The sequence below is a fragment of the Bufo bufo genome, chromosome 9 (genome assembly GCF_905171765.1).
Source record: "Bufo bufo chromosome 9, aBufBuf1.1, whole genome shotgun sequence".
In the NCBI taxonomy this organism is placed as follows: Eukaryota; Metazoa; Chordata; class Amphibia; order Anura; family Bufonidae; genus Bufo; species Bufo bufo.
This window is the reverse complement of record NC_053397.1, coordinates 162,053,965-162,114,912: the sequence shown is the minus strand read 5'-3', so window position 1 is coordinate 162,114,912 and position 60,948 is coordinate 162,053,965. Positions and strand designations below refer to the sequence as shown.

The 60,948-nt window shown below is 45.5% G+C and overlaps 2 protein-coding genes across 2 annotated transcripts; one reads left to right on the top strand and one right to left on the bottom strand.

The window, feature by feature from the left end:
- Window positions 1-21,982: 21,982 nt before the first annotated feature.
- LOC120979829 (ribonuclease H-like) lies at window positions 21,983-22,552 on the top strand. The gene has a single exon (XM_040408784.1). The coding sequence runs from the start codon at window positions 21,983-21,985 to the stop codon at window positions 22,550-22,552; it is 570 nt and encodes a 189-aa protein (XP_040264718.1).
- Window positions 22,553-33,274: 10,722 nt separating this feature from the next.
- On the bottom strand, window positions 33,275-57,758 carry ANKRD54 (ankyrin repeat domain 54). The gene is made up of 8 exons (XM_040407643.1): window positions 57,507-57,758; window positions 48,036-48,083; window positions 46,522-46,620; window positions 46,248-46,319; window positions 46,118-46,165; window positions 45,861-45,985; window positions 37,385-37,492; window positions 33,275-35,630 (listed from the first exon to the last, which is right to left on the bottom strand). The coding sequence occupies exons 1-8, from the start codon at window positions 57,682-57,684 to the stop codon at window positions 35,556-35,558; spliced, it is 753 nt and encodes a 250-aa protein (XP_040263577.1). The 5' UTR covers window positions 57,685-57,758; the 3' UTR covers window positions 33,275-35,555.
- Between the last annotated feature and the right edge of the window lie 3,190 nt (window positions 57,759-60,948).

Sequence of the window (60,948 nt, the reverse complement as noted above, 5' to 3'; positions counted from 1 at the left end):
TGGGAGATATGTATATCTCCCCTCCCTGGCATCCCACCACCAAATTATGACCACTGGCCTGTTCATCGTGGCCACAGGGACACAAATATGCATCTGGTTTATGTCTGTGATGGACGGGCGATTCATAACGCCTCGTCGGTTCCATGATGTTTGATAATGTTCATTTAACTGGGGAATGGCCTAGACCCCCTGCAGTGAGGTTTTTCCTGTTCCATTATCTGGGTTCCTGGCTGGCTGAATTAAGGTGAGAAATTGTAAACAAAGGTGGCCTGACAGAAGTTCTCTGCCAGTTGGCTGGGCTTTGAAGCAGGGCCCCCCCTGTGAAGTTCACTACCTCTGCTATCTGACAGCTGATGACTGGTGTGGGAACATGGCTGACATAAAATAATAATCCATATTCCTCACAGACACTGTTCCTGTTGCTTTCCTGGTGTCTGTGCCATGCATACATGGGCATGGCTTCTGTATAGGACACTGGTTCTGCTGCTTGCACTAATGAATGTGCTCTGCATACATGGGGGCAGCTTATGTACAGGATCTTCATGTAAAATATGATCTCACTATGGCAGAGCAGATGTCAAGAGACGGTGATTGTGACCCAGACAGCATAGAGGATTGTAGTGTTTTTTTTATTTTTAAAAAACTTTATTTTTCCATTTTCACAGAAAAACACAAAACTTTAAATAGGGGAACAACCCCCTCAACAAGGTGTAACCTCGAACATCACATTCAATTGACAGGCAAAATAATAGGATTGCATATAGATAATGCATCAGCAAATGCAAAGGTTGTTAATGTAATTCACATCAGTCTTAAAGCATAATTATTACCGTAAAATCAAATTGTTTCATTAAAACCTGTCTCCATTCACACACACATTTATACTGGCAGTAACCTGGACGTCTCAAAACTCTCCCAGCCCCATTACACAGTGACCGAGTTCTACTCAGCCAAATATCCCAGATTTTCCCGAATTTTTCCGGTATGCCCCTAGCTTCATAAGTTAGCTTATATACTGATAGTGTAGCATTAATAAGCTGGATCCAATGAGACAGTGTTGGTTTTTTGGGGGGCTTCCAGTTTAGCAGAATTGACTTTCTCGCATAAAACATCAGCAACCTATAAAGGATCTTAGTATGTCTAACTTTGGGTGATACAACTGCAGGGAGCCCCAGACGAGCATCAAGATATCTATGTACCTGCGTCCAGAATTCAGCAATGACCGGACACTCCCATACCATGTGCAATAGTGTCCCCCTGCCATTATCACATCTTGTACACGTATCGGAGGCCAGTTTATGCATGCAGACCAATCTCACTGGGGTATAGTAGACTCTGTGTAACCATTTCGTCTGAATCAGCTGATCCCGTGCACCAATCACCGTCCCCCTCCAAGAGGCCGACAGCTCTTTCTCATGATAAACTTCCAATGCAGGAATATCAGCCCTCCACTTAAGAAAAGCCCTTGTCATCGGTGAAGGCCGGGAGGATAGAAGGAAAGCATAAAAGGACGACACCATTTTAGTGTGGTTCGCCCGTCTGGCAATTTTCTCTACTGCACTATATTCTAGCCTCAAAGGACCAGCCCCAAACTGGGATTCACAAGCATGTCTCAGTTGGAAAAATCTAAAAAGAGATGCTTGTGGTTGGTTGTATTCCGTTTGCAAGGTTGAGAATGTTTTAAAAAAAAACGTCTTCATACACTTGCGTAAGGTATTTGACGCCCTTTCGCGGCCAGAACTCTAAATCAAGCAGAGAATGTAGTTCTACAAGGTTGGGATTTCCCCACAAGGGCATCACTGGGGATAGTATATTGCTTTCCTCTCCCTCCCCTCCCACCCCCGCAAAAGTATTCCATGCATTGATCACCCCCGTCATTAGTATAGTAAGATGTTTGACCGGGTATTTCCCTGCTCTGTACACTAAGTTCGTCATAGCTTCATACGACCCCATGAGGGCCGCCTCCAATACCACAGCTGGGTTATAAGGGTCTGCTTTAATCCACCAAGCGGCATAATTTAGTAGTGTTGCGATGTAGTATAGGTACAAATCCGGAAGTGCCAGTCCACCTCTCTCCTTAGACGCTTTCAAAGTATCCCTAGCTATGCGAGGAATGGAGTTATTCCATAAAAAGGGTGTTAGTAAGCGATCTAGGGTCTGAAAATGAGATTTCTGCAAAGTTAATGGAGTTGCTTTATAAATGTATAGTAGCTTAGGAAGAAGTACCATTTTAAATATATTATTGCGCCCTATTAGTGACAATGGTAGTGCCCCCCAAGCTTTCAGTTTTTGCAAAATGTATTTGACTACCGGGTTTATGTTTAAATCTATAAACTGGGTGAGATCTTTATGTATGACTATCCCCAGGTATGTGAAATTACCCACCACCTGAAGTGATGACCTGGGTGAAACGCTCTGGGGGAAAAACTCATCAACCAAATACAATGCCGATTTGGCCCAGTTGACCCGTAGTCCCGAAAATGTTCCATATAAATCCACTATCTCTAGTAAGGCTTCCAAAGAATGGCCTACATCTCCCAAGTATATCAGCATATCATCCGCGTAAAGCGAGATCTTTTCGGATATACCTGCAATGTCTCAGCGCTGTATTCTATTACTGCCTGCTATATACACCGACAGCGGCTCCATTATTAAAGCAAACAGAAGGGGTGACAAAGGACACCCCTGTCTGGTGCCTCTTTTCAGCGCAAACAACTTAGACAAATACCCATTGACTCTTACCCTAGCTGTTGGTTGTAAATATAGCAAGTGCAACCACTGGAGGAAATTTTTGGGAACCCCCATTTTCTTTAGGACTTCCCACATAAATCCCCACTCAACCGAATTGAACGCCTTCTCATTATCCAACGAGGCTATCGCTCTGCTGCCTGCATTATCATGTGTGATTTGTAAATTTGTAGAAAGGCGTCTCAGGTTTATGTCTATGTTTTTCCCGGGCATGAAACCGGATTAATCCATGCCTACTACCGATGAAATGACTGACGCCAATCTGCTAGCCAGCACTTTAGCCAATAGCTTAGCATCTGAATTTATCAATGATATGGGCCTATATGAGCCACACTGATCCGGTGGCTTCCCCGCTTTGTGTATGACCACTATAGTAGCTTCATGGAATGATGTTGGCAAGGCCCCACCTTCCAGAGCATACATAAATAGCTTACTGAGCCTCTGACTCACTTCCTCAATCTGAAAATTGTACCACTCCACAGGGAAGCCATCCGGACCAGGAGTTTTTCCTTTTGCCATACATAATATTGCATGTTGAATTTCCTGCGGGACTATGGGGCCATCTAATAACTGCTTCTCTGAATGCGCTAGCTCCGTCACTGGGATAGTATCCAAAAAAAGGACTATTTCCTTTGTACTTTTAGTAGTTTTGGAGGAATATAAGGAAGAGTAATAGCTAGCAAACTGGTCACATATTTCCTCTGGTGTAGTAAAGAGTACACCTTGCCCATCCCTAATAGCATGTACTACTGTTAATGGAACTTCAGTTTTAGCCAGATACGCCAAGGTTCTCCCATTCTTATCCCCTTCAGAAAATATGTTTTGCTTCTGAACCATGAGGCGTTTCTGTGTGAATTCCGCTAAGTATAAATTATATGGTCTTTGAGCTAAAAGCCAAAGTGAATGATGCTCTGGCGTGGGGTCATCTATATATGTTTTTTCTGCAACATCTAATTTTCCCTCTAATTTTACCCGCAAAGAGAGCAGTTCCTTCCTGTGTGTTGCTATCGCCGCTATTAGTACCCCTCTCAAGACAGCCTTACTTGCGTCCCATACCACCAGTGGATTGGAGGAGCCCTCATTAACTTCCCAATATGCTGAAATAGCTTCCTTACACGCCACTCCCACAGGAAGGACGTCCAGCCATTTTGGATTTAACCACCAAGTAGAGAGCGGCCTACTGCTCGGCAATGTAAGGATTATCTGCAAGGGGGCATGATCTGAGATACCCCTCGGCAGATACTCTGCAGCTTTCACCCATAGAAGCCACTCCTGATTTGTAAAGGCCAAATCTATGCGGGACAATGCATTAGCAGAAGTCGAATGGCATGAGTATTGTTTTGTGTTAGGATATAAGTTCCTCCATACCTCCGTCAAGTGATGTGCTTGCGCCCAGTATAGTAAAGCGGGGTTATGTCTGGGAGAAGGTCTAAGTCTGTCAAGGTTACCATCTAACGTGGCATTAAAATCCCCCAATACGAACAAAGGAGCCACAGGTAAGACAACTACTCTGGCCATAATTTGGTCACCCACGAGGATTGTAGTGTTTACATGCCAGCGATCAGTGGTGGCAGCAGCACATGGTGCTTGTGATCTCCAGTTACCTTTTGACTTCCTTTTGTTCTTTAGATCGGGGCTAGTGTTGAGCGCACTTGTGGTTTAAGTTCAGCGTATAAGGTTGGGGTTATCTAAGAATCCCGTTATGGATTCCGCTACCATGGACCATAAATTATAGTCCGTGGTAGCGGAATCCATAACGGAATTCTTAGATAATCCGAACCTTGTACGCCAAACTTGAAAACACAAATTCGCTCAACACTAATTGGGGCATGATGTGTTGCTTTTTGAGATCTTTTAGCTTACTTCATGTTGTGAGACAGGTTCTATTTAAAGGGTGATAAAGACGCCCTAAATTAGGGCATTTTAGATACACTCTGGTGTTCCAGATCAATGTACCCCCCCAGGGGTTAATATCCACGCGTGGCTGAGAGACTGAACACTGACACAGAAGTTGGTCAAAGCAATCTCTAACTTTATTACATCAGGTAAGCCGTATTATACATCTTCAAAGGAAGGCAGTCCTCTCTGAGGCTTAAACATTGTTTCATTGGTCAAAAAGGAAGAAGAGATAAGAGAGAGGAGATAATACACCTGCATCTGCGCAGTGAATACCACTTTGGAATGTGAACTAATGTAAGCATCTCGTTACCATCGCCATTTTGTAATGGCTTCTATTCTAACAATAATACTGCATACGTCATATGTGACACTTCAAAGAGGTGCTTCTCTATAGGCAGTGAATAATATATATCATCAAGTCATATGATTGGTCTATGCATCTCCACCACACTCTATGGGACACCTGTATAAAGATGAGAAATCAGACACTTCTTACAGCACAGCACTTTGCCCCCCTCTCTCTCCTCTCCAGCCTTGAAACAAAGAGAGGTGGGGGGGGGGGGGCACTTGGAAAAGAAAAAGTTAACTCATTTCAGTCCTAGATATACAAAATATAGAATAAAATTCACACATCTTTAACAGTCCCCCCCTTGAATTTCATTCTCTCCCTAAACCTAAACATATGTCCCAATGCTCCGCCTCCTCTTCACCAGCTTCCACGACAAGCCATACCTAGCAAACAGCCTCCCGTGACACTGGATTTGAGCACGGGGAAGTCAGATGATCTTTCCCTAACCGGCGTTGACATTATATGGGGGGGACTGGAGGTCATCAGTGCTTCTGATTTTCTGGATCGATGTTTTCATACAATTTTCCATATTCTTTTGAGTCATGATCAACAGTCACACAAGGGAAAACCAGTCTAAACACTTCCTTGAAATCAATCCAATTTTCCTTTTCTTTGAGCTTCACTGTGCATGTGGTCAACAACACTCGGAATGGACCATCAAACCAGGGTTTTAGGACTTTTCTAACATGTCTTTTTCTACCACCCAATCTCCAGACACAAGTGGGTGGGTTCCTGGTACTTTATCAAAACCTGGAAGTGAAGCAAAAACTCGAAAATGTACTTTAGTCAAATGCTTGTACAAACTGATCACATAATCTGTCAGACAACCATGTTGCATCTGAAGCTGCTGTGGGAAATAAATCCCATCCTAGAGGCTGACCCAAAAAGGACCTTATAGGGACAAAGGCCTGTCTCACGGTTAGGCGTAGACCTTACTAAAAGAGGGCTACCAGCAGGCACTCTAAGGCTTTTGAATCTTTAACTTAGTGTCCCGTTCAGTTCCTTTTCCCTACTCTACTGCTGCTTTGTGGATGGTACGAAGCATGTAAGGCCTGTCCTACACCCAAAACCTTCATCATCTCCTGCATCACTTCACCTGTGAAGTGAACACCTGTGTCACTTTCAATGATCTAAGGTAAGGTACCCCATACCTGCACACAACTTCGGCCATAATCTTTTTTTACTTCTTTGGGTACGGTTTTAGCCATCCTGAAAACAAGTCACATATCAATACATACTCATACATGCCCACCTTGTGTAGTTGAAGGCAGTCTGCAAACGTTGAAACAGATACAAAAGCAAGACGTGTTTCTTGGGTACCTTAACCACCTTGTCCACGTTGTTCTGGACACGACCATTTATCCTTGAGTATGTCTGACTGTTACAGTGCTGAACCCTGGGGCGTACCATATGCTAAGTACTAAATCACACATAGCAGTTTTTGTCTGGTGCGTCACTCCATGGGTTGCCTGTGCCATCGTGGATTAGAGGGACCTGGGAAAGTAAAGTTTCTCTTCTTTTTGTAGTCCCCCCTTTTCCATCCACCAGTCCCTTTCCTCCTTCCCCATCTGGTTCTATAAGGTCTTAAGAACTTTCGGGAGACAGGAGGAGTTATTTCAGGGACCTGAACTGTGGCCACTTAAGACAGGGGTCTGCTTAGGTAATTTGGCAGCCATTTTTGCCACCTGATCTCCCGTGGCTTTCCCCTTTGCCTCCTCTGCTTCTGTTTACAGTGGCCTTTCTTTGCTATCATCACCTTCTCATGTTAGTGACAAGAGGGCTTCCATCAGAGACCTCACTGCTTCCCCATTTTTGATGGGTTTACCTGAAGCGATCAAGGAGTCTCTGGCTTTCCATATGGGCCCATAGTCATGGGCTATCCCAAAAGCACACCTGGAATCAGTGTAAATGTTGGCTGTTTTTCCATCTGCATATCTGCAAGCCATCTTCAGAGTCTTTTAGCTCCACTTCTTGAGCCGACATGTGTGGTAGTTCACGTTTAATCACCACTGCCCAACCTGTGTAGTACCTGCCATCCTGGCCATACCTTGATCCATCCACAAAGAGCACCTGATCTAGATTACCTAATGGCTGATTTACCAAATCCCACTACCTCTTGTGACATCATCTGCAAACAGTCAGGAGCCTCTTCCCTTGAATCTGGAAGAAAAGTTTAAAGTGCGGTGCCCCAACTCTTCCCTCCCCCCTTGGTCCAGAGGCAACAGGGTGGCTGGGTCCAAAGTATTACACCTTTGGAGAGCAACATTGTCAGGCAACAAAATGGAACACTGCATTCTCAAATAACGGGCAACAAAACAATCATTTGGATTGTACGTTCATCAGGATAGATGTAATATCACCATCACTTTGTGGTTCAGAACTATCTCAGAGCTTTCATCAAGCATAGCTAATACAACTACTACAGCTCTGATGCAGAAAGGGGCACCTCTGGCCACGGGATCAAGTCTGACTGAATAATATGCTACGGGGCGTTATTGCTGGCCATGCAGTTGGGTGAGGACAGCTGAGTCATGGCCACTCACTTCATAGCAATACAATCTAAATGTAATAATCTGATAGTACATTGTGGGGGAACACAAAATTGCCAGTTCTAGGCATAAAAAGCATCTACCACCTCATCTGTGAAGTGGTAGGGACTAAAGGACAAATCAATCACAGTGGAGTGAGTAGGGGTAATGGGAACCTGAGCCAACAAGGTGTGTGCATTGGGCACGATGTGGGTGTTAGAAACTGTGGCTTCATTAACGGCATGTAGGTCATGTACCATCCAATGGTGAGTGGTTTTGCTTTTTTCAGCTTCTGGGAGTACTGATACAAACATGGACCAGGGAATTTTATCACCAATGGCCAACAAACAAAGTTCCTAGTCGTTAACAAACAAAGTTCCTGGTCGTTGAGGGCACCTGTAAGCTTCACAGTGCCGTCCTCCTGATATGAGATACCAGAATGTACTTTTGCAAGCAAATCTGCACCTAGGAGGCAACAAAGGGCGTTACCACTGACCAGCAAACGGGCAAGCGCATCTTGGTTAGGGGCAAATCTAATATGGATGGTTTCTGTTGAAAAGGGAGCGTACTACTTTCCCATCCACTTTTACCCAAAGACTGGTGTGCTTGGAGAGTAAATCAGGGGAGGCCATGTTTGCTGTGCACAACTGTCTTGGCTGCTCCAGTATCAATCAAAAATGGGACTACTTCTTTATCACCCAGAGTAAGGGATATCATTGGGCCAGACTGAATCTGCTTAAAATGTTTAAAAGTAGAGCCGATACTGGATTTCCTGTTTCCTAATCTTGATCTAACTCCCCCCCCTCCCTGTCTTTGTGTTCTCCTTATGACAACAAAACATGGGTGTCTGTGGGGACGGACAGTGATCCGGGCATGGTCAACATAGAATACAATCCTCTCGTGTGGTGTGGACGAGGAGTACCACACACAGCACAACACTCTGTCTTCTGGGATCTGGGTCCCACAGACTCTGCAGGCCCATCACAGGGTGGCAGACTTACTTTTTCCTCACTTCAATGAGGTGTTTGGCATCAGGGCTGAAGCAATGCCAAAGGAACACTACCTCTGGTTGGCACCACTGAACCACCCAATGCCGCTTGATGTTACTTTGCATTTTGGCTTACAGAAGTATCCAACTTTCCCTATCGCGGAATTAATAGACTGGAAAACAAAACAGGACTTCTCATCTTCCATGGGAGTGTCTTATAACTAGGGGATGGGCACAAGGGCTGTCGTTGTCTGTAACGTCCACCCCTATCCTCCTCCCTCCGCTCTGAGTCATCTAAGTCTACCCCCTTCAGTCGGACGCTGTGGTCCTTCTTTTGTCTGTCAGTAATGTGGCAGCTATCCATAAGAACAGAGCTCTGATGTTTAGCACAACACTTAACATGTAACACGTAACTTCAAACATTGAAACAAACAGATCTGACAATACAGACATGAACACACAAAGGGCCCATAAAAACTTTTCATTGACTTCGATATAAAAAAATGTACAGCTTGATCAATGCTGTTGGCACCAATAAAAACCCAAAACTTCCAAGAAAAATAAAGTAAAATCCTCAATGCGCGTATTATTTAAAAAACAAATACCGTACTCCATACGCATTCATATACATTTCATGTACTCATTTTCATTAACAGCTCATAATCAGTCTTCACACATATTCGCCTCAATTACAACTCAAAGCCACACCCATTCACATTCCACTGAATCATTTATGTCTGCCAACCCACATTGTTTCATCCCAAAACTTGCAGCACAGACAAACACAGCTTTCCTGGAAACAGATAGCCACACCACACCCAGAATTGCTGATGGTCTGTCACTGTAAGACAATATACATGTTATAATCATACAGTCATTTTGTTAAAAGCCGGATTCCCACAGTGCACTGCTTGGGAAAGAAGAAAGAAGATTATTGAACAATTCTTTGTCTTCTATAATAATATTACACATATAACATCACTTACTCTGCACGATTCCCTGCCCCCATTTTTCCCTGCTCCTCTTATCTCAGGAATGTTTCTGTGTGAAGGCGGGGGGGAAAGTGAATCTCTCTATTTCACAGTTCCTGACCATCTTTTTGTCCCTCCAGTTGCCATAAATCGACTTGCCGCTCGGTGCCATGCCTGTGCTGCACCTAATAATCATTCAGCTTTCCCCGACACTGCTCTGTTTTCTCACTCGTTAAAACTCCCCCTTCAACATCACCAGAGTTCTGATGCCCTCAGTCTGTAAGCTCAGTTTCTTACAGATTTTCATCCCTGTTGCCAGCCGGGCGACCTACTGTCCGGGGCCACACTTTCTCTAACATTCTTTGTCACATTTTAACTTTCAATTCTCCATATCACATCCTATAATCTCCCTTAACTTCTTATAATTCTTCACATGTTGACTTCCTTCTTCTCTCGCTACAATCTGAGGAGCAGTATATTCTCTGGACTGCCCTTTTAACAACAGTATTTCAAACTGACACACACACAAAACAGAGGAGTGATCAGCACCTTTAGCCCTTTCTTCTGCAGACAAAGGATTCACCCTCCCCACTGGTTTGCTCAAATCTGACTATCACGTCTGACTAGTCAGCTGGGACTCCCCGCACATCTTCAGGCGGCTCCGTCGCGTCTTCCTGGGGTCAGGTCAGGTGGAGAATATCTCTGCAGTCTTCACTTAGGTCAAGGGTCATACAGCTCCACGCGTCTCCCTGAGGTCAGGTCAGGTGGAGAATATCTCTGCAGTCTTCCCTTAGGTCAAGGGTCATACAGCTCCACGCGTCTCCCTGCCAGCTCAGCCGGAGTTTACTTTGTCCCACACCTCGGCGCTACAGCGCCCCCTTCCAAACCAGGAAGTTACTGTCCCCTCCCTTTGTCTGTGGTTTTACCGTCTGTGCTCAACTCACTCTTCACATAAATCAGACACACACAAAACATATACACACCAGAGTGATCTATAATTTCAGACTATTGGTTCAATAGACTCTAAGCTTTCAGCATTACAGCCGACAACTATACTTACATCAGTACCAACCCACAGCGGACTGAGCTATCTGAGCATGACGAAGTAAATAGCAGAAAGGCAGATGAGATAAAAAGTTTTCTCACCTTTCTTTGAGGTTGCAATCCTCTCCCCTCTGCCGTTCGTCAAGCTCAGGGGCCCGTCTTGTCAGCTGTTTGATGCTACATTCGCTCAGAGTCCCTTCGTGGTCGCCATTTTGATAAAGACGCCCTAAATTAGGGCATTTTAGATACACTCTGGTGTTCCAGATCAATGTAACCCCCAGGGGTTAATATCCACGCGTGGCTGAGAGACTGAACACTGACACAGAAGTTGGTCAAAGCAATCTCTAACTTTATTACATCAGGTAAGCCGTATTATACATCTTCAAAAGAAGGCAGTCCTCTCTGAGGCTTAAACATTGTTTCATTGGTCAAAAGGAAGAAGAGATAAGAGAGAGGAGATAATACACCTGCATCTGCGCAGTGAATACCACTTTGGAATGTGAACTAATGTAAACATCTCGTTACCATCGCCATTTTGTAATGACTTCTATTCTAACAATAATACTGCATACGTCATATGTGACACTTCAAAGAGGTGCTTCTCTATAGGCAGTGAATAATATATATCATCAAGTCATATGATTGGTCTATGCATCTCCACCACACTCTATGGGACACCTGTATAAAGATGAGAAATCAGACACTTCTTACAGCACAGCACTTTGCCCCCCTCTCTCTCCTCTCCAGCCTTGAAACAAAGAGAGGTGGGGGGGGGGGTGGAGGCACTTGGAAAAGAAAAAGTTAACTCATTACAGTCCTAGATATACAAAATATAGAATAAAATTCACACATCTTTAACAGGGTTTCTGTCATCATAAATTACGTTATGTAGCTGACTGACATTAGCAATGGGCTAATTTCAGCAGTACATAACAGTGGGCTTTCTAAGTCTCTGCCTGCGCCGGCTTCATTCACTGCGCATGTGCCGGCCCGTTTAGTTTTCGACGCAGGCGCAGTGAGTGAAGGACGCGCTCGGAGCGCGTCCCTCACTCACTGCGCCTAATACTAAACGGAGCGGCCCCTGCACAGTGAGTGAAGCCGGAGCAGGCGCAGTGAGTGAGGCCAGCAGCAGGAGCGCGTCCTTCACTCACTGCGCCTGCGCCAAATAGTAAACAGGACGGCGCAGGCGCGGGATTTACTGGACGAAGAGGAGAAATCGCAAGTAAATCAAAGGGACCTGAGCGTGCCAAAGGGTGAGTGGACCGAGCCTCTAGGTGCTGAAGCAACGCCCTCATAGCACCTAGAGGCTCATTAGCATATTTTAAAAGTGTTTATTTTAAGAAAACGACGGCAGGCAGAGACTTAGAAAGCCCACTGTTATGTACTGCTGACATTAGCCCATCGCTAATATCAGTCAGCTACATAATGTAATTTATGATGACAGAAACCCTTTAAGTGATTTCTTGATTCTACAGTTCTGGCAGTAATTAGGCCTGGGTGTAGCTAGTGCAATTGAACTCAGCTTTCCAAAAACTGTGGTTAATCACAGTTAATTCATGAAGGTGGGGAATTACTTTTTCACATCAGGCCAGGTTGGTTTGGATAGCTTTTACCTTAATAAATGAAATCATCATTTAGAAACTGCTGTTTGTATTTACTCAGGTTATCTTTGTCTGATATTCAAATTTGATTGATAATCTGGACCATTGGAGAGTGACAAATGTGCAAAAACAAAAGAAATCTGTAAGGGGGCAAATACATTTTAACAGCACTGTAAATCTGATGTTTCCATAGCTAAGGACACAGCGGGGGCTGAATAAAATACACATGTACATCCATATGGGACTGTATGTTGGAGGAAGGGGAGAGATGTTAATTAGACTAGTAATGGTTTCCCTGCATACATGTATAACACCCCAGAGTGGTGTTACCACTCATGCACCCTGCTACTGTCTTTTATGGTCTAACACAAAGTAATCTTATGTATTTTTGTCCAGGTCCTCCACAATGTGCATTCCTAATCTTGTTATGCAATTGTTCATATTTAATCGGCCTGGTTCACCAGCAGGTGGCAGCAAATATGGCAGAGCTATAGTTAGAGAGAATGGAACTTGCCATTCCATTCTAACCCCCTTTTGGAGAGAAGTGGGCTAGTCCTACTTCCTAAAGAAAGGGTGGGGACCAGTTAGAATTTAGTCTAGTTTACCCCCAGCAAGGGAAAGGGTGTATAGGGGCACGTCTTTGCTGGATATGCCCATGTCAGCAAGAGCACCTTAAGCTCTGCTGGCTATGGAGGCAGAAGTTGTTAAAGGACAAAAATGGTGGGTGATCTTAATTAATATTTAACTTTTAATAATCAATTAAAATAATAGCCCATTAAAGACAATTAACAAACAAACACACACAATGGTGCATAGACAATTGACAAGCAGTAACACACAATGGTGCAAAATCAAAAATGCTGAACCATGCCAGAGGAGTGTTATAAATGGTAATTAGCCAATGATTGGGATGTGGGTAAGGAAAAATTAGATTTTTGTGGACTCACCTATAAAATCTCTTTCTCGCTTAGTTCATTGGGGGACACAGGACCGTGGGTATAGCTGCTGCTGTCACTAGGAGGTGACACTAGGCTGAAAAGTGTTAGCTCCTCCCCTGACGGCTATACCCCCTCCAGCCCGGAGAGAGCATATCAGTTTGTGCCCAAGCAGTAGGAGTAGGAGAGAAACATACAGGAAACAAACCATAACCCAACTAATGCCAGTAGGACCGAACCAGAACTGAGGACCCTACCGGCAAACTAACCGCCATCACCTGCGGCAACAACAGAAATCAATGGGTGGGAGCTGTGTCCCCTAATGAAATAAGCGAGAAAGAGATTTTACAGGTGAGTCCACAAAAATCTTGTTTTCTCGCTCGTACCATTGGGGGACACAGAACCATAGGACGTTCCAAAGCAGTCCACGGGGAGTGAAGAACCACATGCCCATGGAAAATGTCCTCGCGGAAGCTTAAGACACTGCTGCCTGCAAGACTTTGCGGCCCATAGCAGCGTCCGCTGATGCAAAAGTATGCACCTGGTAAAACTTGGAGAAAGTGTGCAAGGAAGACCAAGTCGCTGCCTTACACAGCTGTGAACCGGAAGCATGGTGGAAACGAGCCCAAGAAGCGCCCACCGCCCTGGTTGAGTGGGCCGTGATACCGAGGTGCGGTGCCTTTCCCTCGGGAGCGGTAGGCCTAAGCAATTGCCAAACTAATCCACCTGGCAATCGTCATTTTGGAGGCTGCCAAACCTTTGCGAGGACCTTCAGGAACAACGAACAGAGAGTCTGTACGGCGGAACGAACTAGAAATGGATAAGTAAATCCTCAGAGCCACATCCAAATGATGGAGAGCTCGCTCCCTAGGATGTGAGGGAGAGGGGCAGAACAATGTCTTCGTTGACATGGAAGGCAGAGACTACCTTCAGCTGAAAAGAAGGTACCGGGCGAAGCACTGCCTTATCTTGGTGCACAATAAGAAAGGGTTCCTTAAAAGAAAGCGCAGCCAATTCCGAAATGCACCTGATGGATGTGATTGCCAAAAGGAATGCAACCTTCCAGGAAAGAAGCCGGAGGGAAACTGCGTCTAGAGTCTCAAAAGGAGCAGATTGAAGGGAACCAAGGACAAGGTTCAAGTCCCAAGAGAGCTTGATACGGTGTGAGCCACCCCTTGTAGAAAAGTCTTAAACGGGGGCCTGTTCTGCTAAATGACGCTGGGAAAAAATTGACAGCGCCGACACCTGTCTCTTTAAGGAACTAAGAGCAAGACCCAAATCCAGACCCGATTGCAGAAAGGAAAAAATAGTGGGAAGTGAGAAGCGCAGTGGAGGGAGGCTACGTTCCTCACAGAAGTGCATGAACCCACATGAGAACCCGTCCCATGGTGCCACCAGTGCGTCTACAGCGCGCCCAGGGATCTCTTGTTTGAGAGAAGAAGGCGGGGAGTTTGTTGTTGAGTCTGGATGCCATCAAGTCCACCTCCAGTTTGCCCCAATGGAGACAAATGGAGTCGAACACCTCCGGGTGCAGAGACCACTCTTGCGGGTCCACAGTCATCTGACTGAGGAAATCTGCTGTCCAATTCTCCACTGCTGGAATGTAGACCGCCGAAAGAGCTGGTACATGAGTCATCACCTCTTGACTGAGGGTTCCTCCTTAGTGGTTGATGTAAGCCACCGCCGTGGCGTTGTCTGAGTGGATCCGAATCGGCCAGCCCCTCAGGAGAGGGTCCAATGGAGAAGGGATAGATGAATGGCCCGAAGTTCCAGGATGTTGATGGGCAGTTTGGACTCCGACTGAGACCATACGCCTTAGACTGTCCGGGGCGGAAAGACTCTGCACCAACCCTGAAGAATGGCATCGGTGGTAATGACCGTCCATGAGACCGGGAGAAAGGATTTCCCTGACTCCAAAGTTGGGGTCGAGAGCCACACCTGAGTGCCGAACACACCCTCGCGGACAGGATGATGTGACGGTCCAAGTACTCCGGCGACTTGTCCCTAGATGACAGAATTGCCCGTTGAAGGGAACGGGTGTGAAATTGTGCAAACGGAACTGCCTCGAAGGAAGCGACCATTGCACCCAAGACCTGCATGCAAAATCGGATTGATGGGTACCTGCGCCGGAGGAGAAGACGAACCGACCGCAGAAGGGCTAGCCGCTTGTCCAGAGGGAGGCGAACTAGCGCCACAGCCGTGACGAGGACCATGCCCAGGAAAGTGATTCGCCTGGTGGGACGTAGGGAAGACTTCTGGAAGTTCACCAGCCAGCCAAAGCGTGCCAGGGTATCCAGAGTGATATGCAGACTGTCCTCGTTCTGAGTGAAGGTCGCTGCTTTGACCAGGATGTCGTCCAGATAGGGAACCAGGGTCATGCCCCTGGTATGAACAAGGGCAAGGAGAGGAGCGAGCACTTTCGTGAAGACTCGCGGTGCCGTTGCCAAGCCAAAGGGAAGGGCGACGAACTGGTAGTGATGGGGCCCTACTGCAAAGCGGAGGAAGCGCTGATGTGCCGGAGCGATGGGGGCGTGTAAGTACGGGTCCTGAATGTTTATTGAAGAGAGGAATTCTCCCCTCTCCAGTGAAGCAACCACGGAGCAAAGGGACTCCATTCTGAAGTGTTGAATCTGGAGGAACCGATTCAGCAACTTGAGGTCCAGAACTGGGCGAACGGATCCTTCTTTCTTGGTGACGACAAATAGGTTTGAATAAAACCCTGTAAATTGTTCCTTCAGGGGAATCGGGGAGAAAACACCTTGAGCGAGGAGAGACCAAATTGCCTGGAAAAAGGCAACAGCCCGACCTGAATCCCTGGGTGGCTGGGACAGAAAGAATCGTTCCAGAGGAGGAGAAGCAAACTCGATCTTGTAACCCAAGGTTACGATTTCGAGCGCCCACGCATCTGAGATGTGGGCCCGCCAGACTTCCTGAAAAAGAAGGAGACGACCTCTTGGGTGGGGGCGCTTCTTCATGCAGAGGACTGCTTGTTGGCCAAGGGACGAGCGGGCTGTGCTCGCAGGTGCCAGGCCAGTTGAGGCCTAAAGACTGGCTTTTTCCGCTGGTCTTGCGTGGAGGACCTGGGAGGGGCTCCTGCTGCCAGTCGCGTACCACAGAAGTGGCGAAAGGAATGGGCCTGAGCCTTTAAAGGTTGGACGAATGGGCCCGAGCATTTAAAGGATGGACGAACTAATTGAAGTATTTCGATTTTAGATCAGTGTAATTCGTCATACGGTGGACTGGTTTGGTCATACAATTGTCTCTGTTTTCAGTGGATCGATAGCCCTTTTAAGTCTGGCCAGACTACTATCAGATTATCTTTTTATTAAGGGCTTTTTTATGCAAATGCATACATTTTAAAGTTTATGCCATTTTATCTGTTTTTTATGTTGAAATAAATTACCACCTACTCCAGATAAGTGTGAGTGCCCAGCTTTTTACTAATTATGTGTCTGCACAAGCCTCATCATTATAATTACTTTAGTATGTACCACTGAGTTCTTATTTTCCTGGTGGCTGTAATCAGTTGTGGTCCTTGCAAGAGGACAGTGAGAACAGAAAGGGTTTTCCTTTGGTTATATTGATGGCCTATCTTTAGGGCAGGCCACCATTATGTGATCGGTGGCGGTCCATCTCCTAGCACCCCTGTCATCCAGGTGTTTTTTGGTAGCATCCAGCTCCAAAAATAGGTACTCGTTTCCAGAAGTTATAGCCACCGTTGGCATGGTCCCGGCCACCACAGAGGCCACCGCTTTTTCCTATAGTGGCCAAGACTGCTGGATTGTAGGGTGGTCATAATCTCTGGATATAAGTAGTGTATAATGTGATGGAAAAATGAATTAAGCCAGCAAAGAAGCAGTATGGACAATCACAGTAGATTAGTAAGTGCCTGGTATTAAAAGCTATGTACACCTTTGAGGGCACATTTTTTATTATTGCATTTTGAGCTAAAAATCATTTTTTTTTTATTGGTCTTTGTTAAAAATGTGAAGCTCTTTTTTCTGTACAGAAGTGAGGTTCTCTAGTAGCAGCCTCTGAATTTTCACTGTGTTTTATCAACCAGCTCACCTGATGGGCTCCTTATCTCCGATTTCTGACATTATAAACACTCATAGCTCAGTTCTTATCTTACTCATATGGCTTAAATAAGTGTTTATGATCTCTTAGTAAATTAGAAAGGCGGCGGGTGCAACTAAGTCCTGTTCACCTCAATAGCGCTGAGCTACGCCCAGGCCGGGGATACTAGTCGTGACATCACTGGGCCTGCGGGAAAAATGTGCGATTTCGCAAGCAAGTTATTCAGTTTTGTCTGTGAACGCGTTCAGTTTTTATCGCGCGGGTGCAATGTGAATTAATGCGTTTTGCATGCGCGTGATAAAAAAACTGAATGTTTACAAACAACATCTCTTAGCAACCATCCGTGAAAAGCGCATCGAATCTGCACTTGCTTGCGGATGCGATTTTCACGCAGCCCCATTCACTTCTATGGGGCCAGTGTTGCGTGAAAATCGCAGAATATAGAACATGCTGCGATTTTCACGCAACGCACAAGTGATGCGTGAAAACCAACACTCATGTACACAGCCCCATTAAAATAAATGGGTCCGGATTCAGTGTAGGCGAAATGCGTTTGCATCACGCGTTGCACCCACGCGGAATACTCGCTAGTGTGAAAGGAGCCTGTGAGGGATGAGAATCAATTTTCTATAAATATGTCCTCCATCTTGTGTATATGGGAGATTTAGGTCAGGTCCTAAATGGAGCTTACAGGGTTAAATAGACAGATAATAATAAAGATAAAAACAAGGTCAAAAAGTCAGTTTATGTGTGTTGATCGCACCCACACATCCCTTACCCCTCCCCACAGTTTCCTCTCTAGTAGAAGTAGAGTCTGAGCCTCAGGAAGTGCGGGGGGGAAGAGGAGAGAGGAATGGAAACCTACGTATGGTCTCATGAACTATATCTTATAACCGCAAATGTCATGTTTGTCATGTGATGGGTTTTTTTCTGTTTCAAGCCTATATTATTGTGAGCTTGTCTTTGAATTAAAGAGAACCCTGATACAACTACATCCAATGTTTGTGTCAGTTTCCCGAGTGCTCAAATCCCTTTTAATTTGGATTCCAACAATTATAGGTGAAAGGATATTTCCCTAACAAAATCTTGGCGCCCAACGTGGGGCTCAACTAAACTCGACAAATTGGACATTCCGGTCTGGGATTTAGATATAAGAAATAGCGCTAAAAGGTAAGAGACTTTATCTTACACTATATCTGTGTCTCCCTGAGTGGTTTGTCCGGTTCGAGGATCTGGTCATTGAATGTACGTATAAGTCATTTTATAGTTAAGCCTATTTTTGGTGAGAACCTGAAAATGACTATGATTGTTGGATTTTGAGACCTAAGAGATGGACAGTTTCAATTGGGAAGTCTTTGGTTTAGTTTTGGTATATGCCTTATTTGTTCTTTATTGTATGTGGAAAATATTGGAGAATTACAGGAAGGGTAATCAAAGTCCTTGGAATCCAATGTCCGATTTGTGAGGTTTTGATTGGTTAAGAAACGGTAATCAGTAACAGAATACACTAGGTAAATATAGTGGGGAAATTATGAGGAAATGGAGGGAAAATAGACGTCTGAATAATTGTTTAACTTTCTGTATACAATATACAAAATGGGGAACAATTTCAGTATACCAGAGGGTAACAAAACATGTAAGACTTTAGTTGAAGAGAGGGAAGGAAAAGAAGGTTTGAAAAATATTGACAGGGTGTTGAAGATGGTAGGAATGAAGGATGGAAATTTGAATGTGGATACTTGGGAAAGATTCAGAAGGACACATTGTGGTTGGATAAAGGATCATGGATGTGAAGAAGTAGTTAATACCTGGGTTAAAGTGGCAGGGGAAGTTGAAACTGAGGAGTGGCGAGGAGAAGTAGTCAGAGGTAGACTGTTGTATACTCAGAAATCAAAAGACAATGATGCTGATGAACGACCTTCCCCTAGACCTCCAAGAGGGAATGGACCAGAGGGATGGACTTGTAATGTCTGTGGCAATCAGAGACCAGACTCGGCCAATACGTGCAGAGCCTGTGGTGCTCCCCGACCCCACAGACCTGTAGGACTCTGCCCTGTTCTGACTAAGACAAGACTCCTACCCAGACCCACAACAGGACAACAGGGGGTGATGGGAGGAGGACCTGATACAACCTCAGGACCACCCGGACAGGTCATTGGAGCGACCAGCCAGAATCGGGAACCTGAATTTCTTCATGCCAGTGTGACTGAGTACCACCCCTGGAGTCTGAAAGACCAACTCGGACTTTTGACCCGACTGCCCGACCCTCTGTTGAGACCTATGCCTACTTCTAGGACTCTTCAACAGATACAAGTGACTTATGGGGCTACGTGGACTGACTTGAAGGATCTGATGTTGCTGAAGATGGGCGAGTCACAACATCAAATGGTGAATGACTATATGAATGAACACAGAAATGACCCCATGGATATTATGACTAGAGACTGGGTCAAGACTTTACAGTCTGGGACTGAATTTGTCAGGGTTTTTACAGAATGGGCACGTACAAAGGAGGAAGAAAGCTCCCGAAGTCTTAAAGACGTAGTACAGGGTCCTCAGGAGACTATAGAGACTTGTGCTGCAGGACTAAGGACTATCTGAACCGACATGGGTTGGGATCAAGCTGGAAACATGGTAGAAAAACTGTTGACATGTGCATTCATGGAGGGGCTTCGACCCACCTTCCAGGCTAAGCTGACAGCTTGTAAACCTGAATGGCGTGTGACCCCCTTTAACCCAATTAATTGCTTCAGCCAAAGGGTTAGAACTAGATATGAAGATATAACCCTACTCCGGTTAAATACATGGAGCAGGGCACTGGTCCCAAACGTGATTTTAAATGTTACAATTGCGGCAAACCAGGTCACATGAAGAGAGATTGAAGGGCTCCCAGGAAACCTAGAGACAATGGTGGCCAATTTAGTCCACAATCACCACCGTCTTCAGACTAGGATACCGGTACCCCCGTGACGGTTCTGCCTGTAAAAGTAGAGTCAGTGAGCGCCCAAATACATATCCCGGTATCCCTAGGAAATAAAAAGGCAGTACCATTCCTGGTCGACATGGTGGCAGCCAAAACAGTTGTTGACCAGAACTTTTTAAAACCCTATCAACTTAGTCCGTACAACGTCCTAGCCATGGGTTTCACTGGGAAAACCGTAATTGTCTGTGAGTCTGAACCAGTCAAACTAAAAATTAAAGACAGTACTGTTATCACTCAAATTTTGGTAAAGGATGATCTCCTTGAACCTATTCTGGGAACTGATGTACTCCAAGCGCTCGGGACCAGTATCCATCTACACCAAGATGGGACTAGTCACGTAGACTTTGGAGCCCCAGAAGTTCTCTGCCCAATGATGGCTTCTATAACGGTGGCTGAATTAAATCTTCCTGATTGGACAGAATCTGAAAAGAGTCTCCTCAGCCAGGTCCCTGAGAGCCTTTGGGCCACCTGAAAGACGGGCATAGGCAAATTACCTGTGTCCCCTGTGATGGTGTCTCTAAAACCCGGGTGTCAGCCCCCACAAGTTAAACAGTACCTATTGAGTCACGCTCAGGAAATAGCAGTGTCCAGCGAAATGGATAATTCTCTCTGAGCAGGTGTTCTCATCAAGACTGTGTCCCCGGCAAACACTCCCCTATTTCCAGTGAAGAAGGCCGTTAAGGGTCAGCCACTCACATATCGAATGGTCCATGATCTTCGAGAGGTCAACAAAGTCAGTCCTACAAACCCCAATAGTGCCCAATCCGCACACTCTGCTGTCCCAAGTTCCGTCCACAGCTACCTGTTTCACTGTGATTGACCTGGCAAATGCATTTTTCTGTGTACCTCTGCATCCAGATTGTCAGTATTTTTTTTACTTTCACTTTCAAGGGGAACCAGTATACATGGACTGTTTTACCCCAGAAGGCCTAGAACTCACCCACCATGTACAGTCAGGCTCCACAGTCTGTCCTAGCCAACTGGTCCCCTCCTGGAACTGTGGTCTTATTGCAATATGTCGATGACTTACATTTGTGTGCTGAAACAGAGACCAGCTGTCAAGCTGCCACTCTGTCACTCCTAATTTGGAAAATTAGAAAATGGGTGTAAAGCTTCTAGGCATAAACTGCACCTTTTTAAAGGTGATATTTCTTGGACACTGCCTGTCACATGGTGCCCGGCACCTCACCCTCGAACGAAAAGAGGCAGTGGAAAAGATACAGGTGCCCAAAGGAGCACAGAACTTGAGAGTATTTTGGGGTCTGGTCTCATACTGCCGCCCCTGGATACGGCAGGCATCTATGTTAATGCAGCCCCTCTGACTGTTTTTCTTCTAAACCCCTTCATCTTACATAAGAAGCTGTTAAAAACTTTCATACTTTGTAACTGTGCATACTGTCTGCCCCTGCTCTGGGCATTCCAAAATATGACAAACTTTTCTGTTTGTTTTGTTCTGAAATGCAGGGGCGTAGCACTGCTGTACTGACTCAGAAACACGGAGATCGTGTTGCCAGAGGCACCCCCTCTTGTGTCAGGGCAGTAGTGGCAGTGCAAGCCATGATTGAAAAAGCTTCTGAAATTGTTCTGGACTACCCTGTAACTGTTCAAACTCCTCATGACATTCAAAGCATTCGCACTTAAGTGCAACCAAAACATATCTCCATGGCCAAACAACTGAGACTACAAGTGTCCACTCCTCATGCCTGCAAACATCTCAAACGTTGTACTACTGTTACCGATTACAGATTCAGAAATGGGGGAGGGAGGTGTATCAGAACTTTTAACTGATCTTGTTGAACATGGCCCACATGATTGCGTACAATTGATGCAGCAGGAAACGTCTGATTTTGAACACGTTCATGAAACTCCTGACGGAGTATTTTGTAGATGGAAGCAGGTTCATGGGAGAGGATGGCCAGTTCCATAATGGATATGCAGTGGTCACACAGCACAAGGTAGGTACAGCTGAACAACTCCCACCTCGTATATCAGCACAAGAGGTGGAGTTGAAGGCACTCACTGAGGTGTGTAAAATGGTCAAGGGAAAGAAGTTGAACATCTACATGGACTCAAGGTATGCTTTTGGTATTGCACATGACTATGGACCTATTTGGCGGGCCAGGGGCTTCCTAACATCTACAGGCCAGCCTATAAAGAATAAAGACTCTGTACTAGAACTTATGAACTCTCTGTTACCAGAGGAAGTTGCCATCATCAAGGTCAAGGCACACACCAGGCACACCACGGTGGAGGCAAAAGGTAACGATCGAGCTGACAAAGCGGCCAAACAAGCCGCACTACAGCCCGTAAAGACTGTCCCCACCCTGAAGCCTGAAGACGTGTCTGTAAGTATGCTCCAGAAAATGACTGATCAAGCCCCTCCTGAGGAAGGAAAAATAACTTTGGGCAAAGCACGGGGACAAGGTTGAGGGACAAGGAATCTGGAGAAACAAAGAAAGGACTTGTTTAACTCCTCCAATGTATCCTGCTATGGCACAGGAGGCCCATGAGCCTACCCATCTGTCTAAAGGTGCTATGGTAAGTGTTGAAAATTCTGGTTAGATTGGGCCAGGGTTTTCCACAGTAGCAGCTCGGTTTGTACAAGGGTGCATGATTTGTGCATTGAATAATCCCTGTCAAGTGGTGAAGACTCCAAGCAAGCACACCCCAGGGCCATTTTACCCATTTCAGAGATTACAGATAGACTATATACAGCTACTTAAGGTAGGTGTGTACGAGTTTGTTCTTGTGTGTGTTGATCTCTTTTCAGGATGGCCGGAAGCCTTCCCAGTAGCAAAGGCAAATGCAAAGAATACCGCCAAGAAATTAGTCAGTGAACTGATATACAGGTACAGTGTTCCTGAAGTCATTGAGTCAGATAGGGGGTCCCATTTCACAGAAGTAATGAGGGAGGTCATGCAGGCGCTAGGGGTCACTCAAGCGTTTCACACGGCCTACCATCCCCAAAGCAGCGACCAAAATGAAGTTAAAGATCCAGAGAGCCATGCAGGAAACCCAAAGACCTTGGCCAGAATGCCTACCCCTCGCCCTATATTCTGTTAGGACCACTCCCAACTGAATAACAGGACTGTCTCTTTTTGAGATTTTGTTTGGGTGCGCTCCCAGGCTTGGGTTGTACTTCCCCAGCATTTACAGATGAACAATGACAATATCGCTGGGTATGTCCAGGCCCTCACAAAACAGCTTGAACATACTCATAAACAAGTGTTTGCTTCACTTCTAGATCCTGACTCAGTAGAAGGAACTCACAGCTTGCAGCCCGGAGACTGGGTGGTGATAGAGCAATGTGAGAAAATGACTAGATCCAACATTCGATGGTCCCTTTCAAGTACTGTTAACCACCCACAGCGCTGTAAAGGTTGAAGGAAAACCCAACTGGGTACACGCTTCTCACTGCAAGAAAGTATTGGAACCACAGGATGAAGATCCTCCTGCTGACAGTGGCTCTGTCCCTGAGCGTGTCAGCAGTGTTTAGTCCACTGAATGATGAATGGGACAATGCTTTGATACGGCACCATCAGGTGCTGTTTGAAGGACTGAATGACATTGAAAAATTGAGGGACTGTTGAATCATGGCTCATGGTAAACAGATCAGGGCCACCAGTTGATTATAGCTCTACCCCCTGAAAGGAGAACATATGGTGCAATGTGTCATGCTTTCCAAGTTAGACACACTGTTATTGTTTGCAAATGCAGTCGAAATGTATGTCTTTTAGTCCTCATAACAAATTCGGCTGCAATGACTCGAACAGCCTGGTGCAGTGTGTTGGTATAGATCCTGTAAAGGGTAAGAATCTGGCCTGCAACAACCATAGCTTAGTTGATTTAATTGCTGGAATAACCTCTAACTCCTCAGAGGGTCAGGAAAAGAGACCAAAACTGGCATAAGGTGTCCGACTGGCCAAATTGATAACTCAGTTGTTTAATAGTACGGTGGTTGCAGTCCCAGAAGATATATTCCTGGTCTGTGGGCATAAGGAGAGAGTAATGGGAACCTACGTATGGCCTTATGATCTATATCTTAAAACGGGCAAAAGTCATGTTTGTCATGTGATGTTTTTTTTTTCCTGTTTCAAGCCTATATTATTGTGAGCTTGTCTTTGAATTAAAGAGAAATCTGATACAACTACATCCAATGTTTGTGTCAGTTTCAAGAGCCTTTTTAATTTGGATTCCAACAATTATAGGTGAAGGGATATTTCCCTAACAGACACAAGGTATGGCTTGTGTCAGAAGAGACTGGGTTACTCGTGCAGAACAGGTGGAGACAAGGAGGGAGGTTTATTGGATTTTTATGTTAGATACGGTTACTCCTAATGGGCTAAATGAGAGTTGTAACTATATTTTTATAACTTTCAAGTTAGTTACTGGGTGAGACATTTAATAGATGGAGGCTGTGAACATTGATTCATTTTTGACATGTGTAATTATATTGTCGAAGGTCTTTTTACAGTGCTTTGTAAATTATTGTGGTGTAATTGCTTTTAACAAGTTATTGGCTGCATTAAATATTCACATTAAGCCTGAACCAAGCATGCCCGAAGAAGGATCTCCGGTATGAGAACAGAATAGAATGCATTTTGGAGCATTCAGTTCTATTCAGTTATGTTTTGTCCCCATTGACAATGAATTTTTACGGTATTGAGACCCTATGACTGATCTCAATACCGGAAAATACTAACGCTAGTGTGAAAGTAGCCTTATATATGTGATTTTTAGACTTTTTACTTTTGTGGATGTAAAATGTTTTGATTCATTCAAGATTCTTTTTAAAAAAAGAAAATTTTACAGCATTGCAGCGTCTTGCGTGTTTTATAGGAAGTGACACTCTAGGTTGTCATCGCATATGACAATTAGTCACTACTAGTAGGGTTACGAGGGAAAATAATACTAATAAGTCAGCGATATATGCAGGCATGTGGCAGCTTGAAGGGAGGAATAGGAATAAAGTTGCGGCACTCACCGAAATGTATCAAAGGTGTCTTTTATTGTGGCTTCCTCAGCAGGTAGCAGAAAGGATCCGGGGCGGACACATAGTTGCAAGCAGCGACGGCCGTTTCGCGCGCTACGACGCGCTTCCTCAGGCCACTGATTACGTCATTGCGCATACATGCGCTTTATACGAAGTGGATAGGGGGACGGCCGACGCCGTCAGCAAGTATCTCACTCCCACAGATGTGACGTGATAAAAATACATGCAAATCAACAGGTAAGGTTACAATCCAATGGTTAATTGAGCCAAAACAAGACAGATATAGAAAACATACAAAGGAAGGACGAATATTAAAGCGTACATATAAGGCAAGTCACAAAATTACATCTCTATATCGAGGTCGAGATGCTACGGCAGTAAGTTTAGATTCCTTAATGTGAACCATGGTCCACGGTATGTATATAAGGCCTCATCAAATAGGCGAAATGTTTTTAGGGAAAGACAAAGGGAAAGGATCCGCTTCTACATGGGAAAGACAAGTCGCATAAAATCCCTCCAAACATGGGTGCATGAAGTTTCACAAAAATATAGACATGTCATTTCTATCATTCATTCCTACCGCATGCATGGCCTCCGTGCGCATGATCCACCTTGCCTCCCTCTGCAGGAGCAGGCGATGCCGGTCACCACCCCGAGGGATGGGGCGGACATGCTCTATGCCCGCAAAGGAGAGGCAACGCGGATACGCGTCGTGGGCCGTGCGGACATGTTCAATGAGGCGTGGACTGCCTCTGCCTGATCGAATAGAACCAATGTGTTCGCGAATGCGCTCGAACAGGGGGCGAATTGTCTTTCCGATGTAGAAGCGTCTACAAGGACAGAAAACCACATATACTACATAGGACGTACGGCAATTAATAAAGTCCCGTACTGTGTGCGATACACCACCTATTTGTAGATACCTAGAGCAGACATTAAGTACGCAGAAGGAACAATGGCCACATCTAAAATTGCCCGTCGGTTTTTTCAACCAAGTTTCATCTCTAGGTGAAGAAAAGACGCTCCTGACTAACTTGTCTTTAATTGTGGGGCATCTTTTAAATGTGACCAATGGTCTGTTTTCAGTGAAGCTGTTAAGAGTGGGGTCTCCCTTGAGAAGGTCCCAGTTTCGATTGATGGTCTGCCGGACCATTTCAGCGACCGGACTATATTGAAAAGTGAAAGCAAAACGTGAAGGTTTAGTACTGTTGCTCCGTTCAGTGAGCAAGGAATTACGGTCAAATGAAGACGCTTTTAATAAGGCTGCGGAGACTTCTCGCAGTGGATAGCCCCTACTAATGAGTCTAGCTCTAAGTTCTCCAGCTTGGCGAAGAAAACCTTTGTCCGTGTCACTGATCCTTCGCAGACGGACGAACTGCCCGTATGGAACTGCGCGTTTAACTGAAGATGGGTGGAAGCTGGTCTGGTGGAGGAGCGAGTTTGTCGCTGTCGGCTTACGATGGCCACAAGTGTGCATCACTCCATCTTTTACCGTAACATGTACATCTAGAAAATCCAGAACTTCACCACCAAAATTGATGGTGAACTTCATGTTCATGCGATTGCATGCGTTAAGGTGATCAACAAATGCACGACACGACTCCTCGCTCCCCGACCAGACCAGAAAAATATCGTCCACATATCTTAAGAATAGGCTGATGTGGCTCACATAGGGGTTATCCACCGCGAAAATATAGGTCTCCTCAAATACCGCCAGGTACAGGTTGGCAAATGTGCAAGAGACAGGCGTGCCCATAGCCGTGCCTAGTACCTGGCGGTACCACTGTCCATCAAATTGGAAGACATTGTTTGACAAAACAAGGTCTAATGCCTTGTGGACGAAGTCAATGAAAACCGCACTCTTATTGCTTCTGCTGAGGACTGTATCAACAGCCCTCAACCCAAGGTCATGGGGTATTCTAGTATATAGACTCTCGACATCCAAGGACACGAGACTGAATTCCTCCCGCCACTCCAGACCTCGGAGTGCCCGGAGGAAGTCTCCCGTATCCTTGAGGTATGTCGGAGTGCTCCTTAGTAACGGTCTAAGGAGCCAATCAATATAGCCAGATAGAGGTTCCAGCGCTGAACCGATGCCTGCCACGATGGGACGTCCCGGAGGTCGAGTGAGGGACTTATGGATTTTTGGTACGAAATACCAAGTGGGGATTTTTGGGAAGCCTGGCACGAGTTTATCCCTAAAATTTTTAGGTAAAAACCCGTTATATATGTGCTGATCAATAAACCGGCAGAGTTTGGAAGATATTTCAGGTATCGGGTTCCCCCTTAACTTCATGTAAACTGTACTGTCTCCCAACTGTCTATTGGCCTCCTCCATATAATACTCCCTAGACATCAGGACCACGTTCCCTCCCTTGTCGGCCGGCTTAATCACCATATTTTTCTGCTTCCCTAACCACAATAAAGCATGAGATTCTTCCGCCGTGAGGTTGGAAGGTGCTGCTGGATACACCAGCGCACGTATTTCTTTCAAAACTTGCTTGTGGAACAGGTCAATTGGTGAGCCGGCCGGCATGGGAGGAAGGAAGGTGGACCCGATGCCCCCTGTGTATCTGCTGAAATGTTCTACTCCATCTGTGGATTCATCAGGTTCAGTGCTGGAAAGGAAATGAATGCAGGAAATTTCTTCATCACTGAATTTATCAGACAAATGGAAATCAGTGAGTGACATTGTGGCAGGAACCTCCCCCTGTAAGGGGTCGAGGACCTGAGAGGCAGTTTCAGAGAATAATCTCTTGAGGTATAACTTGCGGATAGACAAAAACAAATCTATCTCAAAGTCAACCAGGTTGAACTGTCCGGGTAGGCTGTATCCCAGCCCCCGATTGAGGAGTGGGATACAGCCCTGGGGCAGTTCAGAGCCTGTGAGATTGAGAACCACATTTTCGGGGGGTGCTTGGATATAGAGTTCGTCAGGAACTACTGTCGCCAGGAGACCTGACGTCTTCTTCTTGTCGATTTTCTGGTTCCTCTTGCTTGCTGTTCCACGTCTACCACGCCCCCTTCTCGTGCCTTTTCTAAAGGGATTGTTGTATCTTCAGCTGGATTAGCTCCATTACCCTCGGAGGCACTCGATTCCGAATCGGTAGCCCAGAAATTATGGCGTCCTCTCCGTGGGGCTCGTTTGGGGCGGTTTCGCTTTTTACCCCAATCAAAGACACGATCAGCCTCATAATCATTTTTATCTCTGATAAATTTGTCCCTCTTTCGATCTTTGATGTCCGCCTGTGTGGCAAGTAATTTTTTATTAAGCCTTTTCTCAAATCCATGGAATTGCGACTCCATGAGTCGTTTTTGTAACTCCCCCTTTGCCTTAGTTAATTCCTCTGTGACACTGGTGTACTCTTGCTGGTCCCGTGTCAATACCAATTCCATGATCTCTAAAGAGAATCTCTGGTGTGCCGCTTTCCATTCCCCTATAAATAGGGGATCATCCTCATACTGCACGATCTCTTTAAAGAGGCGTAGGCCTCTGGGAACACGCCCACTTTCCTTGTAGGACTTCAATGACTCAATAGTCCAGAATAGTCTGACTTCTTTATCAGCCAGTTGGAATATTTTTGCTTCCAAACTTTTAGTACTGGAAGTCTGCACATAATCCTGTTGATTGCAGGTAACAAAAAATGTGTCCGCCCCTTGGCGACCCTGAATTAGACTGCATGTGGTTTCAGATGCGGTTTCTGTGTCAGAAGTGGTGGCTTCAGTGTTCGATATAGCGTGCTCTGCCATCATGATACAGGTAATGTTGAATGCAGGAAGACGTAGATTGTAATCAGGCGGCACTGCATACACTGATCACGCCGTATTTGAACCAGGCCACATGCAGTGGGAAACACTTCTCAATGTGGTGCTCAGCAAGAAAGTAACTTGTAGTAGACAAATGGCAGCTTGAAGGGAGGAATAGGAATAAAGTTGCGGCACTCACCGAAATGTATCAAAGGTGTCTTTTATTGTGGCTTCCTCAGCAGGTAGCAGAAAGGATCCGGGGCGGACACATAGTTGCAAGCAGCGACGGCCGTTTCGCGCGCTACGACGCGCTTCCTCAGGCCACTGATTACGTCATTGCGCATACATGCGCTTTATACGAAGTGGATAGGGGGACGGCCGACGCCGTCAGCAAGTATCTCACTCCCACAGATGTGACGTGATAAAAATACATGCAAATCAACAGGTAAGGTTACAATCCAATGGTTAATTGAGCCAAAACAAGACAGATATAGAAAACATACAAAGGAAGGACGAATATTAAAGCGTACATATAAGGCAAGTCGCAAAATTACATCTCTATATCGAGGTCGAGATGCTACGGCAGTAAGTTAAGATTCCTTAATGTGAACCATGGTCCACGGTATGTATATAAGGCCTCATCAAATAGGCGAAATGTATGCAGGCATGTGTTGCCTCTCATGGCAGGGCTTCCAACTGGCATTTTTCAGCAGGATAATTCTCGTCCACACACAGCAAGGGTTTCCCAGGAATGTCTCCACCAGACTGCAATAGTTCGATCAGTCACCAGATTTATTGTCAATGAAGGAAGTGGTAAAATGGTGCCAAGGGCAGGGGTATCAGAAATGGCTGATCACTAGGGATGAGCAAATTGACTTCAGAAGGTACATCTGAAGTCGATTCGATAAAAACTTTGTTCTAATACTGTACAGACTTTGGGAATTAATTATTACTGGAAAAAACCTTGGTACCGAACTCTGGTTTGGTTCCTAGTGGAACTAGAGATGAGCGAATTTCCGCTTATGAAAGTCGTTCACACTTCGTTTGGTGGTAAAAGGTGGACTCCCCCGCATAACGGAAATGGGATGGATCTGTTTTGCAGCCCATAGACTTCTATTATGACAGAATGAATAGCAGAATGCCTCTAAAGGCATTCCTTTATGCATTCCGTCATAGAATTGTGTTATGGTCCGTGGTAACGGAATCCATAACGTAATTCTGCTTTTACCACCAAACGAAGAGTGAACAAATTTCATAACATGAAATTCGCTCATCTCTACTGACAGTGTGTCCATTTTTAATGGCTGTTTTTTTCACTGTCGTGTGCATACAGCGTTAGTGGACTGACCGATTTACCACTATAACTTACTGAAGAAATTGTCATAAATTTGGACATAAATATATGTCTGCTCATGGCAGGCGTAGATTTGCTTTTCTGGTACAAAACCAACCAAACGATGCTCTAAACTTGCACTCCTTGATAAACTTGTATATGTCCCAGTAAGTTTTTTTTATTTTTTATATCCACACTTATCTGACTTCTATTATGACGGAATTAATAGCAGAATGCCTCTAAAGGCATTCCGTTATAGAATTGTGTTCTGGTCTGAGGTAACAAAATCCATAACGCAATTCACCTTTTACCACCAAACGAAGTGTGAACGAATTTCTAAATATGAAATTCACTCATCTCTACCTGGAACCAAACCCGAGTTTGGTACCAAGTTGTTGTTTTTTTTTACAGTAATAAATTCCCGAAGTTATTACACAAAGTAATAACTTCATTCTAATATCCAATTGTCGGGATCAGACACCCTGCTGATCAGCTGTTTCAGAGTTTGAATTGAATGAGGGCAGTTCTGTTCACTATACAATGAACAGAGCCTTGTATTCCGGCCGACTCCGCTACTCTGAACCCCAATCATTAGATAACACACATCATCATCAATCCAACGTGCCTCACTTCCGGAACTTGCTATCATAGGTGTATTTCTGCCGCAGATTGCAGCGCAAAGGTCATCGGATTACCCAATGTGATGTATTGGATACCCGATGAACAAGGAGCAGCCAATGGCAGGCGGGGATGGGGATGAGCCTCTCTAGCATCACCCGCGATGCTAGGGAAGCTCGTCCCCGTCTGCCACTGGCTGCCCCCCCCTTCCCCACCGGATATTTAAATCGGCGCACGGGGAGAACCAACAGCGGCCGTTCGGAGACCAGAAGTGTGTGTGTGAATGAGAGGAGTATATGTAGTAGTGCTGTGTGCTACTTTTTACTTCATGGTTTTTTTTTTGCCATTTTTTTTTTTTGTTGGTGAAAACCATTTAGATACCAGACTGGCTTACCGCCTTATGCCTTTAAAGCTTGGCTTCTGATTTGACATGCGGTTTTGTTGATTGGTGCTCAATTCAGGCAAAATAAATCTATGTAAATTGACCCTTCTCAACTGCATTATAAAAATTATAATAGGAAATGAGCAAATCGATTTGTAAGGACTCATTCACCTAACAGTGATCGGTCTGAAAAAAACATGTCAGCTGCTGCTCCCCTAACCCCAACTGATTGTATCAGTCATTTATGATACAGTTAGTCTCTATCTGCTCTCGGGGCTTTTACACTGCAATAGCCACACAATCAGATAGGAGTATGAACTTGAGATCAGTTCCTAAGCTTTGAAGGAGGCGGTCAAGGAGCCGGTCCTATCAGTGACTGACCACCTTCCCTCTAGGACTGTGTATACAGAGATAGCTGTCAATCACTGATAGGACCGCCTGCTTGACTTCAAATCCCAGAATAAGCAGGAATTTAAATGAATAAATTACAAGTTTGGCTGAATCTTTCCCACAAAACTATCAATCAGCTCAGTTCCTTCTGCTCCATTACAAGCAGTTAGCATTTTAAGGATGATAGGTTCCCTTTAAATAACTCATTACAACTAAATTTGCAAAGGAAGTAGCATTCCTGCAGTTAATCAGTGGCAAAACCACCATACATGAGAACTATAAAGAACACAGTCTGGAGTATAGATCCACGGACATTCCACACGCCAGTGTATAAAACTGGAAGCACATGGAAGCTCTGTACTACAGATCCATACTACTCCCAATTTTAGCCATCCTAATGTGACAACCATCATATGCTCATCTCTGCCCAGGAGCGATCTGTGATTGTTTTCTCTGGAACACAAGTCTCCTTTACCAACCTGGGTGTGTAATTATCAATACACACACTGATGATAAACTGTAGGTAAATATATAGTAAGGAACATAAAGCAGCACAGACAGTTTGTTTTTATCTTTTTAATAAAAATTCAAATGACAGAGCATTAAAGGACATTATAGTCAGTGTCATGTTCATAGCACAACAGATGCAGAACGTATTCAGAGACAGAAAATAGAGTAATATGTAAAACATTCATCATGCCCTGCAGCCTACTGCACAGTACAACTTTAAACATTATCAAATTAACTCAACTATTTTTTCCTTCTCATCCATGAAATTAAATACGTGAAAAACAAACAAACACTGGGCAGATTTACTAATCCTGTCTAATATTTGTACAATGTAAACTAAGACCAAGCAGTCTAAAGTTGCGTAAGACTGATCACAGTGGATCACGCTGTATGATATAGACACCATGTATTGGTTTGTCTTTATGCCAAATTTTGGTCCATGTCACATCTTAAAAGGGGTTGTTCACCCCTGGGGGCCTTTTCAGGCAGACAGCGCCGGCATGGCTAGATCTGTGGAGGGAATCATACTTACCTGATCCCAGCCGCTGAGTTCCGGCTCAGCTCCAGCTCTTTCCCTGTCCGGTTTGACATGGGTCACATGGCCGCTGCAGCCAATGACTGGCTGTGGTGGTGACGTGCCCCCCCTCCCACGCATCACATGACCCAGTAAGATAAGGGATACATAACTGCTGCTGCAGCCACGTAACCTACATCAAAATGGGTATTAACAAAGGGAGACCTGAGAGCTGCAGCGAAGCAAAGGAGCCAGAACCCAGCGGCAGGAATCAGGTAAGTATGATTAAAGGGGTTCTACAGTTTTTTTTAAACTGATAATCTATCCTCTGGATAGATCATCAGCATCTGACCGGCGGCGGTACGACACCCGGGACCCCCGCCGATCAGCTGTTTGAGAAGGCAGCGGCGCGGCCTTCTCACCATTTACCGCTGTCCCAGTGACGTCACGACTAGTGTCAACTGGCCTGGGCGGGGCTAAGCTCCATTCAAGTGAATGAAGCTTAGCCCCGCCCAGGCCAGTGATACTAGTCGTGATGTCACTGGGCCAGCGGTAAACAGTGAGAAGGCCGCGGCGCTGCTGGAGCGCCGCTGCCTTCTCAAACAGCTGATTGGCGGGGGTTCCGGGTGTCGGACCCCCGCCGGTCAGATGCTGATGATCTATCCAGAGACTAGATCATCAGTTAAAACAAACTGCAGAACCCCTTTAAGCATGGCTCTGGCCACGCTGGAGGGTGTGCCAAAAAGGCCCTTCTAGGGTAAACAACCTCAGGAGCTGTGCTCCTTTCCTGTTGAGCCACACCACCCTTGTCTAGCGAACAGAAAAAAATGTGGTAATGTGGTGCTCAGCTATTTGGAGTGATCTTAGCTCTGTTTCCAGACATCTCAGTATGAAGTGTAGCAGTCTCATGACACATGAGCCTTAAAGGGAATCTGTCATCAAACTGTTGGCATATACACATAGCTGTGGTTCCCCTGATTAAAACACTGCTTTTCTTTTGTTGATCCAAACCTCTGTTCATGAGTTATGATACTTTTTTATAATGTGCAAATTAGGCCTTTCGTGCAATGAGGGTGTCACCATTGGTCTTGTTGCACCCAAGCTTTGCTCCTTTCTGAGGCCAGTCCCTCCCTCTCTGCTTAACTACTGTCTGGCCCCATCAATCAAAGCAGCCAGAGAGCTTGGGTGCAACAAGAGCAACGGTGGGACCTTCATTGCACCAAAGGCCTCATTTGCATATTTAAAAAAAAAGTATCAAAACTTGGGAAAAGAGCACAAGACACTGCCACCAGCGACCTCCCCATCAAGGCATATTCTCTTCTCAAACATTTAAGGCATAGTCACAGGATATGCTATAATTGTCTGACAGATATGAGTCTAATCTCTGGGTCCCACACCTATCTGGTGGGTCCTGCTGGCCAGGTTTACAAAAACAGCCAAACTCACTGTGCTATGTTGTTTCTGTCTCCAGATCTCACAAAGTCCAGAAGCAGCATAGCACTGTAATCCCGGCAATCTGTCGCAGCCTGGATGCACCAGCCAGTGGGAATGCTGCATAAGGATCCCTGTTCTAGAGATATGTGCATATCCAAAGGTGAGATCGTGAGAGCTGCACACGAGACATTTATAGCATTATCCTGTGGATATACCATAAATGCCTGAGACAAGCAGATCCCTTTAGAAGGTTACTTAATAACAGACTACATATAGAAGAAAATACTAGAAAATAGCATTAAAAAAATCTCCAGTTCCATGAAAAGTACATCTATGCTCTCAGTTCTTTGTCAAGCCAAAATAGAGACGTGTCCTGCAATTGCTCAGAAGGAACAGATTAATACATACTTTACGTTTTTTAGTTCTTTTTTTTTTTGACGGCAAGAATAGACAGTCAATGTGATCCATGAGGATCCTTTTAAAATGGACTGGTTATAGCTGTCACAGCTCTATTATAAATGGAAGCCCTCATGGTAGTGTGAATGGAGCCTGGGAGACAACGCTTACTTTTAATGTCAGTTGCTTAGTTAATGGATCTGTATAAATAATACTGCCTCCACAGGATACTGTAAAATTGCAGCTATAGGGGGTTAGGGATAAATGGACAATGCTGAAATGTGCAGAGATCAAGCATAAGGGACACAGCACATCACACAACACAGTTATACACCAAAAAACATCAAATTTCACAAGAAAGTATGAAAATATATAGCACCACACATCAGAAATGAAAGGCTTCAGAGAAGATTGTCACAATAGCACTTTACTCAATAGCACTTTACTCCTTACTGTTCAATTTCGTCACAAACGTTCCTTAAAGAGGACCCTTTATCACTCCTGACATGTCTGTTTTAATAGCTTCATGCATTCCCCATGTAATAACAATTCTGGAGCATCTATTCTTATGGCTCTATGTTCTGCCATTCCTTTATTATTTCTACTAGAAGTTGTGAATGAATTGCTAGCAGTCTGCAGTAAGGGTACAGAGGGGAGGTAACCAGTTGGGGGTGTGAACCTGCACAGGCTGAAAATGGCAGCGCTGACTGTATAGAGTGAGTCTGTGCAGGTACCCCCCCCCCCAACTGGTTACCACCCCTCTGTACCCTTACTACAGACTGCTAGCAATTCATTCATAACTTCTAGTTGAAATAATAAAGCAATTGGACAACATAGAGACACAAGAATAGATGCTCTGGGATTGTTATTACATGGGGAATGCATGCAGCTATTAAAATAGGCATTAAGCTGGAATTGAATGTTGAGTGTACATTAGGCCAAATAAAGTATGCAGACATCAATTCACCTAGAAGGCAAAACTTCTGAGCTTTCTGCATGGTAGCCATCAAAGTGCAGGATGGCAAGACTCTTACGACAGCCGGCAGGTTTACAACATACCAAGAATGAAAGAATGACACATTCAGCACTCCTGATGATGAAGCCTGCACGTCTGACTACCTGTTCTCCATGTTCTGCATCTGCAGACTGAGTGATGTGAAGCTAGCCAGTAATTCCGTCACCTCATCCACCTGCAAAAGAAAGCAAATCCTGAGAACCGTGGATATAAAAAATAAACCTGAGACTGGCACATATACATGTTTATCAAGGAGTGCAAGTTTAGAGCATTGTTTGGTTTGTTTTGTACCAGAAAAGCAAATCCACGCCTGCCATGAGCAGACATAAATTTATGTCAAAATTTATGACAATTTCTTGAGTAAGTTATAGTGCTAAATCAGTCAGTCCACTAACGCTATATGCACACAGCCATTAAAAACGGACACACTGTCAGTAGAGATAAGTGAATTTCATGTTATGAAATTCGTTCACGCTTTGGTGGTAAAAGCAGAATTGCGTTATGGATTCAGTCACCATGGACCAGAACACAATTCTATGATGGAATGCATAATGGAATGCCTTTAGAGGCATTCCGCTATTCATTCCGTCGTAATAAAAGTCTATGGGCTGCAAAACAGATCCGTCCAGTTTCCGTTATGCATGAGAGGACTCCCCTGCATAACGGAAATAGGACGGATCCGTTTTGCAGCCCATAGACTCCTATTATGACAAAATGAATAACGGAATGCCTCTAAAGGCATTCCGTTATGCATTCTGTCATAGAATTGCGTTATGGTCCGTGGTAACGGAATCCATAAAGCAATTCTGCTTTTACCACCAAACAAAGCATGAACGAATTTCAAAATATGAAATTCACTCATCTCTTTTCAACCATATGTGCCTTCATATTCTGGCTGTTTTTAATCTATTTTTCATGGCTCTTAAAAATGGCCATGAAAAACTGATGAATTTAATTGGGCTTTATTTTTATCTCAACCCCTGAAGTGCCCTCAGTATACATAATGTCCCCCATAGTGGTCCTCAGCAGTAATAATGTCCTCCATAGTGGCGCCATCTGTTATAACATCCCCCATAGTGGCCCCCAATGTCTCCCATAGTGGTCCTCAGCTTTGAGGTTTGTTTTTAGCAACAAAAAAAAAACACTCCCCTCATCCACTTGCAGGCGCAGAGACAGTCACTCCTCTCTTGATTGTGAAGGACATGCACTAAGCCTAATGATGTCATCTCGTGCTCCCATCATGATCGCGCCGTGACATTACACTAAGCGCAGGTCCTTTACAATCAAGAGGAGCAACTGCCTCTGCAAGTGGATGAGAGGTTTATTTATTTTTTTAACCTCTAAAAGGCCATATTGCACTAGTGTACCTGTATTTTAATGGCTGTTGGCGGCTGTTAAAAATGGTCCCATTGATTTCAATGGGGTCCATCTGGCCGTGAAAACAGCCATAAATAGGACATGTACTACTTTTAGATGGCTGCTATTCACGGGCCGTTAAAAAAACAAAACAAAAAAAAAAAAAAAAAACAGTCCTGTGAATAGCCCCCATAGAATGCAATGGTTCTGCAAACAGCCATCACACGTGTGCACGTGACTAAAGGTCATGCTGCTCTAAACTCAACCCTCTTTTCCTCTCTTTTTTGAAAAGGAAGGGGAAGGGGGGGAAGAGGCAAACAGAAAAAGGCACAAATGTTAGCACAAATCTGGCATTTGCCAAAATGTATAACTTATACACCAGAAAATTGACATAAAATCAGTTAGTAAATTCCCCCAGCCTATTATTGAATGCAGACGTTTAATAAAAAAAAAACACCAATCACTTAAACAAGTAATATCATGTAAACTCCGCACAATTCAGAATTGCATATGATACTTTTAGTAAGACTGGAAAGTAATAACGGAGGAGTATACAAGACATGTCTGGTTTACCTGCTCCTTGGTGCTCGTCCTCTGTAGTCTGGAACAGATCTGATCGAGCTGCTCTGTCTGTTCCTGCTGGCCTAGCCTTTCCAGGTATTCCCGTAACATCTGGATAATCTACAGGTGGAAAAAAACAAGTCGGTTTAACCCCTTAAGGACTCGGCCCTATTTCACCTTAAGGACTTGGCCATTTTTTGCAAATCTGACCAGTGTCACTTTAAGTGCTGATAACTTTAAAACGCTTTGACTTATCCAGGCCATTCTGAGATAGTTTTTTCGTCACATATTGTACTTCATGACACTGGTAAAATGAAGTAAAAAAAAAACTTTTTTATTTCTAAAAAAAAAAATACCAAGTTTCAATTTCTCTACTTCCATAATACATAGTAATAACTCCAAAAATAGTTATTACTTTACATTCCCCATATGTCTACTTCATGTTTGGATCATTTTGGGAATGATATTTTATTTTTTGGGGATGTTACAAGCTAAGCTAAGCAAATCTTGAAATATTTCATAAATTTTCAAAAACCAACTTTTTAGGGACCAGTTCAGGTCTGAAGTCACTTTGCAAGGCTTACATAATAGAAACCACCCAAAAATGACCCCATTCTATAAACTACACCCCTCAAGGTATTCAAAACTGATTTTACAAACTTTGTTAACCCTTTAGGTGTTCCACAAGAATTAATGGAAAATAGAGATACAATTTCAAAATGTCATTTTTTTTTGGCAGATTTTCCATTTTAATAATTTTTTTCCAGTTACAAAGCAAGGGTTAACAGCCAAACCAAACTCAATATTTATGGCCCTGATTCTGTAGTTTACAGAAACACCCCATATGTGGTTGTAAACCACTGTACGGGCACACGGCAGGGCACAGAAGGAAAGGAATGCCATACGGTTTTTGGAAGGCAGGTTTTGCTGGACTGTTTTTTTTTACACCATGTCCCATTTGAAGCCCACCTGATGCACCCCTAGAGTAGAAACTCCATAAAAGTGACCCCATCTAAGAAACTACGGGATAGGGTGGCAGTATTGTTGGTACTAGTTTAGGGTACATTTGATTTTTGGTTGCTCTATATTACACTTTTTGTGAGGCAAGATAACAAGAAATAGCTGTTTTGGCACAGTTTTTATTTTTTGTTATTTACAACATTCATCTGACAGGTTAGATCATGTGATATTTTTATAGACCAGGTTGTCACGGATCTCACAGGCTCTTCACCGGAAGGCAGCGCTGATGCCTCAGGAAGGCATTGCGCTGCCTTCCATGCCATCGGGTCCCCCCTACAGCCCCATGGGGACCAGATGGCAACGCCGCCGCACCAGGTAAAATCCGCAAACCGCAGGTCTGAATTGACCTGCGGTTTGCGGCAACCGTCACGGGACAAGAGCGCATTTAGGTACGTCATGGGTCCCTAAAGGGGTTAAGGGGGAAAATAAAAAGTTAAAGGGAATGTGTCACCAGCAAATGACCTTTTGTTTAAATCATGTTTAAAAGTATTAGTAAATAATTCTTGATGTTATTTTAAATTTTCCATGTCAATATCTATATTTAATAAAAAAACTAAATCCTGCAGTATTTGCACTGGCAACTAAGGCTACTTTCACACTCGTGTTTTGGGCAGATCCATCATGGATCTGCAAAAACGGATCAGTTACAATAATACAACCGCATGCATCCGTCATGAACGGATCCGTTTGTATTATCTGTAACATAGCCAAGACGGATCCGTCAAGAACTTCATTGAAAGTCAATAGGATACGGATCCGTTTTCTATTGTGCCAGAGAAAATTTGTCCCCATTGACTTACATGGTGTGCCAGGACGGATCCGTTGACTCAGTTTAGTCAAGCAGGCAGCGTTTTGGTGTCCACCTCCAGAGCGGAATGGAGACGGATCGGAGGCAAACTGATGCATTCTGAGCGGATCCTTTTCCATTCAGAATGCATTAGGGCAAAACTGATCCGTTTTGGACCGCTTGTGAGAGCCCTGAATGGATCTCACAAACGGAAAGCCAAAATGAGAGTGTGAAAGTAGCCTAAGCCTAATAATTGGTTCCGCTTCTTGGCCTGCATAGATCACTTTACTGCAGTTACCTGCTTGCCTATCATTCTAATCTGCCTGGAACGATATGGCCCATGGGGCCGCGGTAGAGCAATTTTCTTAATACTTACTAAATGCTACAAAGAAAAAATGTGGGGGATTCAGTCAGCACAACCCTGTATGCAGGTGCACATCGCTATGGCGAAATACACATACAAACGCAAAAACACAAATGCAATAGCACTCTGCAACCAGCACTCCGCCCTGCCTCTATGCTGGATGTTGAATGAGGCATTGGTGTACATTTTGGCCAAAGCGTAATAAGCCACTCACCACGTCAAGGTCGCCTCTATGAGTGGTCCCTAACACTAGTTCCTACCTGTTTATGGGCCATGACAGCCACACAAAGTCCAGGGAGCGCAGGTACAGCATGCACGCCAGGCAATACTAAATGCTGTTAAGCTCAGGCAATATGGCCATCCCCATAATCATGTTCCGGAGAGAGAATTAAAGGGATTTTCCTCAGGATAGGTCATCAGTATCTGATTGGTGGGAATCTGACACCCGGGACCCCCGCCAATCAGCTGCTTAAGAAGGCAGCAGCACTCCTGAGAGCACCGCGGCCTTCTCCGTGCTCACCAAGCACAGCGCCGTACCTTGTATAGTGGCTGTGCTCGGTATTGTGCTCAGCCCCACTGCAGTTTTTGAAGAAATTTTTTGAGCCAAAGACTGAAGTAGATGCAACAGGAAGTAGAATTTTCCCTGCCCTTTGAATCCGCTTCTGGCTTTGGCACTAAAAAGTGCATGAAACCTGCCACAAAAAAAATGCAGCATTTTTCCAAAAGGTTTAATTTACACTGTCTAAATGTCAGACTAGATTAGTAAATCTGCTTATTTGTATTGTGAAGCATGGATATTAAAATGAGAGTTTTTTTAAAACTTACCAGTAAAATCTCTTTCTCGCTCTTCATTGGGGGACACAGAGACTGTGGGTATAGCTATGTCCTCTAGGAGGCGTTGACACTAGTAAAAGCGGTTAGCTCCTCCCCTGGCAGCTATACCCCCTCCAGCCTGGAGAGAGAGCTTCAGTTTGTGAGAAGCAGTAGGAGAAGCAAGTAAACCAACGAAAAACGTGTAACTGCAACAATGCCAAGAACCGAACCAGGTTCTAACCAGCAACAGCCACCACTGTGGCCGAACAGCAATACTGGGTGGGTGCTGTGTCCCCCAATGAAGAGTGAGAAAGAGATTTTCCTGGTAAGTTTTACAAAAATCTCGTTTTCTCGCCCATATTTATTGGGGGACACAGAGACCGTGGGACGTCCTAGAGCAGTCCACAGGGAGGGAAAACCACAGACCCATGGAGCAAGCGCCCCTGCAGACAACTAAGAACTGCTGCCTGCAAGACCATGTGGCCCAAGGCGGCACCCGCTGATGTATAAGTGTGCACCTGGCAGAATTTAGCGAATGTGCATAAGGAGAAGTAGCCGCCCTGCACAACTGTGCAGCCGAATCTTGAATCCTCCGAGCCCAAGAGCGCCCACCGCTCTGGTGGAGTAAGCCGTGACACCGAAGGGCGGAACCCTGCCTCGGGTGCAGTATGCTTAAGCAAATGCAGACGTGCCATTGCCACCCTGGAGGCCGCCAATGCCTAGCGAGGACCCTCTGGGATGACAAAAAAAAGAGAGTCCATACGCCGGAAGGAACTGGAGGCTGGCAAATAGATCGCCAGAGCCCTGACAACGTCCAAATGACCTAACTCCCTTCTCCTAGGGTGTGAAGGGGAGGGACACAGTGATGGAAGGACAGTTTCTTCATTGAAATGGAAACCAGAGACTACTGTCGGGAGAAAGGAATGAACGGGCCGGGGAACCGCTTATGCCAGTCAGAACCAGAAGGTTCTCTGCAAGAGAGCGCCCCAACCCGGACATCCGTCTGATGGATGTGATAGCCACAAGAAAAAGACCACCTTCCAGGACAGGAGTCGGAGTGACATCTCCCGCAAGGTTCAAGGGAAGAATTCCGAAGTGCTGAAAGGACTAAGGTCAGATCCCAAGGCGGTAAATGAGGACGGTATGGTGGAACCGTATATGCCATTCCCTAAAGGAAGGTATTATGGGCCCCGGGTGAGTCAGAGGACGCTGGAAAAGGATACACAGCACCGAACCTGACACAGCAAGGAAATAATGGCCAAACCAAAAACCCAGGACCGCAGGATCCACCCCTGCTAAAGGGAAGCGCTCCACGGAAATGATAAGTGGTCCACCAATGTCCCCCGAGCCGAAGAGGCTTGTGGGGAGACTGAGAAGCTGGCTGATAAGCTACCGAGAAAAAAAAAAAAAAAAAAACGCCTGAATGAGGCATGTCCAACCACAAGTCAAGGAATCAACACATTGGATAGGTAAAAGTAGAGACGATATGAGAATTACCGGCGGTGGAGTTCCGTGAGCGACCGTGTATTGACGGTGTAGCAACACTGCTCGACGGAAATTTTGACCTGACCAAGATGAGAGAAGAAAACTCCTGCGTCGAGGAGGAATAGAAGGGGTGTTCCGTTCCAGGAACGAAACTCCATCAACAGTCGTGACAGCACCCCCGCTCATCCTGGCGTGGTGAGTCTTGTAGTCTAGCCATGGAATGTGCAGTAAAAAAGTCATGACTACATCGGACTGACATGGCAGTCACTAGTCAAGTAAAGTAATGAGAGAGGTAGTTGTAGATACGGGTAGGATTTGGAAAAACGTCACAGCCCAACAGTCGGGCCGGAACAAGACTTGGAAGAAAAAAAACACAGAACCAATACCCTGCATCAACATAGATGAGGGGAAGTAGTAACGTAGGCGCTACCAAGGTTTGCGGAGTGGCCGTGAACCCTGAGCCTGAGTAAAAAGTGGCAGGGCGAAGCCCATTCCTCATCCGAGACTGGCACTACACAGAAGTAGCCACCGGATGATAGTGGCGGTGCCATACTCCGCCTAAGGAGGAGGCCATACAGCGTACGCCACCGAGTTCAGCGATAGAAGAAGCCGTCACCTGACGAAGGAACCGTGCAGGAGGAGCCAGAGTATGTAAAGGCTACTCCCGGACCCCTGTACCGTAGGAGCCGCAGCGTGCCCCGCCAGCACAAACTGATGGGCAGACTAGAGGAATCCAGTAGAAGCCATGGTATCATACTGCCCCAGGGAAGGAGAGCTAATCTTAAACCCTCCACCTGGGAAGGGCGTTGAACAGGAACGACCACCAAGCCAGCGTCAGGGTAGAACCCCTACCTGATGGAATGCCACACTGCAGCGACTGCGAATGCTAGTACCAGCGAAAACTCCGCACCAGCAGAGGAGAACACGCTGCAAAGCTAAACCAGAGTGCCAGCACAACCACTTCCCACATCAGGAATGGTAGATAGAGAATATAGAGTCAGTGCAATACTCGATATTACGTGCCATGGTGTACGCACTACACATTGTTGAAGACACATATTGGTTCAATGGAGGACCCTGGAGATAGGGGACGCTAGGACACATGACTGGCGCTGGGCAACCCCGTGAGGAGAGAGATTGTCATATTCATGCCCCAAACAGACACCGAAGGAAAAGGACACAACGTGGAAACAGCCACAGTATCCACTGGTGGAATACCATTAGAATAAGAGTACAGGGCACCAGCGTGTATTGATACTCGCTACGCTCCACTTGTAGAAGAAGCTAATGCCTCTATAGCCCAGGCGTAGTTGAAGTGCAACATCCAAGATGTGTACTCATTCCCCGCAGTAGTGGAGCACAGTGGAAAGGGCAATGTTGCTATTATCCCACCAATGAAAGGGGGTAATGCTTAAGGCAAGCACTGCACTCAGTGGTAGTGCAAGTACCCCACCATGAAGGGTGGCAATGCAGTAATGCATCTAGCAGGAACTGAATCCAAGTAGAGAGAATACGCTTCTTACGGAAAGGGCAAGCATATGGAAAGTCCTGTATCAATACCCCACCTACTTAAGGGGGTAAGATATACAGTAAACACTGAAGCAGGGATAATGCCATAGCACCACCTATTGAAGAGACTAATGCATACAGTCAGTACTGCCCCCCAGTGGGAATGCAGTTCCGCCACATACTAAGAGGGGGAACGCCGACTGCCGGCACCGAAACAGCTCTAGTGCGGTTAGACCCCATGGAGGGAGGTAATATCCAAGGGAGTACTGTATCCAGTAGTAGTGCAAATACTCCGCCTAAGGAAGGGGGTAATGCATACGACAAGTACTGCTGTCTGGGAAGGTCGAGAGGTCCCCCAGTGGAGTGCGCAGGTAGTGCTCATCAACCAAACGACCCCGGAGGGTGATTGGGAAGGTCCAGAGGTCCACAGTGGATTGTGCAGGTAGTGCTTTAACACCAACGACCCCAGAGGGTGATTGGAATGGTCTGGAGGATCACCATTGGATTGCGCAGGTGGTGCCTATCAACCAAACGGCCCGGAGGGTGGAATGAGAACTGAGAGGTCCTCCTCTGTCCGTGTTAGGACACTGGCCCAGTCTGATATAGACAGGGCGGTCCTGCGGTGATAAGGTCTGAGGGGGCAGGACCCAAAATGGACTTTCTTTATTAGTAGGCCGCAAAAGTTATGGACACGGCCGACCGGAATGCACCCCGCTCTACTGACAGGCCGGCCGGGGCACAGAGGGGGAAGTGCGCCGCCCCGGGATGTAGTGAGATTAGAGGAAGAAGGAAGGGGTAGGCCCAAAGTGAAACCGGGGCCTAAATTTAACGGCGCCCGGACACAGTGCTGGAACCAAACGATCCCACGGTTCCCTTCTGGAGCAGCGCGCTTAACACCCGCTCCCTGGAAGGGCGGATTATGGCGCTGGGGAGCGGGAACCTCCTCCGCTCCCCTCCTGTAGCGAGGTAAAAAGAAAAAATTCAGAGCATAGCGGTGCGCTCGGCCGCCCGCTGTGCCTAACAGTGCCTGCAGGAGATAGTGGCTGTTAACCCCCTATGTGCCCGTGCAGTGTCGGCACAGAGGGAGGGGGGAGGAAATCCACCGGAGGTCCAGGGCTAGGATAAATGAAGCCCGGTGTCTGGCCCAGAGGGAGGGGGAAGGAGGGAGCCAAGTGAAAGGGGTTTTGAACACAGAACACTGGGTATGAAGCAATTGCTTTTACCACTGAGCTATCAGCTATGCGCTCCTTTGCCAAATAGGGAGGGAGAGCGTTAACATACTCACCTAGTCCTGTGTACTCACCTTATCTTCCTCTTCTCTTCACCCTCCCTAAGTGGGCCCATAATGGTACGTTCTCCAGCAGGGTCACCTCCTCAGCAGCTGGCACAGGAGTGGCAGGAGTCTGGTATGGCGGGAGGGTCTTCTCTTTGGCGGACCTAGGTGACCCTTTGGCTGGCGGGAGCAGGGAAGCGAGGCTGCCCTGGTCCACCTTGTCTTCTGTGGGGGAGGCAGCAGTGCGGATGACCGGCACTGGCGCAACTCGACCCCGGGAGAACAGGGAGGCGAGGCGACCACTGTTGTCCCATCTGAAAAAGAAGGAAAAAAAATAAACTAAAATAAAAAAATCTTCAGGAGATCCCTGCAGAGCAGGGAGGTCTTGCCTCCTATTGACACTAGAAAAATCAAGCTCTCTCTCCAGGCTGGAGGGGGTATAGTGTCAACGCCTCCTAGAGGACATAGCTATACCCATGGTCTCTGTGTCCCACAATGAATATGGGCAAGAAAATAAAATGGCCAATGTTTTAATATGGCGCGGTTTATACCACTGATAACTGACATGACTATGCCTACGTTCACACTGACAGTAAATCTAGCATAATCAACATTTGCACGCTGCCCTCGCCACTTTCTAAAAAAGGGTGTGTGTGGCAGGGGTGGAATATGGGCATTAATCAGCCCCAGCACTTTTATCATCATTTACACCTGTTTTCTGACATAAATGACTAAAATCTACTCCGGTGCATGAATTGTCAGAGGATATGGCAATTTATGACTAGGAATCCCAGATCAAGTGCAGGGGATACCAAAGGCCGGCCTAAAATACTGGTCTTCCTTATGTCTGTACTCTGAGGGGGTCATTTATTATACCAAATTAGCCATATTTCAGGTGTTGCGCCGCTATCTGCAAATTCACCCGCTCACGCCAGGTCTAAAATTGTGGGCATGGCGCGGGTGGAGAAGGAGCGGTAGGCCCGTCTCATTTACAAATTTTCTATTCCTGTTTTAGGTGTAGAAAAAGGTCTAAATATAAGGCAGCTCGGAAGCTGTATCACATTTAGAACTGGCGAAGGATGCACCGAAGTTATGGAGAGGCCTGCATTTCTTCATAACTTCGGAGGATCCTCCGTCAGCTATGGGGCTTTATTAATAAATGTGCCCCTAGGTCTTAAATCATAAATGACAGATGGCACAGGACTACAAATGCAAATTATAGTCCGCAAGCTCTCACCTGTTTCACCTCTAGTCGCAGGGATTCCAGAGTCTGTGATTTTCCATCTTGTAATATGTTCAACTTTGATTTAGCTAGATGAAGAGGGGTACGGCCTGCACGGTCTAAAGCATCCACTCTGGCACCTTTCAATAAAATGTAAGAAAAAAATAAAAATAAAATACTAGTAAGTGAAAACTAAAGCTACTTTAGTAAAAAGATTATTACTTTACAAGAATATAATTTTCTTTCTACTGAAACATGGATCGGTTTCTTACCTCCCCGTAAAAGGGTTGTAATTACAGGAACATGGCTGGTGCAAGCAGCTAGAAAGGAAAAAAAAACATACAATGAAATAACGCTCCTCAATGCAGGGAAGATGGTAGCAGATTCTCATAGAACACCTACCCAAGTGCAATGGGGTGTTCCCTAGCCCATCTCTCTGATTTGGATCAGCACCATGGTCCAAGAGTAAGTGCACTAAAAGAATTTAAGAAGAGATCTTTTGACAAATGCTGAATATGATGATTTACCTACAGCATATTCTGCCTTCCTGGAGGCTGCACTAATACTGCGCCACCAAGTTACAGAAGAATAATCTACAAAACCATCGCTTGCAAATAAACTGCCACTGAGATAAATCTAAGGATTTCTGTAAAATACATTCTGTCGAATTCTGTACCAATTTTGTCGTTTCCATTGCAGGATGCGAAGTGCAGAGCTGTACGGCCCTTGTCATCAGCGGCACAGGGATCCGCTCCTTCATCTAGCAGGTGCTGAACTGGAGAAAGAAGAAAAAAAGCTTAATCCATTTTATATACACGTTTTGCCAACTTGATTCATGGGAAAACCAAAAAATGTGTCAACTATTTTTTTTCGGACAGTTTAAACCAGATGACAACGCATCCTTTTTTTCTAATTTTTTTTTTTCCTGATTGTAGATTTTTTTGAAATTCTATTTCCTGAACATAATTCTGGTGCGGCCATCTTGCCTGAGCTGCTCTTAACAGCATTTAGAAAGCATTAGGAAAATTGCTTCACGGCAGCCACATGGGCCATAGACACAATGGTCAGGAGGGGACCTCATTGACTTGTATGGGAGCATCTTCTAGGCATGATCTGTGCAGGAGAGAATAGATACGCTCTGACAATTACTTATTGTGAATGGTGGATCCTGTCTTATCTGTCATTCTAATCCTGCCTGTAATGATATTACCTCGGTGTATAGATAAGCAGATAACTAAAGTAAAGTGAAGTGATCTGTACAGACCAAGAAGAGGCGCCTTTTAGGCTTAGTGGCCTGTAGGATTTTATGGTTTTTGTTTAAATATAGATATTGACATGGAAAGTTAAAAATAACATCACCAAAAATTCCTTAAAAATATGTTAAACATAAAAACGTGATTTGAACAATAGGTCATTTTTTAAGGACAAATTTCCTTTAACCACTTTCCGACCTCCCACTGTCTATGCAGGTGTGGGACGTTGGTACACCTCTGCATGGAAGTTTCCAAACCTCCTTTCAGATATCATGCAGCTGTGGAAGTGGAGAGCCCACTGTCAGTGACAGCTAGTTTCCCCACAGAGAGGGCAGGATTGTTTTTTTTCTCCATCCCTGCTTTCCTCATCGCACTATACACAGCGCTCAATGAGCACAGTGTACAGAGTTCATCTGCTCCGGACCCAGCAGTCATGTGATCAATTGGGCAGGCATCTACCTGAGCTGCTGTGACTTAGCAGACCCCGATCAGCCCTTTACAACCTCTCTGGGGGCCGTATTCCCACTGTAACTGGGGCTACTATATCATTATGACCGGCTCACTGGTTAAGGTCTTTCCATAATGAGTCTGCAGTGTATACTTACTGTAAGCTCCCAGCGCATATGTCAATCAGAGCCAAAGGCCCCATTTTAACAGACATAGGGAAAGGGTTATTTTGGCCTCCGTCAGGCTGTTTGTAACCAGTAAGCCGGTCTTCCTCCTGGAGAGATCACACAGAGCTGGGCACTGTTGCAGGTAAACATGGATGCGTCCCCCATACATTGCACAAAAAGCAACTCCCCTATGCAGCTGTTACCCTATGGTGACTGTCAGTATGTGCAACACTTTCTGTGATACATACAGAGGAAAATCGAGAGAAGGCTGGAGATCCGCTTTAATGATACAGTATATGTATATAGTATATGTGAACAAGTACCTGTGTCTAGATCATTTCCATTTGCTGCTTCTCGTAACTTCCGAAGAGCTGTTAGGAGATAAGAAGTTACATTGGCTTTTACCCAAGTATAACCTGAAACAGCTAACTGGAAAGAAATTATGGATTGAATATCAGTTCCAGACATCTGAACGAGATGGTTTCTGCACCATGTGGATAGATTTCTACAAGCCCCATTCAGACACAGAAATTTCCAGAACAAATCTGCCAAGTGTGAATACACAGCAGTATTTCATAAAAAAACCTGCTTCCCTAGCCTGTGGCAATCATACATGGGCTTAAAAAGGCATCAGATGGGTTGTACCATGTAACTTATCCACCATCCAGGAGGATAGGGGATAAGTGTCTGATCGGCGGGGATCCGACCGCTGGGGCCTCTGCTAAACACGAAAACTAGGATCTGTAAATGAGACCTGTCCTGTTTGAATGGAGCAGCAGATGTGCATGTGTGTCCGCCTCTCAGTTCAACTCTATGGGACTGCCTGAGACAACCAAGTACAAGCGCTCGCCTATCTCCAGCAGCCGCTTAGAGTTGAATGGAGCTGAAGCGTACACTCATGACTGTAGCCCCACTCACATTGAGGAGCAGGGCCGAAACGCTCATGATTAGCAGGAGCCCCAGTGGACAGACCCCTGCTCATCAGACAATTATCCACTATCCTGTGGACCTATCCATAAGTTGTCTTAAAGGGGTTTTCTAGTTATACAAAAAAATAAATGACACCAGCATTCAACCTTACTGCATTATATACATTGAACAAAAAACATAAATGCAACACTTTCGGTTTTGCTCCCATTTTGCATGAGCTGAACTCAAAGATCTGAAACATTTTCTACATACACAAAAGACCCATTACTCTCAAATATTGTTCACAAATCTGTCTAAATCTGTGTTAGTGATCACTTCTCCTTTGTCAAGATAATCCATTCCACCTCACAGGTGTGGCATATCAAGGTGCTGATTAGACAGCATGAATATTGCACAGATGTGCCTTAGACTGCCCACAATAAAAGACCACTCTGAAATGTGCACAGTTTTGCCTTACTGGCAGAATATTGGCAGGAACTGGAACACGCTGTCGTATACGCCAATCCAGAGCATCCCAAACATGCTCAATGGGTGACATGTCCGGTGAGTATGCTGGCCATGCAACAACTGGGATGTTTTCAGCTTCCAGGAATTGTGTACAGATCCTTGCAATATGGGACCGTGCATTATCATGCTGCAACATTAGGTGATGGTCGTGGATGAATGGTACAACAGTGGGCTTCAGGATCTCATCACGGTATCTCTGTGCATTCAAACTGCCATCAATAAAATGCACCCGTGTTCGCTGTCCATAACATATGCCTGCCCAAACCATAACCCCACCGCCACCATGGGCCCCTCGATTCACAACGTTGACACCAGCAAACCGTTCACCCACACGACGCCACACACACTGCCTGCCATCTGCCCTGAACAGTGAAAACCATGAACAAAACTCCTCTCCAACGTGCCAGACTCCATTGAATGTGAGCGTTTGCCCACTCAAGTCGGTTATGACGACAAACTGCATTCAGGTCCAGACCCCGATGAGGATGACGAGCATGCAGATGAGCTTCCCTGAGATGGTTTCTGACAGTTTGTGCAGAAATTCTTTGGTTATGCAAACCGATTGCTGCTGCAGCTGTCTGGGTGGCTGGTCTCAGACGATCATGGAGGTGAACATGCTGCATGTGGAGGTCCTGGGCTGGTGTGGTTACACGTGGTCTGCGGTTGTGAGGTCTGTTGGATGTGCTGCCAAATTCTCTGAAACGCCTTTGGAGACAGCTCATGGTAGAGAAATTTAACATTCATTGCACGGGCAACAGCTCTGATAGACATTCCTGCAGTCAGCGTGCCAATTGCACGCTCCCTCAAACGTTGTGACATTTGTGGCATTGTGCTGGGTGATCAAACTGCACATTTCAGAGTGAGCTACCACTGAGGAAGGGGCAATAACTTGGAACCCGAAACGCGTCTGTGCTACACCCCCCATCTGTACATTGAAGGAACAAAGTACACCAAACCGACCGACTTAGACTACACTTGGAAGCCTTCTTTGACGGAATATCTCTGCTACAAACATCACTGCAGTTTTTCCACCAACAGATTGAGATCTGGTGGACTTGGCAGTTAAATTCAACAGAAACACAGCGTCGTCTAGGTAAACCTCTTGATACATTGTGTCACAGACACTTCTGAGGAGAGGAGAGGACCCAAAGTTTAAAGTCTGGAGAACCTTCGGTTGATATAAGGTAAATCTTACTTGCAAGTAATTTTATAGCGGGACGCCGCTATCTACTTCATGTTCAGCGGGACGCTGCTGTAATGAGAAGTGGGACATAACAATATTCGATTGGACTGCACCAATACCCAGATGTTTATACCAAATTTGGACTGAACAATTGAATTTGAGATTTTATTTTATGATTGTCGATATTTGCACTATATTGTTCTGAGCCCTTGTGTAAATAGATTATTTTTATTCAATATTATCAAATATTTTATTCAATGATATCAAATATTTTATTGATTCATCCATTGATTATTACAATTGACTGGTTTAAGCAACATTATTCACAATAGTAATAAAGATATTAAATTGTACCACATGGTCAGGATTTCTTGAGTGCCCTGTTACACTGTTTAATATTTACCTATTGCATTGAGTGAGTGGTCTCAATAAACAGGTGCACCGATTTGGGGTCCATTTATTCGAGTGCGACATCTTATTTAATTTTTAAATTCTCTGAAACGCCTTTGGAGACAGCTCATGGTAGAGAAATTTAACATTCATTGCACGGGCAACAGCTCTGGTAGACATTCCTGCAGTCAGCATGCCAATTGCACGCTCCCTCAAACGTTGTGACATCTGTGGCATTGTGCTGGGTGATCAAACTGCATATTTCAGAGTGACCTTTTATTGTGGGCAGTCTAAGGCACACCTGTGCAATATTCATTCTGTCTAATCAGCACCTTGATATGCCACACCTGTGAGGTGGGATAAATTATCTTGGCAAATGAGAAGTGCTCACTAACACAGATTTAGACAGATTTGTGAACAATATTTGAGAGTAAAGGGTCTTTTGTGTATGTAGAAACATTTTCAGATCTTTGAGTTGACCTCATGCAAAATGGGAGCAAAACCGAAAGTGTTGCGTTTATATTATTTTTCAGTATAAGTCAGATGATGTTCTGAGTGAATTATGACTTCTCTAGCATAATTTGGATCTGTGACCCGCACCCTACGTTTACTTCCCCGAGCAGGATTTATAGGGAGTGCCTGTAGCATCAGGTCCCTACCTCTCCTTCCCCTCCCATTTGGAACATCACAGATCCAAGCAGTCGGCTGCCTCATTAGTAGTATTCACTTCAATGCAGTGAATACTAATGAAGCTGTGTTGGATATGTGTTAGGGGAGGGGACCTCTCCCAGCACAAAGACTTTTACTAAATAAATTATTATTATTATCCTTCATCAGGATTTTAACTCCAGACCTGTATGTCACGCAGAAGAGTTACCATTAGATGCTGCCCTATTAACTTCCATGGGGCCCTTTTCTTCCATTCCAAGACTCAGCAAAACAAATGAAACATGTCCTATACTTGTCAGTGAAAATCAGGACATGGACAAGTCTATGGGACAGCGAAAAACAGAATACAATGAGTTTTTTTGTGGACATGCTGAACTGTCCGCAAAAAAACGGAACCACATTTTTGCGGACAGCATATGGCCGTCTGAATGAGCCCTTAGGGCTCATGCACACGACCACATGTATTTTGCAGTTACCAAAAAATGGATCCGCAAAAAATACGGATTACGTCCATGTGCATTCCGTATTTTGCGGAATGGAACAGGTGGCCTCTAATAGAAAAGTACTACCCTTGTCCGTAATGTGGACAATAATAGGACGGAAACAGAATGCACACGGAGAACTTTTTGTTTTTTTTTGCGGCCCCATTGAAATTAATGGATCCGCATACGGTGCACAAAAAAAACGGAATGGACACAGACAGAAAATACATTTGTGTGCATGAGCCCTTACTCTACTTACCTGCTCTGCAGGAGGGGTTGAATTTTCTGTGCTCAAAAAGCTATTTTCTTCACAGGCATAAACACTAAATAAATGGTATATTACTGAAAAAATTGTGCCCTTTACCAATCACCATAAATAGTATGCTCACTATACTGTATTGGTTATTAGGATTACAACTAGGGTTGTTTCGATACCAAAATTTAGATTCTGTTTCGACACCATAAAAAAGTATTGCGAAACTCTATTCCATTCAATACCACGCGAAAAAAATAAAACACCAAAAAAAAAGCTGTTTTTTTTTATATTTGGGATCTCACACAGCCTCCCGGGCTCCGCCTTGGTTTCTCGGGCTCTTCCCATAAAGCTCTCAGTAGCTCGGGCACCCGGACCCCAGCTCCCCAGGAAGAGACGACTTCCCCTGCTTTTTTAAAATATTTTAATAGTTTGGACTTTTCGGACGTGGATATATGTGATATGTTTATTTATTGTTTATATATTTTATATGTAAAATTGGGAAAGGGGGTGATTTATACTTTTTATCCCTTGTCCTATTCACCCTAATAGATCTCTATTAGAGTGAATAGGACTTCACACTCTCCCTGCTGTCCTGTGCTTACCATGGACAGCTTCAGTAGCGTCCTGGCTGCCATGGTAACCGATCGGAGCCCCAGGATTACACTGCTGGGGCTCTGATCACAAGCTGCCACTGCACCACCAATGAAGAGGGGACCCTGTGGCCATTGCCACCAATGATTTTAATACTGAGGGGTGGGGGGGGGGGGGCACACTGCGCCACCAAATGTTTTTAATACTGGGTTGACAGTAGCTCCATTCCCCTGAAGACGCCGCGTAGAGGTGAAATATGTTGGGGGAGCTGTGTTTCTAACGTTTTAAAAATTATGGCAGGGCTGCAAAAGGTCCAGGGATAGGCGACCTGCAGGTGTCAGTTCGGATTGGCAAGTACAAGTAGTACAAAGACTGAGAGATCATCATTTAGGGATACATGTATACAATTTAGGGAAGTCCTTTAGGAGAATGTTTAGCCAACAAAGGTGCGGCTTAGATGAATAATGCCTAGTGTCGGCTGACACTAAGGATATTAAAAGTGTATAACACAGGGTAGATACAAGTGTATCAATATAGATAGATACAAATAGCCTGCACTTGGCTTTTAGTGATACATGGTTCCCTCTATCCAAAAATCAGAGGAACTGCCTCTAAAAGTCCAGCCCTCCATATGTATTTTTAATAAAACACTTTATGTTTTTGTGGTATATTGTTTATTAAAAATAGAAATAAAGGTTATATTTTAATCACAATACCAGAAACAGGAATTATAGTCAGTTGACTATTGAAATATTCTAATACTGGGGAGGGCGCTCTGCGCCACCAATGATAATTAAAGTTTAATACAGGAGGCTGGTGTGTCAGCGGCAGAATCACACAGCCGGCACACTGCCTCCGACAGGGAGCTGCGATCAGCGGCAGCAGTTAACCCCTCAGGTGCAGCACCTGAGGGGTTAACTGCCGCTGATTGCAGCTTCCTGTCATATAGGCTGGGCACCGACTCCTGTATTTGTATTAGACGTTAACTTTCATTGGTGGCGCAGTGCGCCCGCCCCTCTCTCTCCTCATTGGCAGCGCGGCACAGGGGGAGGGAGAGAGTGACTCCTTCTCCCCTGTGCTACCGAGGGAACATGAGCGCGCTGACAGCAGCTCACTCGTGTTCTGTGATACTAGACTGCGCAGCCCAGTATCGAAAAAATGGAAATCCCGGTACCAAACCGATACTGGTATAAAAGTATCGATTGGGTATCGGAATTTCAATACCCGAGACAACCCTAATTACAACTGTACCAGATACTGTTCTGAGATATTTCATATTAAGGATGTTACAAAAACATTAATGGTTTTTGCTTTATTTCTTTTAATAACAACTTTCCAGAAAATAAGTAAACAATCTATTTTTCTGTCATAACTTTTACTATAAAGATGATTTTACTGGTTTCAGTCAGATTTGAGCCCCGAGCAGCAAACAGCTGCCGTACCGACTCCTCTATAGAAAAGCTCTGCTGTAAAGATGGGATTTTTTATGCCTTATAGTTTTAATTAAATATCACAAAACAGTATTGCTGTCCCTGTAATCACAATAACCCATAAAATATAGTGAGCACATCATTTATGGTAATTGCTAAACAGCGTGAATAAAAATGGGGCCTGTGTGGAGCCCTGAAATTTCTGAGGGCTTTCCTGGATCCAGCCTGCTTGAAGTCCTGCTGGAAAACCCCCACCCTAAGGGCTCATGCACATGTTTGTTTTGTGGTGGGCAAATTGCGGATCCCCAAAACACTGATAAAGGCCGTGTGCGTTCCGCATTTTGCAGAATGGAACGGCCATCCCACATTAGAACAGTCCTTGTCTGTAAAGAGGACAGTAACAGGACATGTTCTATTTTTTTGCAGAACGGACATGGAACACGGAGTCATTTCCGTTTTTTGCTTACCCATGGAAGTTAATGGTTACGCATACGGGCGGCAAAAAAATGGAATGGACAAAAAATAAGTTTGTGTGCATGAGGCCTAAGACACAGCAGGATTCCTGACATCAACTCTACAGGGCAGGGTCAAGGAGAATGAGAGGCAAGGTCACGGACGATGTTGTGTCTACCTGGCAGGGTCCAGGCACGTGATGTCATCGGGACAGAAACGCAACACAGTGGAAAATGTGACCACGACGGAGTGCAGGAAAATGGGGCATTACAGATGAACAATCACTATTAGGCCTCATGCACACGATCGTTGTGCGTTTTGTGATCCGCACATCACGGATCCGCAAAACACTGATGGCGTCCGTGTGCGTTCAGCAATTTGCAGAACGGCACGGACAGCCTTTAATATAACTGGATATTCTTGTACGCAAAGTGCGGACAAGAATAGGACAGCTTATATTTTTTATGCGGACCACGGAACAGAGTATCTTTTGTGGCCCCATTGAAGTGAATGGGTCCGCATCTGAGCCACCAAAACTGCGGCTAGGCTGCGGACAAAAACCAACGGCCGTGTGCATGAGGCCTTAGTAAGTGATAGTATGTGCTGTTTTCTGTCAATTGAAGGGGAACTATCCTATAGGACATAATAGGGATACCTCCCTATCCTAGGGTAAGGTATCCGGACAGGGCCGCCCCTTGCGGGTAGGAACTCTGTATAGACAGGCAGGTGCACAACAGCAATGCCCCCATCCCCAATTAGGGATCACTAGGGACATTGGTCCCCTGCACTGTCTACATCTACAAACAACCAACGACCACATCCAACAACCGGCCCGGACGTGGTGTATTTCTTCCACCGCGCTCGGTTGAGCCCATCAGGGTTGCGTCGGAATGGTAAGATTGTTCCATACTTTTTAAGCCATATCCTAATTATCTGTACATGGCGCTTTTTCTCTTAAAAAGGTATATTAGTAAAAGTTATATTTTAAGCTCCCTCATATCCATTATTGCTTTCCAAATTGCTAGTGGGAGCGCCCCTATCCAACTACTACTATCCTACACATGTTTTTTTCTGTCAATTGATGCTGAAAACGGCAAAACCAAAATACCCCTTTAATGGGACAACCCCTTTAAGGCCTCATGCACACGACTTTCGATGGGTCCATTGAAAACTCGGCTAATGCTCCGTTTGCCATCCGCGTCCGTGATCCCTGGTTCCAGTCCGTCAAAAAAATATAACCTGTCCTATTATTTTCACGGAAAACGGTTCGCGGACCCATTCAAGTCAATCGGACCGCTAAAAAACGCAGAGGCACACAAGATTGTCATCCGCGCCCGTTTTTTTTCCTATCATTTGCATGGCAAACCTGTCTTAGACTTTTTTTTTACTTTCCTTCATATCTGGTGATCCTCCAAAAATAAAGGAAGACACACGGAAGCAAAAACGGAAATGGATCACGGAACAACGTAACACTATTTTGCGGAACGGAACACAACGGTCGTGTGCATGAGGCCTAAGGCTTGTTCGCACTTTCCAATGGTGGTATGTCCTTTGATGGGATAGTCAAAATAAAATAAGTATACAAACACACTGCTTGCTTCACCTCAGGAAAAAAATTATTGAATAAAAAGTGAAAAAAAAATACACATATGGAATATAAAAACGTTATGTGTCAGTATATGGTGAGGAAAGTAGCTTTTTTTCCAAAGCTTTTTTATTGTTTAAAACTATTAAAGACGATACATACATTTGGCATGGTTGTGATCGCACTGATCGGCAGTGTAATGACAAGGCTCCGGCAGGGGATCAGCAAAAACGCATCCGGTCAATAATACAACCGTCTGCATCTGTTCAGAATGGATCTCTAAAATGAACAAGACGGATACGGTACTAAAACCATTGGAAGTCAATGGCGCCGGATCCGGTCTTGATCAGTATCCCATGACGCACACAAAACTGCTGCTTGGAACGCAACAAAATGGAAGGCATTCTGGAGCGCTCCGTTCTGGTTTATCCCCATTGACAATGAATGGGGACAAAACTGAAGCGTTTTCCTGCGGTTTTCAGATCCTCTGAATGATGTCAAAACCGGAGAGGTAAACACAGATGTGAAAGTAGTCACCTGTCCATTTTACCGCATTGGGAAACCCATAAAACAATGGCACAGTTGGGTTTTTCCAGTTCCACACAATTTTCCAGATTCCCAAAACACTGAATAGTGCCATTAGGCCCCCTGCACACGAACGTGTGCTTTCCGTTGCAGTATTGTGGACCGCATTTGCGGATCCGCAATACACGGGCGCCGTTCTCTGGCCATTCAGCACCACGGATGCGGACACATTCACTTCAAAGGGTCCGCAAATCCGGAGATGCGGAACGGAACCCTACGGGAGCACTACGGAGTGCTTCCGTGGGGTTTCGTCCCGTACTTCCGTTCCGCAAAAAGATAGGACATGTCCTATCTTTTTGCGGAAAGGCTGGATTGCGGACCCATTAAAGTGAATGGGTCCGCGATCCGCTGCCCACACGTTCATGTGCAGGAGGCCTTAGAAAGAGCAACTTGTCCTGAAAACATCCATGCCTTCATATGGATACGTTAATAGAAGAAAAAATTTTTTTTTTTTTTAAAAGTGTGGCTTTAGGAAGGTAAAAAATGAAAAATGAATTACAATGGAAAAGGGGTAATAAAGGAAGCAATGTCTGTAATGTGGACAGTGCTGTACTTTCGTGGTATGTGCCTTCAGTGCCTCAGGATCCAGCTGTGCAGCCATTAGACCTACCAGCAGTGTGTATCCTGACTTCTAGAACATCAGACTCATTTACTGGACGGCAGTCAGTTACCGCACGTACAACGTGCACACACAGGTCACAGGCGGCATTTTGTAGCGCCTTCCCCTTCTTACCATAGCTCTCCCTGGCCAGTGGGCACAGCCTGTAGCGGTGCTGCCGGTGGGATCTCACACAGCCTCCCGGGCTCCGCCTTGGTTTCTCGGGATCTTCCCATAAAGCTTTCAGTAGCTCGGGCACCCCGGACCCCAGCTCCCCGGGAAGAGACGACTTCCCCTGCTCTTCTAGCTCCATTCGCTCCCCAGGCTCCAGACAGTCCACCAGGCCGAAGTCACCATGACGACCACCTACCCCAACCAATCAGCCCCGAGGACGCCTGGAAATCCCGTAGTAGAAACTACCAATGGGAAGGCGTGACGTCAGGCACATTTGCATATGGGTTGACAGCTTGCGTGGGCAATACAATCGGTAGTGACTAGAATGGGGTTGCTACTGACAGGTGTGATGTCATAGGAAGAGGCGGAGTCTCGTTATCCAGGGGGCGGGGCCTCTGGATTTGTTGGAAATGCTACAGAGTACAGAGCACGTTGTTGGAGAGAGGAGCAGAGGCTGCAGGTCGCTGTGTGGAGGAGAAGACTGACTGTATGTTAGGTTATTATGATGCCAAGGTGCCCTTCCTGACAACGTGCACCTATGATGGGCACACTCTGAACAACCCACTTATCAGGGTTTTCCACTAGGATGTCCCATTTTCTGATGGCTGATCACTGCTATCTCCAGCACTCCCATGGAGAATGAATGGAGCAACAGGGGGGCGCGGCTGTTCTATCAGATTTGGGGGGGGGGGGGGGGACGGTGACCCCGTTCTTGGTGGGCAACTAAGAGATATTACTGCATGGGGGCATCAATGAAACACGAGTACATGTTTTGAGTGTTTTTTTTTGTTTCTAAATGGGCATTGATCGCGATATTTATTGTTATCATGGGAATATTTTTGATATCGCCCAACCCTACATTATACTTGTGGAAAGTTATTGTTTGCCGTATGGTCGCCATCTATCCTACGCAAATGCGCAGATTCGTTCGCGTTTGCATCGCGCAGAAACTTTCGCACGATGGTCTGTTCGTCCCGACCTGTAGCTGATTTGTGCCCGGCCTGGTATTACTGCAGGATACCAGCGTCATGGCGCCGGCTGAGGCGGGAGGGATGGGGACCGTCGAACAAAGGTTTCTTCATTCGTAAGGAAAAGCGCGGCAACGGAAAGGGCGCGAATAAGTGTGCGAACATTCACATCTTCGCCAGCCAATCACTTCATACCATAAGCTGTCTCCCCATTGGTCATGATTGTAAGACCGCCTTCCATCTTCTGGTATAAATAAACCTCCTCTAGCTGTTGGAAGCGGGCACATTATTGGATCCTACTTGAGAACGTCTCTGTGACGTTATTTTGGAGGAATTGCTCACACGACGCACACTACACCAAGGATTTCCCGATTGTACTTCTGGCGGTTGTTTTCGGTTGTGAGAACGAGACAAAGGAGCAAACGGCGATATCATACTACAGGGAGAACATTATATATGGGGGCCTTATACTAGAGGAGGAGAGCATTTTAAAAATGGGGCATTATAATAAGGGAGGGGAGCACATTGTACTGTATGGGGACAGCATTATATATACAGGGTGTGACGAATACCACACCTCGTGCCCGCTTGATGTCAACTACGTCGAGCTCACAAGACGCAGTATTGTCCCTGGTTACCAAAAACGTGACGTTACGCCCTCTAGAGGAGCAGGTAAGGTCAGGTTGGTACAGTTTACACACACACCTCCTGTCCACGTGGGCACAGAGAGGCAACAAGCTGAGAGCCTTTTCACTGCCGCAGTGAAAACAGCGCTGTCTCAGCCCGAGAAATCTGCCACCAGCTTCTCGTTTGATATAAGCCCGGTCCCATAACGGGATTATATAGGGTGAGAAACCAACCCGCGGGAGCTTATAAGTAGGCCAAAACACGGACGTGGGGATTCGTAATCGAGATACAAGATAGCACAAGATTAAATTATATATTTAATTGCCGTAAGGGGACACTAGATATAACACAATGTACACAGAGAATATATACAGTGGTCTGAGGTTACAGATACAGATTATATGGGTACAACAGGGTTAAGCAGTGTAAAAGTCAGTTACAAGGTAGATGAAAGTTCCTTTTGGTGGTGAGGTTTTCTTTGCTGCAGTCCACATGAAGGGCCATGATCTCAGCTAGTTCCTGGGTCCCTCTAAACACATTACACGATGTGACCCTTCTTCAGAGAAAGACCCGCCCGATTGTTGGCACAAGCCTTTTAACCTGTAGCCGGCCCTCCCCTCCTGGCCTCAGGGAGTGGTCCATTCCCCCTCTTCTGGGCTGGAAGCAAATGACCCACAAAACCCTTTAGGGTTCATAGCTCCAGACCAGAGGGTCACAGGGAGATGGTTCCGGCTACAAGTGGAGTCCAAACCTGGTACCGTTCTGTGGGGAGATATGGATATCTCCTTTCCCTGACATGCCCCCATCTAATAAAGCCCATGGGCACGTACATCGTGGCCACCGGGACACAAATATGTCTCCGGTTTGCGCCTGCGATGGCCGGGCAATTCATAATCCATTATGAAATGTAGGTGCCAACATGTCTGCTAATCTGATTGAACTGGGGTGAGGGGGGTGCAAGCCAGCCCTGTAACAAGGGGGTCGGTGGAGCAGAGGCTAGCGGCGCTCTGCCCGTATGCCAGCTCTTCCGCTGGGAAGGGATCAGAGGGTATCGCAGGCTCATCCCCTGGCCCCAGAACTCTGTTGGGAAGTAGCTGGGAAGGGGAGGGCTCGCTTACCTCCTCCTCCTGGTATCCCTGCGGAGATGGCTGGGGATCTGGACCGACCGTCCAGCATCCCTGTAGGACTGGCACAGAGCCCGCGGTCTCATCTGCGCCCGTGTAGTGGGGTTTGTGTTCCCCTTTTCCCGGTATCTCCGGCTGCTGTTGGAAGATGAGGCTGGTTGCCTCTCCTCCCCCTAGAACTCAGGTTGCCGCTGGGGAGAGAGACCGGTTGTCTCCTCTCCCTGTGATATGTACTGCCGCTGGAGATCTGGGCAGGCGGCCCAGCATCCCTGTAGGACTGGCCGGTATCTCTGGCTGCTGTTGGAAGGTGAGGCCGGTTGCCTCTCCTCCCCAGGACTCTGGTTGCTGTAGGGCAGAGGGACCTAGCATCTCCTCCCCCTGGAACTCAGGTTGCCGCTGGGGAGAGAGACCTCGGTCCCATCTCCACCTGCGGGTCCTCCCAGGACAAGTCTATGAGGTTGCTCACCTCTGAGGTTGGTTGGGCAAAAGAGGGTATAATTTCCAGGCAATCCTCTGGGCTGAGGTATGGTGGTTGAGCTTGGTTGAACAGTTGACGGTAGCTGTGCTCCAGCTCCCACTCCATGGTGACTAGATGAATCAGGTCTGGTCCAAGGTCGTCCGCTCGGGGAAGGTCCAGCATGGTTTCCCTGATGTCGTGGATGTCCCAGAACCGACATTCTGTGG

Excerpts from the sequence above, each read along its gene's own strand:
- ANKRD54 (XM_040407643.1), bottom strand. The coding sequence starts at position 57,684 with ATGGAGCTAGAAGAGCAGGGGAAGTCGTCTCTTCCCGGGGAGCTGGGG. Across the intron at positions 46,320-46,521 it reads CAATGGAAACGACAAAATTG|TGCACTTACTCTTGGACCAT; the intron begins GTACAGAATTCG and ends AAATTCTTTTAG. Across the intron at positions 46,166-46,247 it reads GAACACCCCATTGCACTTGG|CTGCTTGCACCAGCCATGTT; the intron begins GTAGGTGTTCTA and ends TTTCCTTTCTAG.
- LOC120979829 (XM_040408784.1), top strand. The coding sequence starts at position 21,983 with ATGAAACTCCTGACGGAGTATTTTGTAGATGGAAGCAGGTTCATGGGA.